The sequence below is a fragment of the Cenococcum geophilum genome, assembly GCF_001692895.1.
Source record: "Cenococcum geophilum 1.58 unplaced genomic scaffold K441scaffold_5, whole genome shotgun sequence".
Lineage (NCBI taxonomy): Eukaryota > Fungi > Ascomycota > Dothideomycetes > Gloniales > Gloniaceae > Cenococcum > Cenococcum geophilum.
The window spans coordinates 899,102-970,987 of NW_027137563.1; the positions used below are offsets into that span (position 1 = coordinate 899,102).

At 38.6% G+C, this 71,886-nt stretch overlaps 9 protein-coding genes across 9 annotated transcripts; 3 read left to right on the forward strand and 6 right to left on the reverse strand.

The window, feature by feature from the left end:
* Window positions 1-11,082: 11,082 nt before the first annotated feature.
* Window positions 11,083-12,172, forward strand: K441DRAFT_541630 (P-loop containing nucleoside triphosphate hydrolase protein; the record flags this gene model as incomplete). Its single annotated transcript, XM_067642658.1, has 2 exons — window positions 11,083-11,346; window positions 11,405-12,172. The coding sequence occupies 2 exons, from the start codon at window positions 11,083-11,085 to the stop codon at window positions 12,170-12,172; spliced, it is 1,032 nt and encodes a 343-aa protein (XP_067508427.1).
* A 112-nt stretch (window positions 12,173-12,284) lies between these two features.
* Window positions 12,285-13,751, reverse strand: K441DRAFT_693152 (uncharacterized protein). The gene is made up of 2 exons (XM_067652625.1): window positions 13,485-13,751; window positions 12,285-13,436 (listed from the first exon to the last, which is right to left on the reverse strand). Exons 1-2 carry the CDS (start codon window positions 13,496-13,498, stop codon window positions 12,584-12,586), a joined length of 867 nt encoding a protein of 288 aa, XP_067508428.1. The 5' UTR covers window positions 13,499-13,751; the 3' UTR covers window positions 12,285-12,583.
* A 4,628-nt stretch (window positions 13,752-18,379) lies between these two features.
* K441DRAFT_653304 (uncharacterized protein) lies at window positions 18,380-19,416 on the forward strand. Its single transcript, XM_067647520.1, has one exon. The coding sequence runs from the start codon at window positions 18,462-18,464 to the stop codon at window positions 19,311-19,313; it is 852 nt and encodes a 283-aa protein (XP_067508429.1). The 5' UTR covers window positions 18,380-18,461; the 3' UTR covers window positions 19,314-19,416.
* A 43-nt stretch (window positions 19,417-19,459) lies between these two features.
* Window positions 19,460-20,429, reverse strand: K441DRAFT_541063 (subtilisin-like protein; the record flags this gene model as incomplete). Its single annotated transcript, XM_067642626.1, has 2 exons — window positions 19,460-20,083; window positions 20,133-20,429. 2 exons carry the CDS (start codon window positions 20,427-20,429, stop codon window positions 19,460-19,462), a joined length of 921 nt encoding a protein of 306 aa, XP_067508430.1.
* A 954-nt stretch (window positions 20,430-21,383) lies between these two features.
* On the reverse strand, window positions 21,384-21,638 carry K441DRAFT_459011 (ankyrin; the record flags this gene model as incomplete). The annotated part of the gene is made up of 1 exon (XM_067641759.1): window positions 21,384-21,638. A coding segment is annotated over one exon (255 nt), but the record flags the coding sequence as incomplete, so codon positions are not given.
* Window positions 21,639-23,396: 1,758 nt separating this feature from the next.
* On the forward strand, window positions 23,397-26,017 carry K441DRAFT_693154 (glycoside hydrolase family 47 protein). Its single transcript, XM_067652626.1, has 4 exons — window positions 23,397-24,382; window positions 24,433-25,233; window positions 25,397-25,654; window positions 25,748-26,017. Exons 1-4 carry the CDS (start codon window positions 23,691-23,693, stop codon window positions 25,779-25,781), a joined length of 1,785 nt encoding a protein of 594 aa, XP_067508432.1. The 5' UTR covers window positions 23,397-23,690; the 3' UTR covers window positions 25,782-26,017.
* A 1,083-nt stretch (window positions 26,018-27,100) lies between these two features.
* Window positions 27,101-27,521, reverse strand: K441DRAFT_653306 (uncharacterized protein). Its single transcript, XM_067647521.1, has one exon. It carries the CDS (start codon window positions 27,357-27,359, stop codon window positions 27,114-27,116), a length of 246 nt encoding a protein of 81 aa, XP_067508433.1. The 5' UTR covers window positions 27,360-27,521; the 3' UTR covers window positions 27,101-27,113.
* Window positions 27,522-28,029: 508 nt separating this feature from the next.
* K441DRAFT_603076 (uncharacterized protein) lies at window positions 28,030-29,504 on the reverse strand (the record flags this gene model as incomplete). Its single annotated transcript, XM_067645292.1, has 5 exons — window positions 28,926-29,504; window positions 28,491-28,866; window positions 28,293-28,410; window positions 28,163-28,230; window positions 28,030-28,106 (listed from the first exon to the last, which is right to left on the reverse strand). Coding segments are annotated over exons 1-5 (813 nt in total), but the record flags the coding sequence as incomplete, so codon positions are not given.
* Window positions 29,505-30,854: 1,350 nt separating this feature from the next.
* K441DRAFT_653307 (uncharacterized protein) lies at window positions 30,855-33,563 on the reverse strand. Its single transcript, XM_067647522.1, has 4 exons — window positions 33,434-33,563; window positions 32,188-32,438; window positions 31,204-31,832; window positions 30,855-31,123 (listed from the first exon to the last, which is right to left on the reverse strand). The coding sequence occupies exons 1-4, from the start codon at window positions 33,444-33,446 to the stop codon at window positions 31,114-31,116; spliced, it is 903 nt and encodes a 300-aa protein (XP_067508435.1). The 5' UTR covers window positions 33,447-33,563; the 3' UTR covers window positions 30,855-31,113.
* Between the last annotated feature and the right edge of the window lie 38,323 nt (window positions 33,564-71,886).

Here is a 71,886-nt window from a genome sequence, read left to right on the forward strand (position 1 = left end):
CCTATTTATTATCGCTATTAACTTAAATTAGTAGGGGAGGTTCATTCTTTTATCTGGGTAGTAGGTTATTTATAGCTTTCCATAGCTTATCTGGTAAAAAGATAGGGTAAACTTTAATTAAGTCTAGGAGCTTAACCTTATACGAGTTGCCTACTTTATTAAAAATCTTATATAGTCCTACTATTTTATAGTCTAGCTTATAGCTAGGCCATTTTATCTTCTAGTTCTTTATTATAACCTAGACTATATTACCTATAGTAAAGTTAGGTTCGCGCCTATACTTATTCGCCTGCTATTCTATTAATTTTTAGGCCTTTTCTAGGTTTATATAGGCTACTTTCTAGGCTTCTTCTAAGCGCTTAGCGTACTACTAGGCTTCCTTATAAGATAGTTTTTCGCGTATAGTCTAGGGCCCTTTTAGTCTTTTCTAGTTAAAGCTTATATAGGGTATGTAACCTATTTCTAGTTAAATAGGGGTAAATCTGGTAGAGTTATAGGGTAGAGTTGCTTAGGCGTAGTCTATTAAGGGCAATAGTTTAGCCTAGTTATCTTAGAAGTAGTTAATAAAAGGCCGGAGTCTCTAGTCTAAGTATTAATTTATAATCTCTATTTAACTATCTATTTAGGGTAATATACTATAGAAAGCTTTAGCTTAATACCTAGGATCTAGATAAACTTATTTTAAAAGGCTAATATAAACTACGGCCTATAGTCGGATATAATAGTATCTAGTAGTCTATAAATTTAGTAGACGTAGTAGATATACAGTTAGGCTGCCTCTTTAGCATTAATATTTTTATAATAGGGAATTAAGAACGGGTGCTTACTAAAGCGGTTAACTAGGATTATAACTATATTATATCCGTTACGGTCTAGAGGTAGCTTATAAAAGTCTATAGAGATATATTACTAGGGGCGGTTAGGTATTAAAAGGGGGTTTAATAGTCCTAGGGTTTTATCTCGTAGAATTATAGACCTACGGCAGTTATTGCAGTTCCGTATATAGCGGTTAATATTTATAATTATTCTAGGCTAGTAGTAGCGGTCGCCAATAATCCTATAGGTCTTATTTTTTCTAGGGTAAGCTATAGAGACCTAGGTATATACTTTGGCAATAAGCTAAGTCCGTAAGTTCTATTCCTCTACTACCACTAGCCATTTACAGTGCTTAAGCAGTCCACTTTTAAGGGACTATAGGCTAGAAACATTCTCTACCTTTTTACGGTACTCTTATAGAGAAGGGGCCGTACGGTTTACCTATAGTAGTTTATTAATAAGGTCTAGTTCTATAGAGTTAATAGGGTATATCTTAGCATCTAAGGAGTTTGTATTTAGTTCTGCCCATATTTAGAAGTTAAGGTGCTCTAGTTATAGTAGCGCCTAGGTCTATAATAAAATCTTTACAGCTATCTAGTTATTTATATCCTATTTACGCCTTATAAGAGCGTCCGTACGGTTAGTAGCGCCTAGCCTATATATAATTAGGAAGTTAAACTAAGATAGGGTGTCCGCCTAGCGCGCCTATTAGGCCGTAAGGGCCTTTATTATTATAAAATATTCTAAGGCCTTATAATTGGAAACTACCTAAATAGACTTAGGGGTGCCTTCTAGTTGGGCTCGCCAGTGCTAAAAGCTAGAGATAATAGCTAGCATTTCTTTATCGTGAATTGGGTAGTTTAGCTTAGCATCTACTATAGTCTTTAAATAGTAAGCAATAGGGTGCTATTCTCCGTCTATTTACTTTTAGGAGTAAATACTAGCTATAATACCATTTAAGGCATTGGTTTCTAGCATTAAGGGCCGTTTTAGGTTAAAGTAGGTAAGTAAGGGAGTAGAGACTAGTCGTTTCTTAAGCTTATTAAAGGCCTGCCTATATATAGTGTTAAAGTAAAAGGGCTAGTCCTTATAGATAAGTAGGCTTAGTAGCCGGGTAATTCTGCTATAGTTTTTAATAAAGCGTTAGTAGAAGTTACAGAACCTTAAAAATAACTATACTCCCTTTACGGTCCTTAGGGGTACCTATTAGTTAATTACAGCCGTCTTTTCTAGGTCTGCCTTAATCCCATTTATACTAATAATAAACCTTAAGTACTTTATACACTTAACACTAAATTCTAACTTCTTAATATTAGCTTAGAGGCTAGCTTTCTAAAGCCGTTATAGGACTTTATAGATATACTCTTTATATTTTAATTTATTTTTAAAGTAGATTATAATATTATCTAGGTATACTGTATAGAAGTTATTAAGGTAGTTAAATAGTACATTATTTATATATCGTTAGTATATGGCCGGTCCGTTAATTAGTTTAAAAGGTAGTACTTTATATTTATATATTCTGTAATAGGTCTAAAATATAATAAGGTTTTCTAATTTAGGGGTTATCCTAATTCAGTAAAAAGCCTAGCGGATACCAAGCTTTATAAAGATCTTAGCTCTACTTACCCAGGTTAAAGTCTTATTAAGTAAAGGCAGTGGGTAGCGGTCTTTAAGGGTTAAATTATTAAGCTTATAGTAGTTAATACAGAAATAAAGTCCTCTATTTAGCTTTTTAGTAAAAAGAATAGGTTAGTTAAAAGGGGCTTAACTAGGCTTAATAAAGCCCTTATCTAGGTTATTAATAAGATACTACTTTATAGCCTATAATTTAGTAGTAGATTGCTATTAAAGGGGGCTATAGCTAAGGGTAACCATCTTATCCGGCTTAATTTTAATCTTATAGTTATACGGTTAGTAAGGCGGAAGTATATTAGACGCTACTTTAGAGAAGGTATTTTTAAATTTCTAATATTAACGGAGCAGTTTCTATTTTACTAGCTCCTTATCTATAAGCTTACCTTTCTTTTAGAATAGGGCTTTTTTCTCTTTAATTATTTAATTAATTTTATATAAGCTAGTTATAAAGGTAATAGTATTAAGCTAAACTAGGTTCTAGTAGAATCCTATAAAGCTAATACAGTAGATATTAACTAGTGGGAGGTTTATAGGTTTCTTTACAAATATTCATTAGGCCGTATTTTACGGTATAGGGTTTATAGTCTTCCTTAGCTTATATTCTATTTTCCGTAAGTTATCCTTCTAATTTATTAGTTTAGTATATTATCTAATATCCCTAGCCTTCCTTTATAGCTATATAGGGCCTAAGTTCTCTATTAGGGACTTTATAAGCTTTGCAGTGTATGGAGTTAAACAAGCGACTTTATTGTAAATCTATGGAAATCAAGTAGTATAAATACATGAAAAAGGTGCAGGTAATAAGATGAAGGGGGGTACTAATGCGTAGCTAAAACAGGGTGATACGCAGTCGAGACGGGGTGGTACGCTGGTGAGACAGCGTACTGTTTTGGCAGGGTACTAATACCGGTAGTCGGTTACAGACTTAGCTAGGCCACTACCAACTTCCTAAGTCTTTAGTGCGGGTAGTATAATATAGGTAGTCTAGGGGCAGTGTAATATACGGATCTATTGCGGATTAAGCTATATATCCTTCTTAAAAGCCTAGTCCCTACGCGTCGCATCGGCCTAGTAAACGGTGTTTATCTACAGCCGTATAAGGTTTTCCATTATAATACTAATCTCTTTTATAAAGGAAGGCGTTAGGGGTATAGTTTTAGGCTAGATAAGCTGCCTATTCTATATATTAAGCTATAAGCCTAAATAGGCTAGCCATTTTCTCCCTAAGATTATATTATAGCTTCTAAGGTCCGTAATAAGGAAGGGGATATTATACTACCTTTATCCGTTAACGCGAAGGTAGATTTACAAGATAGTTATAATAGGTAGCCCTATTTATTCGTTATACCTATAAATAGGAATTAGTTTAGGCAGTTCTTTAAGGGGTATATTTAAAAAGTTAGCTAGTTTTACGGCGCACTTTATGTTAATTAAGGTAAATATATTTACTCTTAAGTTAGCTAAAATAGAGGTTAAAACTTAATATCTATTACGGAATAAAGTATAAGGGATAGTATAGCTTTTTTTATTAACTAGCTAACCCGGATTAATATATAATATATTAATCCCTTTTAACCCTAAAGAGGAGTCTTCCTCTAAAGTTCCTCTTTTTCTAACTCTATACTATCCTTCTAAATTAATAGGACCTTATTTATCTTTACCTTTATTAGGCAGTTCCTTATAGGGTAGCCTAGTTAACTATATAAGAAGTAAGCTCTTTAATTACTAAGGGCCTATATATAGGCCGGGTATATACTAGACCCGCAGTAGGGGTAGCTACACAGCTAGCTGCTAGGTTAACTATAGGAGTTACTAATTATACTAGGGCACTATAGGCCGTTCTTGTAGTACTTATAGCCTAGTTTATAAGGTTTCTAGTTTTTAGCCAATTAGCGCGTGCCTTAATTCAATAGAGGCCTTAGTTAATAGCTAGGCAATAGTCTATAAGTTTCTTTAACGTCTATACTATAGTATAAGCTAGTAATACGGCCCGCTATAGGTTTAAGGTAAGCTTATTAAAGAGGTCTAGTAGTAGGTCTTTCTAGGGGATTTAGGCCTACCTGGCTAGGTATAAAAAGCGGGTTTAAAAGGCCAAAAAGGTCTCTATTGTTTTTATATTTAGGCTTTTATAACTAAGGCGGGCGTTTTATACTTTAAAAGGGTCTTTATAAATAAAAGATAAGTATTTAATTATTTCTTCCTTAGAGATAAAGGGGTCTACTAAGTTTTTAGTATATCGCGAGCGTAAATACGTCTAGGCGTCTTTACTAGTACAGCTAAAGATATAGGCCATTCTGGCTCAGGCGTTAGGAAAGTAGTCTGCATTAACTTTAAGCTTATCCCGTAATTAAAGCCTCTAATTATTAAATATAGGGTTAGTTCCGTCTATAAGTAGTAGGGGATCCGCAACCTTTACTAACCGCTTTAGTACTATATAGGCCTTAGTAGATCTACTAAGGCGCTAAAATAGGGCCTAAAGGACTATAGCAAGTCTTTAGTTATCTAATAATAACTTATTATTAGACATAGGGGTATCTCTAGCTTTAAGCAGCTCTTACAGTTATTTAATTTCGGTATTAGCTGCCGCAAGCTCCGCCTAGGGGGTTAAAACGTTAATTATTTCTTAGTCTAAAGTATTTAAGGGTCCTATAGCTGCTTTACCTACTGCTATATTTCATGGCATAGTAATAGGGGTGTTAGGTAATTCCGGGTAATTTCTTTAGGGGTTCTAGTCTGTGCGTATCTTGTAGGTCCTTTCCTTAGGGTTCTATTTTTTTCTTTTAGGTCCTATCCTTATAGTCCTAGTAATGTCCTTAGGGTCCTATTCTATATTCTTATCCTATTTATAGTCTTATAGATATATTTAAGTTCCTTTTTAGGAAGAAAGAGTAGAGTAAGCTTTAGATAATGTTAGCGACTTAGTTAATCGAGGTATAAGCACGGCAAAAGGGACGCGCAAGCCTATATAATTGGATTGTCTATAAACAAGAATCTAAAGCTAAAGAAAGGAAAGAAGAAGAAGGGGAGCGCCGCTTAAAGCTATATACGATCCTCTAGTCACATGACTGCAACTATATAAAACTGTCTAAAACTGTCTAAAATTGTCTACTACAATTTACCGTTTTCCACCAGTACCGTAACACTTATTATCTTTTTGGTATATATTAAAATAGAACCCTATTATACTAATTGTAGTAATATCTACTATAGAGAGATTCTATAGTTTTAGGGGACTATATAACTTTAGGGGTTTCTAGGGTATTAATTATATCGTCCCTTCTTTTAGCTCCTATTGTATCTTTCTAAGGCTATCTCTTATATCCTATTAGTAGGTTCTTTTCATATTAGTTAGATCTCCATAATTTAGAAGTCTTTTATATTACTATCTATCCTATTTCTATAGGTAGAGTTTTCTTTAACTATAGCGCTTTAAGAGAGTATCCTTATTAGTATATAGAAGTTTCTTCTAGCCTTTTAATAGGCGTTTTCCTAGGTAAAGGCTATATTATAATCTCTAATATCCTACTAATAGGTAGGGTTGGCCTTTCCAGCTAGCGTTTAGCAGTTAGTTTAGATTTCTCTAGTAAAGGAGAGCAACTTTAGTCTATCCTCTAGCTAGATAAACCGTCTTTATTGCATATTTAACTAAATATTAAAATAGAATATCTACTTTTAGCTAAGGATTATATTATAGAAACCTAGGTCTAAAATATAAAAGGGGATACTATATTAGCGTCGTCTATTAAGAGAAATATATAACCTTAAGACGTAGGTAACCGGCTTACTAGCTTAGATACTATAGCCTTTTACTAGAATAGGTTTCTCTAGTTAGGTAGCTTTTATATTTAGGAACTTAGTAATATTAATTATATATATAGTATTTATAAAGGTAAAGCTATTCGCTCTAGTATTAATAAGGGTAGTAATATTAACTCTATATCTATTCCGAGATACTATATATAGGATTATAAAGTATTTGCTACCTATTAACCAACTTAAATTAATCTTTTTAAGATTAATAGGGTATTCTAGGAGGAGTCTTCCCCTAAGATTCTTCTTTTCCTAACTTATTAGATACCTCTTCTTTCTTTATTTCCTTAATATTACCTATATCCTTTAGCTTTATACAAGATAAGGTAAAATAACTATTCTTTCCGCAGCTATAACACGTAACTGTAGTAGGGTCGATTAGAGTATTACGGCTCGTATTAGTTAAGGGCGTAGTACGCAGTAGGTTAGGCGAAGCTCGCAAGTTTATAGTTATAGCTACTTTTAGCATAAGAGCTATTATAATTTGTCTTCCTACTTCCGCTTCTATAGGCGTGGCTAGTAGGTTTTAGTTACTATAGGGTTACTTCTACTAATTGGGGCGGGCGTTGATTTGCTTTAGTTCTAAATCTAATAATAGGCAGTAAGTTATAAGTCTTTTATAAGTTAGTAAGTTATCTAAGGTTATAGTAATCTTCTCTTATAACCTAATTATTAGTTTATCGTATAGGTCTAATTAGTAGTTTTTAAAGGGGACCTAGCCTTCTCCTATAAGATATAAGAATTACGTTTAAAATTTAGTAAAGGGTTAGTTTAGTTTTATTATTAAGCAATTATAGTTATACTAGGCATCCTATACTTTATTTAGGTTAACATAAATAGTAGCTAGATATTATAGTATTTCGTTAATAGATATAAACTAGATAGGGGTATTGTCCTTAAATTTAGCTTAAAGGTAGAGTCTATTCTGTTAAATAGTAGTTAGGGGTTAAATAGCTTAACAAACTTTAATTATTTTGCTATTATATCTATACTCCCTAGTTTATTATATTTAGTAGAGTAAATAGGTTAACCAGGGCTTTAAAAAGGGAAAGCTAAACTATTATATAGAGCTATAAGGCTTCCCAAGATCTCTTCTAGGGTCTCTTAAGTGTTTTTTGCTTTAAAATAATTGGCTTTTTAGCTAGCCGCAAGGGCGCAAATCTACTTACGTACATCTATAACGTTATTATTATCTTTAATTTCTAATCCTAACTAGATCTTGGGTTCCTCTTATATAAAAACAGTTCTTTTAAATAAGCTTACTTTAGGTACTATTATTAGCTTCCTAGGGTTCGTTAAAATTATATAATTCAGTTTTAAGTCCGGGATTCTTTTAGGGGTATAGGTTAAGTACAGTCTAGTCTATAAAGTAGGATATTTAGAGGGCCTTCCCAGGCAGTATAGAGAGAGTAACTTTTAGTATCTAAGTATAACGTATTAACGCGTTGTTGCAGATAAAGGTCTTCCTAGGGTAGGATTTTTTTAAGGCCTTCTTAGGCAGTGTAGGGAGAGCTTAGTATAATATAATAGGCTTATATAAATGCCTCTAAGACAAAGCTTATAGATTGCTACTATATAAAGATACTAAGCTAAAAAGAAGAAGAAGGCCCTTAGGGTTTAAGGTAAATACAAATGGGTCGCTAAGGCGCTAGTAGTAAGCGGGCTAATAGCGATTTTCTATACCGGGTATAGGAAATCCTGGTTAGCTAGCAGAAGTCAGGGTTAGTAGAATATGGTAAAAGCATAGCAGAATTTGGCAGGTAACGCGCCCTAGCACCGTCGCAATCGCATAGTTAGGTCTTGGCAGCTCTTTAGCTAACAGCTAGATAATCTCTACTTAGAGCTAGCTTAATTGCGTAGAATTAAGGTAAATTAAAGCTCTTAAAGTAAGCTAGAGCTCTTAAAGCAACTAAGGCTTTATAGAGAGATAATTATATAGGATCTTTAAGCTGCTGCTATATCTTTTAGACAAGCTATAGCTCTTAAAGTAACTAAGTAGCCTTAATAAAAACCTTTACCTATAACTAAACCCTAGTAGGGGAAAAAGTCTTTTAGGAAGGAAAAGAGTGTCCGCTAATAGGGTAAGACTTAATTGTATATAATTAATCTTAAAGCCGTAGCTTAAAAATAAGCTATTACTATACTCTTAGGCGAACTATAGCTCTTAAAGTAAGTTATAGCTTAAGAAGGGACAACTACCTACAGTTAAGTCTTAGTAGCCCTTAGGCTAATAACCGGAGAGTCTCTGGATTGGGCCATAGCCCTTAGATAAGCTATAGCTCTAAAGTAGGCTATAGCTCTTAGGGTAAGCTATAGCTTATAAGATTATATAGGATCTTTAAGCTAAAGCTTAGAGTTGTATTTAATCTAGAAAAGTATAGTAGTAGTTATAGCTTCGGAAGCTAGCCGTTAGTTCTTTAGATAGCTATATCTCTTTAAAAACGTTTAACCTTCTAAGCTCTGTTAGTGGCACTGCCCTATATAGTAAACCGTAGTTGGCCTATAGAGTATTATAAGCTTAATCGCGTATAATCCCCCTTAACTTCTGCTGGAAAGCTTTTAGATAGCAATTAAATTACCTTTAGGTCGCCGTTAGGGCAGAGCTGTACCGCTGCACTGCCAATTATATATAGGTATATTAATTACTAGGGGATAATTATATACAATCCAGATAGCACCTAACCCTTAACTAGGTAGCTACCGTCTCCTTTATCTTCTAATTTATATCTACTAATTGTAATATAGATGCGATCTACTAGACGTTTATTAGTATAGCTACTCTATAATATACACAATTATTTTAGGTAAAGGTAAAGGACCTAATTTATATTCTAATACCGTTATACGGATATAATCTTCTAGGCGTCTGTTAGTATACCTACTCTATAGTATACGCGGTTATCTTAGGTAAAAATAGAGGATTATAAAATATAAAATTGCTAAAGGGCAAAGCCCTTAGCTTGCTGCCAGCTACTACCTATAAGGGTATAGAATCGACTTAAATATAAGGTATATTACCTAGGTATACAGTAGGGAGTAGATAAATTAAGTATAAGTTATATAAGAGTTAATAGAAGAGGATAACATAGTAAAGAGTAGGTATAGTAATACCCTAGTATAAAGACAAACTGATAAGAAGGATAAGAGGGCTATAAGCCTGAGGAGCTTATAAGGAGGAGTTAAAGGCTAGCTAAAGGCTAGCCTTAGTAAGGGTTCAAATAACCCTTATAACTTTAGAGCCTTTTATAATAAAATAGAGTTCTTATTCTTAATTATCCTATTTAATAATTATAAGCCCGGACCATCCACTGTATTATCTTTAATTTAAAGTCTTAATATTTCTATTAATATCTTAATTTTAGACGTCTATAATATCCTTTTAATAAGAAATACTAATTACTTATACCGTAATTTTTACGAGCCTAAATAACTAGAATAAATAAATTAAGGTTCTTAAGAGAAAAGCTAATATTAATTATATCTAAGATTATTAAATTTAAAGGAGGTAATAAGTATAAAGAGGGTATTATAGAAGTATAAAAACGCTTAAAAGTACTTAAAGCGTAAGAGAATAAATAGAAAGATATCTAGATTTAGATGGTAATAAGCTAAGGTAGTTAGTTTTCTTAGCGGCAAAGACTTTTAAAACGCACTTCCGTAGAGTTATAAAAGATCAAAGTTAGTAGATATTAGTAGGTGGGTCGTTAAGGTAGCTATTATATTAAACTCTACTTAGTCCCCTCTACTAAAATTACGTCTAAGGCACTTTCGTAAGATTTATTATACCTCTAGTAATCTTTACTACTATTTCTATTCCCTGCCGCTGCCTTAACCACCTCTTTAGCAATTATAACGTCGCCTTCTCTTTAATTAAGTAGAAGCGCTATTATTTCTTTACTACCTCTCCTATTTCTTACCACTACCTTAACTACCCTATTAGTAATTAAGACGTTGCCCCCTCTTTAATTAAGTAAAAATACTATTATTTCTTTACTACTTTAATAATTCCCTACCGCTACCTTAACTACTTATTTAATAATTACGGCGTTATCTATAAAATCGGCTTTTATATCTCTATACAGTAGAGTATAGGAACCCGGCTATAATATTAACGTTCTATTAGAATCGTGCTATTAGACTACTAGAGTAAATATAAAGACGTATATACAGCAGCTACGCGCGTTAGCGCTATAGTTATATATTTAAAGACCCTTAGTCCCTACTATAGATAACCTCCCCCCCTTAGTAAATTTTAAAATATAACTAAAGTTAATCTATTACGCACTTACTCTATAGTTATATTTATTATCCTACTTTACTTATTACAATTTAAATAAATACCTTTAAGGTAAGGCTTAAACAAATGCTATATTATAAAGATACTAAGCTAAGGAGAAGGAAAAGGGGTCGCTAGGGCCGATATAAACAAATATATAGGCCAGGCGCCAAGGCGCTAGTAGTAAGCGAGCAAATCGTAGGGTTGGCAGTATTGCGGCAGAATTTGGCAGGTGACGCGCCTTAGCGCCGTCACACTACCTATATACCTAGCTTATTAACAAGCCTACCGTAGTATCTACTACAGGCTTCGTTATAAAAACCTTCTTAATATGAACCTCGCGCTTAAGTTCGTCGTCTAAGTATATACCGTTCTCTTAAGAACTTCGATGTCTCCTGACCGCCTTGGCAGAATATTCAATTCGGACAACAGTTCCACCTGCGTCAACCTTGGACAAATACCAGCTCCATACTTGCGAGACTATGAGCACTCGACAGGAATACCGTCATCCTACAAGATGATACCGACCAGCCTATTCAATAATGGTATCTCAATTCATCCCCAGAGTTGTCTTCCCGACGTTAGACTCGCTCCCGCGGTCTTACTTTCTCGGACACCACAAATCAGGTCTCTCTAAGATGAAAACGTTGCTTTCCTCCATAGACCTGATTGTCGAATGCCGTGACTATCGAGTTCCGCTAACTTCAAGGAACCCACTCTTTGAAGCAAGTCTGGCGGGAAGGGAGCGGTTGATTGTATATACGAAGAGAGATCTTGGGAGCAACCAGAAGAAGACGGATTTACAGGTACGAGCATCGCGAGGAGCTGGTCCTCTTGAGTCACGCTAATAAATTATTGGAGCAGAGAGAGCAAATCATTAGACAATGGCATGCTCCTTCGCACGTGCTCTTCTCCGATCACAAAGACCGGCGCGATGTCCGTCGCGTGCTCCAATATCCTCGTGAATATGCCGCAAACTCGATGTCTTTAATTGGACTGCGGATGATGGTTGTTGGGATGCCGAATGTTGGCAAGTCGTCTCTCCTCAATGCTCTCCGGAGCCAGGGCGTGGGGAAGGGCAAAGCCGCTTTCACAGGCGCACAGCCAGGGGTCACAAGGAAGATAGCGACAGGTGTCAAGATTATTGAAGGAACTGATGAATCTGAAGGCGTATATCTAGTTGATACGCCTGGGGTGTTCATGCCGTATGTCCCGGATGCCGAAGCTATGTTGAAACTCGCACTCTGCGGTAGCGTCAAAGACACTATCATCTCACCTACTATGCTTGCGGACTACCTCCTCTACCGCATTAATCTCGTGTCTCCAGATCTATATGCCGAGTATCATATGCCTACGAATGATATAATCCCATTGTTGGGTGCCGTAGCGGAGAAAACAGGAAGGTTGCAGAAAGGTGGCGTCCCGGATATAGATGCTTCAGCATTGTGGATCATACAGCGCTGGAGGACCGGCCATTTTGGACGATTTGTGCTTGACGAAGTCACTGGGGGCGCGCTTGAACGGAAGAAGCATGAGGAAAGTACCATGGTGCCGAGTTTCCATCAAGCTAAAAAGGCCGACAAAGAGGCGAAGAGAGCGCGGTCAAAGCGACAGAATATGGCCTCTGGATGAGACTCCAAATCTGCATATGGCGTACACCAAGCAATTTCGTAAGCTTTCGAGACAAATCTGACTTGGGTAAAGTCATTGAGGAACACCTGGTGGGTTCATGCATTTGCCGGGTCAAAATCCAGATAGGATCAGGTTCAAGTAGACATCCAAGAGGGTATATCAAGATCTAACTACTGGCGGGTAGGCCATTAACTTCGGCCTCAAAGGAGTATACCAAGACGCTCAAGCCCGCTATGAAGAGATAATCTCTTCATTGGTCTCTTTACGGCCCTGATAAGGCTCGCTGTAAATCACGAGGATATTGTATATAACCAACACCTTACCTACCAAACTAAGGTCGTGATATCATCGCTCTTACTTTTACTCCCGCTGTAACCACTCCACTCATGACACCAAGACAACACCCAAGCCTCAAGCCCGCAGCCTTAAAACTTCACACCACATTCTCACCTCCGCCCACCTCGCCTGCTCTTCCTCAGCACCCGCATAATTACTCATAACCTCCTTCACGCCCTCCTTCCCCCCCTCAACCCCCAAATCCTTCCACAGTCCCCTAATCGTCTCCCGCGCCTCCCTCATCGCCTCCACACCCACCCCCTTCTCCCCTCCATCTCCATCTCCGTCCCCCTCACCCATAACAACGTCCCCCTCGACCGCCACCTCCGCATCCTCCTCCTCCCCCTCCTCACCCCCCAGCAGCTCCGTCTCAATACATACGACGACGCCCTGCGCAACATGCTGCCCGCCGCTGCTGGGCCGCGGCATGCGCACCTCGCCAGCCCGCACGATGCACTCGCCGACCTGGAACGCCGCGCCGTCGCGCACGCTGTGCGTCTGGCGGTGCGTCCACAGCGCAGACTGCTTGCTCGTCAGCAGCGCCACGAAGGGCTCGGCCTGCGCGGCTGGGATGGCGACCACGGGGCCTGGGGTGGCGCCTCCACTAGCACCAGCGCCAGAAGCAGCACCAGAACCGGAACCAGTACCGGAACCAGCACTAGCACCGGAAGTGGCAGCGTCGGTAGTTGTGCTGGCCGGGATGTACAGGTATGTTTTGCCCGGGTGGTGTGACAAGCTGAGAATGTGTTGGTGGGGCAGCAGCTTGGGGTCTGTCGAGGCTGCGGCGACGGGTTGCGGCGGTGGCGGGGCGCGCAGGAGGCGGTGTTCGAGGGACCAGCGGGGGAGAGGGCTTGCGGAGGGCTTTTTGAGGAGGGAGGAAGTCAGGTTTGGGAGCGTGGCCGGCGTGTGGTCGGCCAGGAAGTAGAGGCTGGGGTGGGTTAGCCTTGCGGGCAGAGAGCGGAGGAAGAGGACTCACCCGGCGACTTTCATTGTGTGAGGTGGTGTGGTGGGTGGGATTGGAGGTGTGGTGGTCCGCTAGGCTTGGATGACACGGTTTGGGGGGTCCGGTCAAGGGAGGAGCGGAGATGAGTGTATTAAATTGAGGTGGAAAGAGTGGTATAACATCAATTCCGCAACTGAAAAGCAAGCGAATGCATTCATAGCTGACCTTTTCCCTCAAATCAGTCTCATGGCTAGAGAGGAATCTCTGCAGGAAACTTCACCGGATACTGGAGATGTTGATGGTGAAGGTCTTGATACAGTTGCTAGTGATATCGGCTTCTTCTCGCAGGGTCGGGGCGCCAAGCCTAAAACAGTCTAGTATAGGCGAGGCCTCGGCGCCTTAGAATTAGGTAACTTCACTAATTATTTTATATATAATTAATATAATACCGTAAGTACTATTCTAACGTTTAGTTTAGTCTATTTAACTAGGCCGCCACTAATCATACACCCTCTAAATGATACACGTACACCCCCTACCTCATATAGTTTGGATGCTTCCTTATTAAGTTAGAACATCACGTGCGTTTGACATGTTTGCGCCTGCATCGCGAAAATCAAAAGTGCGACCGCGATACCACGATTAAGTCTTAATTTTAGTTATAGTACAAGTAGCAGAGTCTAAATTAGATTACGCAGTGCTATGTGAGGCGTTACGCGAATTAATTTAGGTGCTGCTACCTCTGTTTAATGTCTGTAAGCTGCCTCCGCGCCCACACCCGCGCCTCCACCCGCGCTCGCGCGTGCGCCCGGTAGGAGTCTAGCCAGTATTTCACTCAAATACTAAGGGCTCTCTACGAGTAAATCCGTCGACACGATTAATAATTATAGAGCTAGTTATAGAGCCAATTGACCGACCGCGGCGACGCTCTATAATTGTAGGCTCTTAGGTGTGAAGTTAAGGTATTAATTTGGATGGGCGCGCACTTTGATTTTCGCGATACAGGCACGCACAAGTTAAACGCACGTGATATTCTAACTTAATAAGGAAGCGTCCAAACCAAATGAGGTAGGGGGTGTATGCGTATCAATTGGGGGGTGTACGTATATCATTTAGGGGGTGTATGATTAGTGGCGGCCTTTAACTATCCATTTATAGATAATATATAGTGGAAGTTACTACCTAAACCCCTTATTCCGCTAAAAATACTTCCTAAAATACTACTATAAATCTTAAGTCTCTATCCAATATAATCTTTATTAGTACTCTATATCTTATAAATACTTCTTTAATATAGATTCTAGCTATATCTTCTACTAAGATTTCTTCTATATATACTATAAAGTAGCCCTACTTAGTTAACTTATCTACTATTACTAGGATTACGTTATACTCCCATCCGGTAATAGAATCTTTTAACTTTAATAACTTTATAATAAAGTCTTATAATATTGTTTTCTATAGTCTCTTTAGTATTTTAATAGGTTATAGCCCTCTGTATAACTTATACCTTATTAGTTTATTCCTTTAATAATTTAGATATTTCTTTATAACTTATCTTACTAGTCCTTAGATTTTTTAAATAATATACCCCTCTTAAAGACTTAATATTAAGCCTATAGCCCTATTATACCTTTATATTATTCCTTTATGGAATTCTTTAACAAATTCTTTCGCTATACTTCTTAGGATATATGTAGCTTCTTAGTGCTTATATTATTCTATATTTAGATCTTTTAGCTATGCCTCTAAAATCTATTATACCTAAAAGCTCTCTAGTGTCTTATAGACTCGTTCTAGTTCTTCTTCCTAAGTTACTATTAATTTAGGGTAATTATATCTAATTCTTCTATCTTTATCCTTTTGTAATATAGCTCTTAATAGCCTTTCTTTATTTTATAGTTCTGCCTTCCTACTAAGTATATCTACGCTTACGTTTTTAGTACCCTTAGTATACTAAATCTCGAAATAATATTCTATAAGTATTTCTACTTATTTAATTTATCTTTAGTTAAGTTCCTTTATTATTAGGAACCCTATTAGGTCTTATAATCTATTTTAACTATAAATAGTTTTCCTATACCTTATAAAAATGCCCTTTATTCCTTAAGTACTATAACTATACCTAGTAACTCTTTATTATAGGATATTATAGTTCAGTTCCGGTAGTATTACCTTCTGGCTATAATATACTATTAGGTACTATATATCCTAATACTTCTATAATAGTATACTCCTAATATAAAGTATAATACGTCCGTCTTAACCACTATCTCTAGTACTAGTTAGTAGATTTTAAGGATTAGATCTTAGGTAAATAACTCCTTAAGTTCCTAGAATAGGTTCTTCTTATTACTCTATACCTACAGTTACTCCTTTTTTATTAATTAAGTAAATAGCTTAATGTTTTTTTGGACTGCTATGTAGTAGACTTCCTATAGTAATTATAAAACCCTAGAAACAATCTTAACTATATAACATTCTCTAGTTTTTACTAACTTACTATAGCTTTAACATTATTTTAGGTCTATACTAATATGTCCTAGTTTAATAACAAATTTGATAAAATTAGTCTTCTTTATACTACTAGCATCTATTCCTCTTATAGTCTCTTTAAGACCTATTTAATATATTTTCTATATTCTTCTTAACTTATAGAGTTGATAATAATAATATTAAGATATACGATAATAAATCTATCTAGGTGTTCTTCTAATATACTATTAATTTACTTTTAGAACGTTGCTAGTACGTTTATAAGCCCGAATTATATAACTAATAGTTTATATAGTATAAGGTAAGGATATAGATAGGGAGTCCAATTAATAGAACAATAGGGTATATTTTATAGATAGACAAATCTTTAAGGGAAAAGGAGGAGTCTATATGCGAGGTAAGGAAGGGCTTTCTCTAGGTATACATAGCGTACGTACCTTATAGGCAAGTCGCCTGCGGGTCGCCTATACCTTGCAGCTATATAGCTATCTACTTAGGTTTTATCTAATAATACCCCCCCCTTTAAAAAGGAATGTGTAAGGGATCTTTTGGCGGCTGCTAAGGCCAGCCCTCAGCTAGGCCTTAGCACCTCCTTATAAGCTCCCTTAAGCTTATAGCCCTCTTGCCCTCCTTATCGGTTCGTCTCTGTACTTAGGCTATTGCCTACCCTCATTACCATATCGGCCTTTTCTATTGACTCTCCTTATAACTTATGCTCGGCTTACCTACTTCCTACCGTATACCCTAGCAATGTGCCTTACAGAATATCCCCAATCCTTTCTATACTTGGGCCTTAATAAAACCCTATAAAACACCTTAATAAGGAAAAAATTAAAAGGGAAAGATGGGTATATATATATACTCTGCCGGTAGGTTATAAGTTATTTATATATAGCTAGACGCATAGGCGGTAAGGCAGTATACCTATTAAATCTGCCGCTAACCCTATACTTTAGCCTTACAGCATACTGGCGTAGCGCGTATATACTTTATATATAGGTTATAGATTACTTATATATAGCTAGGCTTATAGACAGTAAGACAGTATACCCTTGAAATTCGCCGCTAATCCTATACGTTAGCCTTATATTATCTACGTAGTATATATATAGAATAGTATATAAGTTGTCGATATAGGTTACTACTAGTAGGTTATTAGTAGGTTATAAACCTTAGTTAAAGGACACTAGTTATAAATGGACATATAATAATATATAAGTCGTTAGTATGGGTTATTACTAGTAAGTTACTAGTAGGTTATAGACCCTAGTTAAAGGACTCTAGTTATTAGCGACTTAGTTAATTAAGGCACTAGTACGGCAATATAACGCGCGCAAGCCTATATAATTGGTTGTCTATAGATAAGGATCTAAAGCTAAGAAAGGGAAAGGAAAAGAAGAAGAGCAGCGCCGTTTAAAGTAGTGTTCTTTTATACGGTCCTTTAGTTACGTAACCGCATCTCTCTACTAAGTTTTGCCAAGTTTTACCAAATTCTACTAGTACTATAACACTTAACATACTTATAATAATTCTCTTTACTATTTAAGTATATAATAATATTATCTAGGTAAGCTATAACGAACTTATTATAGTATTCTGCTAATATATTAATCCGCTTTTAAAACGTCGCTAGTATATTTATAAATCGGAACTATATTACTAATGGTTTATATAGTCCTTCTTTAGTCCTAAATACCCCTTTTTATTTATTACTTTCCTTAATCCTAACCTAATAGCATCCCTATTTTAGATCTATCTCTATAAAGATTTATATGTTATCTATTTACCTTAGATCTTACTAATTAAGGGTAATGAATACTTATTCTTCTTCGTAATACTATTTAGCTACTAATAATTAATAATTAACTATTCTTATAGAGGATATAATAAACTTAGTTAAGCTTTATATTATAGGAGATAGTTAGTAAGATTATATCTAACCGTAGATTTAGGTGCTCTATAGGCGCTAAAGGCCTTATAAATTAACGGCTTAATTGTGAGGTGATAAGCTCCGCACCACTCAGCCACACAAACCTACAAAAGGTAAGCAAGTGACTGGCTTGATGCCAGACACGGCTGTGCGGAACAATACATATAGGCGAGGTGACTTCGTCACCTGACATTAATGCTAGAAAAAAGATCTTATATAATATTTTATATAGTAGTCTCGGCTTTATAAGAGGGCAAAGATTAATTTATATAATATACTAAGGCCTTTTAATTTTAGTGTAATTTACTATAAAAATTAAAATAGTAGGTATTTATATAGCTTGCTTCGTGGGGTGGCTTGCTTCCTGCTACGTTATGCCCGCACGTGCGCGTAGTGCACGTACCAACGGTCCACTGGGGGTCTGATTTATGTGATAAGGTTTTTTGCGACTTGCTGACACATCGAATCTCAAATGTGGGTAATCTCTGGATGGAAATGCGGGCGAAACAGTGGAGCTCTTGGAGATATTTCTCTTTCTCCTACGTTCACTAAGACGATTTTCTCCGTAAAAGAAAGAGCCCGCGATGCCACGAACCGAAAAGCCAACATGGTTTCTGCTCAAGAGCACTGACTACCAGCCTGGGGGTTATCTAACCTTGGGTCGCATCCTGAAGTCCTACGACCCAGGCGACATCCTCAATCCAGGCCTCCTCCCCAAAGTCGCATCGAAAATAGACTCTGTCCCAAAAAAAGTAGTTACTGAGGCATTCGTCTCTGGCCAGAGTGTCATGGTAGGACTATTCGTAAAATTCTTGGAAGTTACCGGACTCGGCGGCGAGGCAGGCTTCGGCTTCGGCAAGAGCGACGCCGTTAAATACAATATCGAGAAGCTCGAGACCCACCACTTTATTCCAGAGGCCGACTTTGTGAAGGAGTGCTTGAAATCTCCAGATGTGCAGGATTACATCACTGGTGGTTGGATCAAGAAAAACATCTACATGATATCAGGCGTCAAGATCGCGATTGGAGCGCAGATGGAAAGAATTGACTCGAGTCAACAGGATGTACACCTTCGTGGAGGAGTTAATACAAGTGCGACTTGTGTACCAATTGATTTAGGGTTGGCCGGTACAGCCTCATCGTCGAGCCAGCAGATCAGGTCGTTCAGAGATTCGGCCGGCTTCGTATATGCGTTCCGCCTAAGACAGGTTTACTATAGCAAGGACAAGGTCAGAACTGAGCCTGTTGCAGGACAATTCTACAATGTGCATGGTTCAGAACAGGACCTTGATGATGATGACGACGACGAGCCGGAAGAGGTGGCTGCATTTTGGGGGTTGGGGGAAGGAGATGTCAATATAGAGCTCGAGTTTGGTTTGCAACCTTCTGAAACAGTTAGAGATGGTAATGAGGAATGTAATTACGTTATTGTATGAGGACTCGGACAAAGGATTGAGGCATTCTGGATATGCTAATAGAGAGCAATCTTCTGGGACATTTTCCCGAGAAAATTGGATATACTAATTGAGATTTACCACGAATCCGCGCACATCACTCACAAGATTTAGAGACCGAACTTCACCTAGAATACCTTCTCGATTGCAGCCTTGATGAAAGACTTAACATCTTGATATTCCTTGCGTGTGCCTAAAAACTCCCAAGGTGTCAACACCTTGTCACCGTGCCCTTCGCCTCCCATATCCTTGAATACTTGCACCATTACATCTCCTCGCTTCAACGACCTAATGTATTCTTCTGAGAGCGCTGGTATTCCAGGAGGTGGGCTTTGTCTTGCAAACTGAAGAATGAGTGCAGCAATAGCAGCTGCAATAGGGGTGGCAGTTGACGTCCCGTTTCTGCGTTGCGTAATTCCTTGACATAGGCTGGCCGGGACTGCTGATTCCACCCCTTCCCCCAACGTGGCAATGTATGTGTGGCCTGTAGCTTTATGGGGATTGAATTTTGACCAGGTCCCGCTTCCATCGGTCGAGAAGATTGAGATAACTTGACTCCAAAGTGCGGGCGCTGCTACGGAAGTTGTATTAGAACGGGCATCATTTGAAGCAGCCGCAAACATCAGGGTCTTCTCAATTGCTGCACGGTTGACAGCGTCGAAAACTTCCTCATGGCCAGGGACGCGCCCTTTCCAACCGAAGGACATAGTAATGATGTCTACATTCCATTGAGTAACGGCGTGATCGATAGCCTTTCCTTCTGTTATCATTATACCTCAGCAAGGGTCAAATAAAACATACCTTGGCCACGTGAGATGGAAAATTGGGACCAGGTCTATCACCGATACTTACCTTCTCCACGTAGATATCTGCGCTTGGAGCATATCGAAGCAGCAACCAGGTAGAATGGGTCCCATGGCCGGATCTATCTATCTTCGATCGTCCTTCTGCTCCCTCTCTTCCCTTAGTCCAATCAGCCCAGCCTTTGATCCGGTGTCTCTCTGTTTGGATTAGAGGATGCTCATAATCCACGCCCGTGTCGATAATCGCAATCTTAACAGGATCACCGTTGTGTTTGGCAGGCGCACGTTGCAGCATGTAGTGAACATCAGTCAGTTTTTTGAACCATGCTTCAGCGCTTCGACGTCTGTTCTGCAAGTAAGTTTCGACATGGTACCGGAGGAGATGAGGGGTGGCATAGTCTTACAGGTCAGGGTGGTAAGCATTCGTATCATCCGAGTCATACAACTGAAAGCGCCCATATTTTATGTTCTCTCCATCAGATGAAGATTCCTCAAGGGGCTCTGAGTCTTTTGGTCTTGACGAAAGGTCTGAAACTAGAGAAACTGGTTGCGATGGATCGCCTTTGCTGACAGTTGAGAATGCTGCCACACTCTGGCCTTTTGGCGTCGCAGCAGGAGCATTCGTTATGGTCATTTGATCTTGAAGCTTTGAGTTGGCAATATGCTCTAGTAATATATCTCGTACTTCTGTGCTCGGCTTTTCGGTTGCGTATGTTAGGGCTGTGTATCCATTTTTTGTCTTTGCCTGAATGTCAGCCCCCCGATCGAGCAGCATCTTGACCACCTCAACTCGCTCTTGGATCACTGCGCGGATTAGGGCTGTTGATCCACTGTTTATGGACTTTGCCTCAATATCAGCGCGATTATCAAGCAGCACTTCCATCGCGGCTTTCTGCCCCGCATCAGCTGCTACTATGAGGGCTATAGGCCCATTCTTAGCCTCAATAGCAGCTCCGTTGTTCAATAGGGCCTTTACTACCGCTATATGGCCTTCGGAAGCTGCCATTGAAAGAGCCGTGAATCCCCTGTTGGTCTTTGCCTCGATATCGGATCCATGTGCGAGGAGTAACTTCACCACAGCCTCCTGGCCCATCTGAGCAGCGAGCATTAGGGCCGTGGACCCATCAGTCCTCCTTGCCTTCACATCAGCATCCCACAGAAGTAGCAGCTTCACCACGGCCAACCTCCCGAGCTGGGATGCAAGTATGAGAGGCGTAGATTTGCTATTGTTAGTCTTTGCTTCGACGTCGGCATTTCGATCAAGCAATAATTTCACTATCGCTCTGTGCCCATCGTTAGCTGCACGTAGCAAGGCAGTGAGTCCACTTCCCTTGAGATTCGCCTCAATATTGGCGCCTCGGTCGAGGAGTAGCCTCACGATCGTTTCGTAACCCCTAGCGGCCGCATGGTATAGCGCCGTCCCTTCGTTGCCGTCCTCTGCATTAACATGGACTCCCTTATCTAGCAGCAGCCGTACTTTTATTTCGTCCCCATTTGTAGCCGCCCATATCAATTCTGCCTTGTCTTGATCGGTAGTGCACTGGCTTGAGGTCGCAGATCTGGCACTGGATGGTTCGGGGCTAGCCGTGCTAGCGACTGTAGTTCTCGCGGACATTTGTAAAGTTCCTATAACTGGAGATGTTGGTTCGTTGGGAACGGCGAGCGGTATTTAGTCCCTTGGCTAGTCGTGGATTGTCCTAGGGTTGTCTTAACTTGAATATTTACGGCAAAGAAGTTATTGATTAGATCGCAGCGGTCCGTGCGCTTATCCGAATCCGATAACTGAATCCAAAAACGCGCCATTTATAATGGAACTGTGATGGTCTAAGAGATTAGCGAAGTCCGTGAATCATAAGTAAGAACATGCTTTAGGCGCAGTAGCCTTATCTCCAAATAGTTTTTAATTGCATATATACATTTGGTTGGTAGTTTGCTAAGCATTATCTTGCTACTTAAGAATGGTTTGCGGGAGAATGTTCTTTTTCGCGTGCAATTATTGTGACTGCACGTACAAATCGCACAGCTAAAAGGCTCTGTAGACAGCGCTTGGTTGGCTCGTACAAAATGCTCAGAAAAAAGGCGTTATAGGCTGCTTAATTAAGGATACCAAGCTAGAGAGAAGAGAACAGAGGACAAGTGAGAGGTCTCTGGATTTAAGTACAAAATCCCCTGGTCTAGCGCCGTACACTGAGACAGGAGTCATGTGAAGCATGTGACGGGTATACGTTTTCAGATAATATAATAGAAATTACACTTAATGAAATTGTAAAAATTAAAGGTAACAATTTGAATAAAATATAGCCACACCACCCTGGCGCATCCGGTTGAAAGCACCTTTTTAGTGCTGCCGATCGTTCGGAGAACGCCGCCTGTTTTACTAGTTAGAATAGGGCTAAACCCCAAAAAATTAGCGTGCTTAGAAAAACGCCCATAACAAAATTAAATGAAGCTTTTCAAACCAAACTATTGTAAGGGATTTGCCTATATACTAATTTCTATGGAGGAGCAATTAAGCAATCGTTAAATTGGCAAACGAGAGCCTAATTCCTTCCTTTAAGCTCTCTAAATCTACCACTTAGTTATAGCTCCCTCGGCTGTAATTATGTTGCATACACGCTGCGCCACAATCGTTACTATCTACTTTATGTATCAACACCTGTCATGGGACTCACCGGCGCACGTTCGTCAGGCACCTACGCACGTACCTTCGCTACCCCTATTCGTTTCCTTTTCTGTTTCTGCATTCGGACTTCTTGACCAATTACGCGGTTAATGCACGGTAGCATGAGAAAATAGCTAGCAATTAAGCTTATTTTAGATTGCGTCGTCGACCCCTGTGATAACACCTTTCTACTTTACCTCTTTACCCTTATAGATAAAACCACTTAAAGAGGCGTATGAGTCTTTCTATGTAAAGGAACGCGCTGGGTGTCATGAATATTGCTCAGTAATATAAAATTAAGAAGAGCCGTATCACCTTAAGAGCACCTGATGTGATTGCGACTCCTTTGACCTAGTTTTTTTCAGCTCTACGATCGCGAGTTGAGGTTGTTCGGATATTTCCATTTGATATCGACGGTCGATCTACATACGGCTAATAGAAGGCTTGATCGACATGTGCTTTCAACTGGGTGTGCTAGGGTGGCTGAGAATCTTGGCAAGGGGCTGAGCGAAATTTTTAGAAGCTGATGCACAAACATGTTGACGTTATCGATAAAGCATGCCGGACGGGATAGCTGCACAAGCTGGAAACAGGGAAGCAGCTCTCCTACATCCGAATTCACTCCTCTTGTACGGTCTCTTCTTGGCTCTCCAAGATTCGCTCTTTGCTGTCTTTGCTTTTGCTTAGATGCTAGATCCTCTAGCCACTTCGTTCTTTGCTATTGCTCGAATCCTTCCGATTCGTCTCTAGACACTAGAATTCTACATTCTCCTTTTTCCGTTAAATTACGACTATAGCCTTATTATTTGCACTCCTTTGCATTTGACTCCTCAGTTCGATCAAGTCTTTCCCTTTCGATGTTAATCACCCGCTGAACTCGTTGCTGTAACCAGCATGAAACCGCTCCTTCGCCGATGGACTCTCCTATGTGCCCTAGCATTTTTCCTAGTATTCGGTTTTTATCGGCTTGCAGGCTGGGGCCCCGCCCTACGCCCAGCTAGAAAGTCCTCCCCTCCATCTGGACGAATTACCCACCCTGTGAAATGGAAGAAAGTTCCATTACGGTACCCTGTCTCGTCTATGATACCATTACCTTCTGGGACACCTGCTGCAATCCCCAAAATCCAACACGACTTCGGTATTGAGACACAGGGAAATAAAGAAGAGAGAGAGAGGCGGCTCGCAGCTGTCAAGCGGACATTCTTGCATTCCTGGGAAGGCTACAAGAAACATGCCTGGCTGCAGGATGAGGTGACGCCCGTGTCTGGTGGGTATAAGAATAGTTTTGGAGGACGAGCTGCGACATTGGTAGACACACTTGATACACTGTCGATAATGGGACTGGATAAGGAATTTGCATTGGCGCTTACGGCATTGAAAAGAATTGACTTCACTACTACAGAAGTGCCTACACTTAATGTTTTCGAAACAACAATCCGCTACTTGGGAGGTTTGCTCAGCACCTACGATCTCAGCGAAGGCAAGTACTCCATCCTTCTCAAGAAAGCTACGGAGCTGGGTGATATGCTGTACACTGCATTTGACACACCGAACCGACTGCCAATCACTCGCTGGAACTGGGAGAAGTACATTTTCCCCCCAGTACCGACTTCCATCTGGCTGATCATCTTTCTAGTGGGGCACTCAGCGGAGAACAGGAAGCCCCATCGCAAGCCCTAAGTGCCGAGCTAGGTTCTTTAAGTCTTGAGTTCACCCGCCTCTCACAAATAACTGGCGATCCGAAATACTTCGATGCAGTCCAGCGAATATCCGACCAATTCGAAAAATATCAAAACGATACCAGTATCCCAGGACTGTGGCCCGTCCGCATCAACCCGCAACGTGAGTCTTTCACAGTCGACCGCACTTTCACATTCGGTGGCATGTCCGACTCCCTATACGAATACTTTCCCAAGCAACACATGCTGCTCGGCGGCCTGGTGTCACAATACCGCAAACTATACATCGGCGCTATCGAAGCCGCAAAAAAGTACCTCTTCTTCCGTCCCCTGAACCCCGAAAACCAGGACATTCTGCTTTCAGGCACAGTCAAGAAGGGCGTGGCCGACTTCCTGGACCTGCAACCAGAAGGCCAGCACCTAGCCTGCTTCACTGGCGGTATGGTGGGGATCGCGGCCAAGATCTTCGAGCGGCCGGATGACCTCGCGATCGCGCGCAAGCTGGTCAACGGCTGCATCTGGGCCTACGAGTCGATGCCGACGGGCATCATGCCGGAGAGTTTCAGTGTGGTGCCGTGCCCGGACCCGGACGACTGCGCGTGGAGCTACGAGCGGTGGTACGACGGCGTCATGCATGAGCAGCAGCGGCGGTGGGTCGAGACGGCGGACGAGAAGGTCGCGCACGCCAGGAGGATCATCGAGGAGGATAAGCTCGCGCCTGGGTTTACGGGGATCACGGATCGCAGGTTTTTGCTGCGGTATGCTGCAACCCCTTCCTACCTCCGCTCCCTCTTTACCCCTCCCTGAAACACCCTTAACCCTACCCCATTCCGTCCCATCCTGCTCCTTCATATCCTGCTCCTTCATTCCGCGCAGTTTTTCCCCCTCATTTCTTAGCTAACATTGGGATCGTTTTTCTAGTCCCGAAGCCATCGAGTCTATCTTCATCCTGTACCGCATCACGGGCGATACGACGCTGCAGGACAAGGCGTGGCGCATGTTCCAAGCCGTGACGCGGCACACCAACACCAGCATCGCTAACAGCGCCATCGCGGACGTGACGACGCCGGACCCGGAGCGCATCGACGAGTGCGAGAGCTTCTGGATGGCCGAGACGCTCAAGTACTTCTATCTCGTCTTCAGTGAGCCGCAGGTTGTCAGTCTAGATAAGTTTGTCTTGTGAGTATTTCGTCTGTTTTCATTCTTGAGGGGAGGGGAGGTGGTTGTGGGATGGGGGTGACTAGTCGAGATGGCTGGGCTGACTCGATATAGTAATACTGAGGCGCACCCGCTGCGCCGGCCGTAAAGGTGATGCCAAGGCATCTTGAGGGATGGGATTTAGACCTGGGACGCAAACATACATATACATAGAGGTATTTCTGGCGTGCGGAAAACGGCGACGGCGTAGGAGATATATATATCTGTAATCCGATAGATAGGCATGATTGTCTCAGAGGGCGTTTAGATCTAGATGGAACTGTATTGTACAGGCAAAACTCCTTAATACCATACCGGGTATATAACAATGCATTTTATATTAGGATCTACACGCCCTGATCAAGCCTTTTTTGGTGTAACTAACCATAATCTGACTTTTGACGATATCGTTAAGCTCTACGACCAATATCGGTATAGCTAGTTGTATGGGAAGGAGGTATACCTGGCCCATAAGGAGGGAAATCTATACCCTTTGGGCTTTGAGATCCACTTTTTATTGAAGCTTTGCTGATTATTCACCTTACATGTGACTCTTGATATAACAATACCATTGGTATTACTATACATTTGGCGTCAAAACCCATATCGTACTAAGGAGTTTTGCCTGTAGTCTGAGCTCTGGGTAGTAAAAAGCGTTATATTCCATGCTGCCATTGAGCCGCCCGCTTGATCAGTGTTTCCTGCTTCCACCTAGCGATCGCTGCAGCCGCTTCAGTCGAGCGGAGGGTCGATGCTTTTGGCCGGTAGAGAAACCCCTTCGGCAGAAAAAACCGGCCTGGACTCGATCAACCGCTCTGTCGAGCGTGCAAGTACTACACCCATAACCAACAGCGCAACCCGTCGTATCCCATCGTATCTCATCCCATCCCACCATCCCCACCAAAAGACAACCCTCCCCTACCGCACCGAAGCAAGAAGCTGATAATTAAACCCCCGCCCGTGTCGCATCTTGCATGAAATAGCGCCTCGCCTAAATCTCGTATCGCACAATCCACCCCTGAGATCGGCGGCAGGGAAAACCTGCAGCTCGCGGCGCCGATCGGGTTCGGCAGCGCGCCATGAACCCGCGCCGCCGGGGCAAAGCTATGGCCGTTTCAACGCGGAGGGTAGCGTGGGTTGGGCCGGCTGTGAGAGTGAGGGTCAGATGTGGGTGGGTGCGGCGAGAAAGGATGACAACTGTTCGTGCCGCGCCGGGCCCAGGACAGAGCGAGACTACATTATGTTTCTTTCCTTATCCCTTCAGCTGGTGAAATTCGTCCTACGGTTATCGATAAGATCCAGCCGATAGAATAGGATCAAGGCTCCGTGATTCGAATCTACGTGGTTGTAGAAGCTGTCGATTTTAACATACAATTACTATATACACTCAATCTTTGGAGCTGAGTCGCTCAATATGAGGAGGCTAACGGTGGAATAAAGTCTATTTTGATTCTGTTTGGTGTTCTGCGCACGGTCCAACTTTTAGGACATCACCAGGGGAAGGGACATCCTTCAGCCCATCCCGCAATACCTGATATGCGTGATCAAGTCTTCCTAGAGTGCCCAAGTCGTAGTTTTCAGTTCCAATTCCCTGTCCCAATATCCCGTGCAAGCCGGCCCCAAAACCTAAATATTCCACCAACGCCGAGATCGAAACCAAAACCTCCAATCCCAAGCCCAATCCCATAAAACACCAGCCATGCCTTGAGCCCGCAAAAACTCTCCTCCTCTACCCCAAACTCAGCGGGTCGCCGTCACGGAACCCAGGCATGCGGCAGCGCACTGCGACCCTCGCCGTCCCACCGCCCATCCCCATCCCCGTCCCCATCCCCATCCCCATCCCCGCTCGCATCCGCATCCAGCACCACCGTAGTCTTAACCACATCCGCCTTCTTCTCGCCAAAGCCGCCACCGCTGCCGCCATGGAGCCCTGCAAGGATATTCTCCTCGCTCTGGCTCAACTGGCTCCTACCAGACCCACGAACCCCACCAGCACCGCTCCACACCCGCTCCGGCACCGCCAAGCGCGCAAACCCGCGCACAGAACTCCGATTCGGCGCGCGGCCACCGCCTCCTCCTTCACCACCACCACCACCACCCTGGCTCCTACCAGACCCACGAACCCCACCAGCACCGCTCCACACCCGCTCCGGCACCGCCAAGCGCGCAAACCCGCGCACAGAACTCCGATTCGGCGCGCGGCCACCGCCTCCTCCTTCACCACCACCACCACCACCACCATCACCACTGCGACTCCGGCCTCCCTCCGCCAACTCAAGACTCCGCGTATCGTCGGTGCGCGTATCGTCGGTGCAGCACGAGCTCGACAGCCGCTGCCCCCAGCGGAGCAGCGGGTTGAGGTGTGGGATGGAGGCGCAGAGGATGACGAGGAAGATCTCGATTGTGGACCACACCTGGAAGACGATGATGTTCCCTGTTTGTGGGAGGTTAGCTGAGGGGGGAGGGGAAGGGGAGGGGGGAGGGCCGCACAGGTTATGTCGTTGCGGGCGCCGAGTTCTTTGATTAGGTAGCATTTTATTAGTGAGGCGACGAGGGCGCTGGGGAGGGCGTGTTAGTTGGGTTCTCCGGGGGCTAGAGGAGGAAGAGGAAGGAGGCTTACAAGACGCTTAAGCTGAGCACGGCGACGAGGGCGAGTTTGCGGGCCCGCTGGAGGGAGAGGTCCCAGAGAATCATGGCGGGCAGGACCGTGAGGTAGAGATCCGTGAGCGAATTCATGCCTACGGACACGTGAGCAAAAGATCGAGCTGCAAAACAGTGCTGTGGAGGGTTTCTTCTCCTGCTATCGGGGAAACCCTACCGCTCTGGAAGAAGCCGAAGTCCCGTTGGACGTTGGGACTCCAGCATTTCTCATCATTACTGTGATCCCACAACGAGTTCAGGTGCGTGCCGCATTGCACGTAGATGAGGATGATAGTTAAGGGCCCAATGACAGCCTGGCTCCAGATGAAGAACCACAGCAACAATCGGCGCAAGTGGCACGTGGAGACGAATTTCAGCAGGAAGCAGCAGAAGGATATCCGTCCGAACATGGTGCTGGCGATGCCCCAGCCCTGGAGGTAGAAAAGGAATTTCACGGATTGAATCCTCTCGTTATCATTGAGGTAGTAGAAGTGCCTCCCCATGCCCCAGTGATAGGCTTCGGTGAATATGACACCCTGGACAATAGCACAAGCCTGGCCGTGCATCAGTTATTTTGGTCCTAGTTCACGTCTAGGGAAGGGAAACGACTAACAAATGCCATGGCCATAAGATAGTCGGCTAAATGGATGCGGCGAAGGATGCAGATTCCTGCTACTAGCCTCAAGCCTAAGACGATGAACGAGACCCCTGCAAAACCCCAGTGGATCTTGACCAGACTGTCACCTCTATTGACATCGGGCCCATCAGGCTTCGGAATGTCTGCCATACCGGCGTCTTTTCAGCACCTGTCAAGAACGCGTGGCCTTGTCCGGTAAGGCAGGATACAACAAAACAGCTGCAGGGACGCATTAAAGTTTTAAACGTGGTTTGTTAGAACGCGAAAAGGATGGCATTGCTAGGTGCGTTGGGTGGCAGTGAGGTGGAAGTTGAATTGGGGTTGGAAATTGGATGATAGAGATTGGAGGTTGGGGGTTGGTCAATACTTCAATGAAGTCGACGTCTTGCTGCTCAAACAGAACGAGTCAGATGGGAAAAGTTTGTTGCAAGAGGCAAAACGCGGTGCGAAGATGGACGGGAATGAGGCGTGGATGGCTGGCCATTGGAGGAAAGCCCCCCAAGACGCGGCACCCGGAAGTTACCGATCTACATGGCATGATAACTATTTGTACGGAAGTAAAAATTTTGTTTTTAATAATACCTCCAGAGGCTGGTGTAGCCCCGATCGGGGGCGCTCTCCTGAATCACCCCCTGCGTGATTGTTGTTGCATGTGGACGCATGCTTTGAAGGCAGATCGAGCATACCCCATCGTCGTTGACATGCCGATCACACATGGCAAGCAGGGACCCAAACTCCCCACCAACCAGCATATTTGGAATGGAAGCCGAGCGTGAGAGTGCGAGCCGTTCTTTGGCAGTAGCTGGCTTGGGATGACAGGCGGTCTCTCACGAACTAAGGGGGTAGCCGGGGGCTAATGGTTCGGTGGCTTCAGTAGCTTCGGTGGCTTCGGGACCCGCAGTCCCCCGACCCACCGAAAAACCTGGGGTGCTGGAGAGTGCAGGCCGAAGAGTGAGATGTTCCCAACCGACCGGGTCGACCATAATCTTCGGAATCAGGGTTCAAGCCACCTACACCACTTATACCGGGGCGCCCGGCTTGATCATTACCCTGCGTCATCTCCTGCTTACACGCCAAGCACGGTCGAGGGCGAACAGAATATTCCACAATAAACCTAAATGTTGACGGCCATGCAGGATGTGCGTGCCTGGCGTGCTCGCGCCTCTCTTACTGATATTACCGTGAACTCCTAAATACGAATAGAATAAAAAAATTAAAAAAAAGAAACGATCTAACGGAGCACGAAGACAAAGGAGTACAAACAATACAAACAACTAGAGTTTCATCGCACTCCGCTAATGCACCGTGTTTCTATACATCTTCGTCACCAACACTTGAATACGGCATCTTACCTAAACCTTGACAGATGACTTCAGACACTTCAGGCACTTCAGGAAAACTTGTCACTCCCAATATCCACAATCCTGAAACTCTTCAGATGCTCACCCGGAACTTGCATGGCTTCTGAAGGACTGGACGGATACCTTGTAGATCCATGTACTTTACATGTAATCTGCCAACGACGCCGTGGATGCGCGAGACTTCCACCCTCGAAAACCTGGGTATCATGCTATGCATAAGCCTTTGGGGGCGATATCCCGGACGAAAATCTTTCTATTTTATCGTGTTCGTGCTCATTCGGTTATACAGCCTATTGGTGCATCTCTGGGTTGGCGTGCAGGAGGCTTTCCGTACGGCAAATACCATTTTATAGAATTTATACTTTTTCTCAATTGCCACTCTTCAATTACATTCTATCCCATTCAAGCTGTATAGCAAATGGCACTAACCATGCAATGCGCGAAGGAGCTGTTCACACATGCACATCTGGTCCCTCAGAAACAGAAGCCAGTGAAATTATGAAGCACTATGCACACCGCTTCACACTACCAATAATCCTATATTCCCACATGCCACCCCAAGCCGCTCATCCATCTGTTATACAATCAAGCAGGAAAGACCCAGCACACCCGCACACATTCCCATCCCAGCAATCCGTCAGAAAAAATGTATCACAACGCCATCGCTATCCCATCACGCAGCAAAGAGCACCATTCCTCCCTTCAACTCCCCCCTTCCAATCCCCTCCCCTCAACCCCTCCCCTTTCAACCCCATCGCACACCCATCCAGCCATCGATTCATCCATCCAACAACCCAACAACCCTATCCCTCTCTATAAAATCTCAGCGTCAGCGCCGAAAAACAACCCCAACCACCCAGGAAGAGGAGAAGACAAAAAGAGCCCAAACTCACCGATTAACAGCCGTAAACCCCCCACTAAACCCCCCGGCCACCCCACCCGCAACCGGCGCTGCCGGCGCCTCCGCCATCTCCGTATCCTGCTCCGCGCCGTTCTCGCACCCCTCGCGGCTCTCGCCCGAGTACGCCCGCCGCCGCCCGCTACCACCCACACTCCCGCCGCCACTGCCGCTGCCACTGCCGCTGCCACTGCCCGCGAACTCGGCCTCATTTTCGAACGCGCCGTCGAAGTACCCGGCGCCATGGCCGTGGCTGTAGTGCTGCTGCGGGCGCTGAGGGTGCAGGTGCGGGAGATGTGAGGCGGAGGGGGCGGGGTGCAGGGGCGGGAGGGGCGTCGGGGTCGACGTCGTGCCGTTGACGGCGTGGGGGGAAGTCGTGCTGACGGGGGCGGTAGTCGTAGCGGTAGTGGTGCCGAAGAAGAGGGGGCCGGCGGAGCGGCTGGGGTCCGGGGTGGAGTGGGTGGAGGAGAGTGGGTGCATGGGGTGCAGGATCGATTGCTGCGTCTGTTGTTGCGTTGAGGGCGGGGAGGGGTGCTGTGCTGCTAGGCTGCCGCTTGTGTGGCCGCCTTGCGTTGGGGTCGTTTTGCGGTGGGAGCGCTTGCTGCGGAGGGGTTTGTCTTGGGGCTGGGTGGGATTGATAATGTTAGCGCTCTTGGGCCGTTTGCGTTGCTAAGAGTTTGATTTGATCTGAAAAATGTTGGTGTAACTAGAGGATTGGAATTGGAAATGCTGAAAGCTTGAATTTTCCCGTCTGCAGTGAGCAGCTGGTTTCATACCAAGGAGCAAGCCGTAGTACTGGCAAATATGTTGAAGATTTAAAACCGCGTGATACCATTCGTGACGGAGCACCCAGAGATAATGGGGATTGTGGGGTTTCAATCTCTTATACCTTGGAGTCCCCCACCATGAAATCTTTGACCATCGATACAGAGATTCGCCGAGACGGCGCAGAAAGGAGATTACGAGACTGTATATTTACCGTTGGAGGAGGACTGCTGCTTCTGTCCGACTCGTCCACGTTATAATCCATTCGATGCGCTAATTGCTCGAGAAGGAATGCGCGCTCAAGGCGCATCTTGGTGACAGCACGATTAAGGCGCTTTATCCGCAGCCGGGTTCCGTCATTGTTCTCCTCAATGTCGTTGATCCGCCGTCGAAGTTCGATGCATTTTCGGTAGTATGCCATCTCGACCGATGGAGGAAGATCCTTGTGCGAAGACGCGGTTCGACCTTGAAGCAAGCTGTTAGCCATTTTTCAACAACTTAAAAATGTGAAGGAGCGAATCCTAGGTGGCCAAACGGCAGGGCTTCCTCCGGTCCAATCGGTAGACTTGATGGTGAACTAGGCGCAAGCTGTGTTACAGAATTGAAGGCTTCTGGAGATTGCTCAACCCGAACTTCAGGGACGTCATTTTCGGGTATTACGTCGCTCGATCTCTTGAGCAAGTTAGGACTGAGTCTCTAAACAATCCTGTCGCCAGAAGTGTCGCGCTTCGTTATTATCTGATAGAAAGCGGGGTCTTGTCACAATATTCTTCTGATATCTAACTTCCATCCAGGACGAACAGTATTTTGTAGCGTTGATTATTTCGATGGCTAAGAATATACCCTCAATATACATTAGGTCTCGTACGGAGCTAGAAACGACGTTACGGACGGTTGTGGTGGTCTCGAAGGGAGTAGTCGAACTGCATAGCTTGCCGAGAAGTCGTCGCTACTTTATACGTCGCTTGTCTACTTTGCTCAATTACCGTCCAGGACGCTGAAAGGAAAAGATATTCCTCGAAAACTTACGCCCACAACGACTACAGAGTGTACTTAGCCCGAGAGCACCTGGCCTCCATTGACTGGTATATTCTCTTCCACATCTCCTGTCCGCATGCGGTTGCGGCTCAAAAGTATGCAGTGTCCTCGGGCAGCCTCGGCCTTCTCACATCAAGCGTACTATGGTCCTAGCCAGGAGCGCCGTCATATCGAACAAGTGTCCTACCTCGGCCAGTTCGGGGTCCCGCAAAAGTCTTTTCAAATTCCCTGGGTATAAAGTAGAGGTCGTATTTGGCTCCTCCCGAGGTCCCGTCCACGGTATAATAATATTCTCAGATAGCTCCCCCCAAGGTAAACCCATTGGTGAAAGCGATCTCATTTCTCAGACAAGGTCCGGGCGCAGTACAAACGGGAGGCACAGCGTAATAACGATAGATGAGAGGAAACTAGGGGATACAAACCTGACTGCGGCATCGTGGAAGTGGCGTCGGATGTTTTGCGCCTGCTTGGAGGTTCTGCAATATCGGGCACGAGTGTGGAAAGGAAGAAGGAGTCGCATGCAACGAAGTTTATAGGTGAAATAGGGTTCAAGACGCGCCCTTGAGGTTGGAACAAGGGAAGGTATCGGAGGTCCGTGTTAGGCTTGGCATACAGTGCCAAGATATTAGTCTGTGCACACACGAATTCTTACTAAAATCGACACAACTTTGAACAATCGCATAGCGTCGTAGCAATTAAATGCAGCTAAATCATGAGATTATTTAATTATAGTTAATACTTTATCTGCCAGCCACGTGCTTTTTTTACTGCTTCTAGTCTTTGGTCTATACTATCGATCAACTATCGTATAAGGCCTCTTTAGTATACTGTATTAAGGTCCAGCTAAGAGTTATAATTGGTCTAAATTCGATCGAGTTATCTAATAAGGGACGTGCTTCTTTACGTGCTACCCTATTAAATTCGCGACCCCCTTAACCCTATCCTTAACCTCGACCTTAACCTCAACCTCAAATCCTACCCCTTACTACTTAAATACTACTCCCTACATACCGCCTAAATGCCTTCCAATCGTCCATTTTGTACTGCCTATAAGCAGTATTACTCTTCCGCTAACTTTGCAACAAACCGTCGTAGAGCTCCATATAAGACCTATAATTCTTATAGGATTAATTCTTTATTTCCTCCATTTTAACTTACTACCTTTCTAGCTCTATATATATAGGAGAAAAGAAATAGGCGGTCCTAACGACCTTTAGCGGACCTTCCGCAGCCTATAAACTAAACTACTTCCGCTACTACTGCCGCTACTACTGCTGCTACTACTGCCGCTACTGCTGCCGCTACTACTACCGCTACTACTTCCGCCACCGCTTCTCCCCTTATACCGCCCGTATCGATCCAGTCGCGACTACCTATATTAATCTAGCCGTTGCCTACTATAGTCCGCCCTATTACGGAGCAGCTATATTGTAGTCCTATTACTATAGTTCGCTATATTACGGAGCAGCTAGATCTTAGTTTTATAGATATTACCTATAACTTCTACGCGGCCCTATATTAGATTAATAAACGTATTAATATATTATAGCCCAGTAGTTTATAGTTTAAAGCCTACTATAAGTATGGTAATATAAACCTCCCTTTATTCTAGCCTCCGCTAGACTATCTACGCGACCTTTTAAAGTTCTATAGTGCTTCTACTAGGTAGTTTAGGGAGTGGCTCCGCCCATATAATGTAGTATTAGCTTTTACGTCTATAAACTGTACCGTTACTAACTATCCCTTGCATTAATAGTGTCGGGAATACAGGCAAGTTGCCGTCACGCGAGGTAAGTTGCCGTCACGTATCGCCACGGCACTAGCGTGGCGAGGAGCCTTAGGCTCCTCGCCCTTCCTCAAAGAACAAAAAGAATAACAACCATTATACTACCTACAACTTGTAGATACGTGATATTACCTTATGTTACCAACACTAATTAGTGGTTAACTTCACTGTTATACTACAGAACAGCTAGGTATTCTACTAAGAAGAGACAAGCTACTGTACTAGTGCTACTTGTGCTAAAGGAAGCTATCTTTTAAGGTTAGAACTGGTCCTAAACCTTAAATAAAACTCTTTTACAAATCTAAGGATTTAAAGGCTAGAACTGGTCCTAAGCCTTTCCTAGATTATAGATTCTTGCGTCTATTATACAGAACAATACGCTTTATAAGTCTTTACGATTTAAGGCTAGAACTGGTCCTAAGCCCTATAATTGTAAATATATATTATAAACGCGTACCAAATAATAAACGCGTACTAAACGACAATCCCTACCCTAATAATACTTCCCTCCCCCTAAAAACATAGCTACGCCTACCTTAAACGACTGGGAAGACTCCTTACTACTAGGGGTAGCTTTATACACGAAACTTATTAATAAAAATTAGGACGAATTTACCTTTAATATAACAACTTATACTATAAAATAAGTTAATAGCTTTCTTCTATACCATATTATATTCTACTAAAGTAAATACTACGCCGATTTATAGCTATGGGAATATTTTAGGGAGGATTTTATAGGATAGACCGCTAACACCTAGGCACTTAACAATATTAATATTATTTAGGATTTTTAAGACTTTCTCTATAGGAATAGGGTATATATTACTAAAAACGGTAACCTAATTGCTAGTAATATTTAGGCCATTATTATTAGTATAGAAGAACTAGTATAGATAAAAGCTAAGATTATACGTTAACTACGGAAACCTAGAACTAACCTATATTCTTTAAAAGGCAACTTTAATTTAAAACGAAACCCCTAAAACGCTACTCTCCTATCTAGGGGTACTCTCTTACCTAGAGGTGCTCTCCTACTTAGAGGTATTCTTCCTCTACCTTTATTACCTTTAGCTCCTTTACTCTAGCTAACTAGTAAGCCTTTACTATAAAAAGTTACGAATTTAATAAAGGTATATTTGGATAAAGAGAAGAAGTTTAGAGGAGAATTATATAATATACTTAGAGTAAAACTATAGGTCTTCTATAACTGTTATAATAAGGTTAAAATTTAATACCACTAGTACTACTATGCTTTCTCTATTATATTAAAGGGATAGGTAGTAATATTCTATTATAACTATATTATGGGTAAAAACTATAGCTTTAATATAATGCTTTAGCTTACTAAAGCCTACTTTAAGACTAATAAAAATTACTAACTTTATATATCTAAATGGCGGGAGACTATATTTTAGAGAGTTATTACTTCTAACCTAATAAAGACTTATTTAGAGTGCCTTTAACTACTCTTTAATAAACTCTAGAAAATCTAATATAGCCTTACTAAAACTTACTAAAATAAGAACAGTTTAAGGGACTAGGTTATCTTAGCCTGCTATAACATTCCTAAGTATAACTTAGCGCTATATAAACCTATAGATATATTTAAAGAAGTATATACCAAGCTACGCTTCGCTATAGGTACTATAATATAAATATAAAAATCTTAATAGTTCTATACTAAAAGCCCTACCTAACTAAGCGTTTCTAACTAATATAATTATAACTAGACTAACCGAATATATAGTGGCCGTAGTAGGGAATATAGTAAAGGGTATAATTAACGTTAACTATAAGGTAATTATAGAGGTCCTTATAGAGGTTTATTTCGAAGTAATTACTAAAAAAAGTACTATGTTTATAAGAAGCCAAATTACTAGTTAATTAGACACTCCCTTAATAAGTAAAAAAAGGTATATAATAAGTTTTATTAGAGTATAAGAAATGTTAGAAATTATAAGGTTACTATAGCCTACTTTTAAAGCTTTCTGGTTTAATACGAAGGCGTAAAAGATCTTAAGGGTAAGATTAATGAGGTTAAATAGCTCCTTATAGATATAGAAATTAAGGACTACTCCCCTAACTAATACTTTACTAAGTATGGTAAGGTAAATAGCATATAAACCTTGCTATTCTTAATAACCAATCTACACTCTATTCTATTACGAAATTAGATATCTTTAATAAGCTAAAAGAGAGTTTTACGTTCTCCTTTAATAATAAATACTTAGCGAACGTCTTTTATAGTATTATACTAGACACTAGAGCCATAGGAGTATCTATAGTAGAAGAACCTTAAGTTTAAGCCCTTTAGTAGCTTAATAGCTCTATTTAGATTAACTATTTAACGGCAGGCTAATATACAATTCGTTTTAGTAAGGGTACTGCAATTTCTTTTAGTATAATTAGGGTTTAAACCCCTTTAGGGTATATTACTTTTTATATTATTCCTATAAACACCCCATTTTTATTTTATATTAAAGATATAAATAGATTAAGCGTTAAGCTTAATAACCTTAAGAATATACTTATTTAAGGAGATAATTAGGTGCCTATTATACGCAAGTAGGGTTACTTTTAGTTACTCCTTTACTAACTAGAAAAAAGTATTACTTAGAGCTACTTAACTAAGTTAGAGTTACGCTAATTACACCATTGTTTTAGCTACCTATTTATTTATTAATTACTTAGGGTTCTTTAGCAAGTAGGCTATAAAGTTAAGGTTAAAGTAATTAAGTATTTTATAAAATATTATTATTACTGCTAAATAAACTAGAAGTCCCCTAGCCGATTTAANTTTACCTTTAAAGATAACTATAACTTTAACTTCTATATTATTGTTAACGTTATATATTTTAGCAGTAAGCTAGTACTCTAAGTTATTAACTTCTTAACCTCCTTCTAAGCCGTATATTTCTTAAAGGATATATTAGCTAGGAACGTATAAGATACCCTTTAATTATACTAAATTAATATCTACCTAAGACCCCTTAATTAAATTGTCTATAATATAGGAAAGAACTTCTTATCTATAGAGTTTTAATAATAGATAAAGGCAATAGTAATTAAGGTTAAGGAAGTCCCTATTAAGGCATATAATAGTATTAAAAAAGTGGAATAATATTACGCGCTATTACGCCGCGTATATAAGATTATTTCTTTAGAACTAGAGGGCGCTAGTAAAAAGCTTATCTTATAAATAGCTATTAAAGCTATTAATAATTCCGCTAGCCCGAATAGACTTATACCTATATTACTAGTCTTTAGCGCCTACCCTTAAATAACTAATAATTCTCTACTATTTCCCTCTATTATATAATAAGCTAAGGCTATTTATAAGGCAATAAAGGAGGTATAATATCTCTACGCTATACGCTAGGTTAATAACGCATTAGGAATAAGAAATAGCCTAAATACCTTAACTACGCTTAATCTACCACTTTAGTCTAAGGTACGCGTATAGCGTAAAAAGGGAGGGTAGTTAAGCCTATATTAACTTATTATAATTAACGGTTAAACTTATACTATTTAGATACCTTATAAACCTACTTAATTCCATTTAACCGTTATTAAGCCTTATTATAAAGATAATAGTTCTAAGCCTTTATAGGATACCCTAAAGGAGAACCACAATTAATATACTTTAAAAGGCGACTATAATTCTAATATAATTATAGTAAAGGTTCCGCAACTATACATCAGCATTTTGTTGGGGTGCCAAGATCCTGGAGGCCTCCTGACAGGATTTTGATTTTCCTGGAGGTCCTGATCGTCCTGACAGGCTCCTGACAGGCTCCTGGCAGGATTTTGATTTTCCTGATCGTCCTGAACGTCCTGAACGTCCTGAACGTCCTGATGTTCCTGAACGTCCTGAACGTCCTAATCGTCCTGGTCGTCCTGACAGGCTCCTGACAAGGCTCCTGGCAGGATTTTAATTTTCCTGATCATCCTGAACGTCCTAAACGTCCTAATGTCCTAAACGTCCTGAACGTCCTAATCGTCCTGGTCGTCCTAACAGGCTCCTGACAGGACCCTACTATCCTAATGCGCTCCTGACAGGACCCTACCATCCTGATGCGCTCCTGATAGGAAACTAGTATTTCCTGATCGTCCTGTCAGGATACCCCCCCAAAGCAACACCCTATGCACACCCCTCAAGCAACACTACTGGGGCTCTGCACGAGGCTCTACATACACGAAGCTCTGCGCGAAGCTCTGCTCGGAGCTCTACGCGAAGCTTGCACGAAGCTCTGCACGAAGCTCTACACGAAGCTTGCACGAAGCTCTGCACGAAGCTCTACACGGGGCTCTACACGAAGCTCTACACGAAGCTCTGCACGAATCTCTGCACGAAGCTCTGCGCGAAGCTCTGCACGAAGCTTTGCACGAAGCTTTGCACGGAGCTTTGCACGAAGCTTTGCACGAGGCTCTACACGAAGCTCTACACGAAGCTCTACACGAAGCTCTACACGAAGCTCTACACGAAGCTCTACACGAAGCTCTACACGAAGCTCTACGTACAAAGGCTCTGCACGAGGCTCTGCACGAGGCTCTGCGCGAAGCTCTGCGTACGGAGGCTCTACACGAAGCCCNGCATGACACACATTACTATCGGGTCCCCGCTATATTCCCGATAGCCCTACACGTGCCTCTGCCAAGCTACCCCCTTTGTAGCCACCTTATTTTTTACCCTTCCTTACATCCTCCCTACCTTAGGAGGCACTAGAACGGCAGCCAGCAGAGGACTATCGCCAGAACCAGACGACCGTCGCCAGAACCAGATGACCGTCGCTAGAACTAGACGACCGTCGCCAGAACCAGACGACCGTCGCCAGAACCAGACGACCATCGCCAGAACCAGACGACCGTTGCCAGAATTAGATAACCGTCCTAGAGCCAGATAACCGTTACCAGAACCAGACGACCGTTACCAGAACTAGACGACGACCTTTNAAANAACCAGCCAGCGAATACCACGAATGATTTAATTGATCGATCGATCGAATTAAACCAGAGCTTTGATATTAGCTTATCACCGAATCGAATCAAGGCCTCCTAGGGAGGCACCCTAGACGACTACCGTTCGAATGTACAGCTAGCGAATGGCCGTAGAGAACGATCTGAATCGATTAGAGCCTTCGATCGGGCCGACCCCTCCCCCGAATTGAATTAGATACTGACATAGGCAGACAGGCAGGCAGGCAGGCAGGCAGGCAGGCAGGCAGGCAGATAGGTAGGTAGGTAGGCAGGTAGGAGACGACCGTCGCCAGAACCAGACGACGACCGTTCGAACGACCAGCCAGCAAACACCACGAACGATTTAATTAATTAATTGATCGAATTGAACCAGAGCTTCGATATTGGCCCGTCACTGAATCGAATCAAGGCCTCCTAGGGAGGCACCCTAGACGACCACCGTTCGAATGTACAGCCAGCGAACGGCCATAGAGAACGATTCGAATTAATACAATTAATCGCAATCGAATCAAGCAGAGCCTTCGATCGGGCCGACCTCTGCCCCGAATTGCAGATACAGACAGGTAGGCATAGACAAGTAGGCACGACAGGCAGGCACAGACAGGTAGGCACAGACAGGTAGGCACCGACAGACAGGTACAGACAGGTAGGATGGTCGGACAGGTAGGACAGGTAGGACAGGCAGGACAGGCAGGACAGGCAAGCAGGCAGGCAGGCAGGCAGGCAGGCACTAGGCCTAGTTAGGAAATCAGTACACGGCCGGTGGATCATCGGGAACACCGCCAATTGACGATTTGGAACCTCTGCGAGAGCCTTCCCCCTCGTCTCCTCGATCGATCGATCGATCGATCGATTGCTTGACGCCTGAGTAGACACGGACATAGGGGTAGGTAGGAAGGATCGATTTGGATTATTTAGATAGCTTAAAGCATCCTGTATATAGAATAGGGCCTAAAATTAAACCAATTTTTATATTTTAACTGCTATAAATACTGGAGTATTAATATACCTTATTTTAAAATCTAGAATTTTGTTATTTTAATTATTATCCTGATTGTCCTAATTATCCTAATTATACTGATGGTACTAATGGTCCTGATGGTCCTGATGGTCCTGACAGTACTGATGGTCCTGGAGGTCCTGGAGGTCCTGGAGATCCTGGAGGTCCTGGAGGTCCTAGAGGTCCGTGTGGTCCGTGTGGTCCGGGCGACCTCCTGACAGGTTCCTGACAGGAAGCCGAGTGTGAGTGTCTCCTGGAGCTCCTGACAGCCCTGACAGGAGCTGTCAGGAACCTGTCAGTACTGTCAGGAGGCATAAACATTTTCCTGATGTAACGCGGTAGAGGTTGCCTAAAGGGATTATAAAATTACTAATATCTTATTAATTTTAAAGAGCAATTTATTGCCGCTATTAAGAATAGAGTTAAGTTATTAATGGCCTTTATAACAGCTAAGGAGAAGGCTAACTTTAAGCTTATAAAACAGCTTTAAAAGAAAGGTTATATTATAACCCCTAGAGCTCCTTTTTAAGCATCCAATAAGTAGGAGATTAATAGTCTTATTATAAGAGGAGTCTTTAAATTTAAAAAGTATAACCTTATTAAGTTTAATGGAGTTCGCATCTTTAAGTTAAGAATAGTTAATAAGATTAAGGGTAAAGCTACTAATACCCCATTTAAGAAATTAAGGCTTATTATTTAAGGCTACAACAATAATAGTAAGGAGGTAATTCTTATGTAATCTCCTATAATTTAACAAGCTAGTTAGTAAGTTATTATTACGCTAGCTCCCTCCTTAATAAAAAACGGAATAGCGGTTTATTTATAAGATATTACTTAGGCCTATACCTAATTAGAGACGCACCTTTAGCGCTTAATACTAGCATACCTTCTAGAGTAAATTCGCCACTAATATCCCGAAGATACGATTATGGTTATACTTAAGCTATTATATAGAATTATAGAGGTAGGAACTTATTAGTAGGCTACCTATAGTAAGTACTATAAAGAGAAGCTCTTAATAACTACTTTTATATTTAATTTATACTTCCTTATTATAACTATAGGAACCCTATTTAGAATCGTCGGCATATAAACTAATAATATAATTATCTTAGAAGATAACTAATTCTTAGCTCTTAAAGAAGATAAGCTAGTAAAGGCAAATCTTATAATAAAGCTAAAGGAAAAGCTTAATTTAATAACACCATTACTTTTTAATAGATATATCCTCTCCCTAAATAAGGATTCTATTACTTTACGCTAAAAAGGCTAAGGCAAAAAAATTAATGTTATTAACACTAATTCTCTAAAGTAAGGATATATAAAGTAACGCGCTTATAGAGCGTATATTACTTCTATCTATTAACCTAAGGCTTTATTTAATCTCTTTATTGCCACCTAACACTAGGAACTAACTAAGGATAATATTTTTGCCCTAAATAAACGTCTTTCCTAGCAAATAAACCATCTTAATTAGGGACTACTCTATATACCTATTAATCTTCCCACCGTTAAGCTCTTTATATTTATTAATAAATCGTTTATAAATAATAAAGATTTTAGCTCCTAGCTAGAATATAAAATTATTATTATAAATAAATCTACTAGAGAGAATAACTTTATAATTTATAGCAATCTTATTTACTAGAGCTTAACTAAGAGTAAGAGCGTTATTTAAAGCATTCTAGCGTTAGAGATATATAAAATGGTTAGCGGAGTTAATATAGCAATTATAATTAGAACTACCCTAAAGATAATTATAGATTAACTTAAACTTTCTATTATCCCTATAATCGTATATACCGATTTATATTCCCTCTATAAGTGCTTAGTTAAGCTTAGTACTATAAAAGAAAAGCGCCTTATAATTAATATTATGGCACTTTAGTAATTCTATAAATGGCAAGAACTCTTTAAGATCTAATAGATTAACGGCTAAGATAACCCGGTAAATATAATAACAAAGGCAAACCTAAATAAAGCTTTAGAAACATTTGTTAATATAAATACTCTACATATACGAGTTAAAGGTTAGGTTAAAAGGGAGTAGGAAAGAGAGACTTTATAATAGTGTGGGGGTATGCCACCTGCGGCGTCCTATAGACCCTAATTCCAACTAGCTAATTAGGATTTTCCATCCCTAGGATGGAAAATCGCTATTAGCTCGCTTATAACTAGCGCCTTGGCGACCCTAGACGCGATATCTATTACGTACCTACGTCCGCGATATATATAGAACTTAGTAGATACCTTCCTCTCTAGAGAAAAGATAATTATTTACCTATCTTTTATCTATAAGGACCCCTTTAAAGTATAAAACGCCCAACTTAATTATAAAAGCCTAAATATAAAAACGATAGAGACCTTCTTAGCCTTTTAGACCTGCTTTCTATACCTAGCCGGCTAGGCTTAAATTCCCTAGAAAGATCTAATGCTCAACCTATTTAATAAGCTTACCCTAGACCTGCAGTAAGCTATACTACTAGTTTTTACTATTATATAGACGCTAAAGGAACTTATAAACTAGTGCTTAGCTATTAACTAAGGCCTTTACTAAATTAAGGTATACGCCGAACGGTATAAAGCTAGAAACCCTTTAAATCAGACTATAAGTAATATGGAAACGGCCCATAATACCTCAGTATAATTAGTAACCCCTATAGCACTACCTGTATAACCCACCGCTAATTTAATAGCTAGCTATACGGCTAGTCCTACTGTAGGTCTAGCGAATGCTCGGCTTATATATAGCAACCCCTATATATAGGCCCTTAGTAATTAAGGAGCTTACTTCTCTTATAGTTAGAAAGGCTATTATATAAAGAATTGTTTAATAAATATAAAAGTAGACAAGGTCCTATTAATCTAGGAGAATAGCGTAGAGTTAGAAAAAGAGAAACCCTAGAGAAAGACTTCTCTTTAGAGTTAAAAGGGATTAATATATTATATATTAATTTAGGTTAGCTAATTAGTGGAAGAAGCTACACTATCCCTTATACTTTATTCCGTAATAGATATTAAGTTTTAACCTTTACTTTAGCTAACTCTAGAGTAAATACCTTTACCTTAATAGATACTTAGTATACCGTAAAGCTAGCTAACTTTTTAAATATATTTATTAAAGAACTACCTAAGCTAATTCCTATTTATAGGTATAATGGGTAAATAGGGCTACCTATTATAACTATCTTGCAAATTTACCTCCGTATTAATGATAAAGGTAATATAACGTCCCCTTCCTTATTACGGACCTAGGAAGCTATAATATAATCTTAAAAAGAAAATAGCTAACCTATTTAGGCTTATAGCTTAACGTACGGAGTAGGTAGCCTATTTGGCCTAAAACCCTACCCCTAATCCCTTCTTTTATAAAAGAAATTAGTATTATAATAGAAAACCTTATACAGCCCTAGATTAATACTATTTACTAGGTAGATGCTATACGTAGAGATTAGGCCTTTAAGAAAGATATATAGCTTAACCTATAACGGATCCGTATACTACGTCGCCCCTAAACTAGCTATATTACGCTACCCGCGTTAAAGACCTAGGAAGCTAGTAGTAACCTAGCTAAGTTAACTATAGAGGATTTAGGCCCTACGTAGCTATAAAGGAAAGCTAGAAATATTAGACGCTATACTAAACTAATAAATAGGAAAGATAACTTATAGAAAATGAAATATAAGCTAAAAAAGACTATAAACCTTATACCGTAAAATATAACCTAACGGATATCTATAAAGAAACTAGCGGACCTCCTACTAGTTAATATCTACTATATTAGTGCCGTAGAATTTTACCGGAACTTAGTTTAGCCTAATACTGTCACCTTTATAACTAGCTTATATAAAATTAATTAAATAATTAAGGAAAAGAAAAGTAAGCTTAGTAGATAAGAAAGTGAGCTTATAAATAAGGAACTAGTAGAATAGAAGCTGCCCTATTAATACTAGAAATTTAAGGACGTATTCTCTAAAGTAGTGTTTAATATACTTCTACCTTACTAACCGTATAACTATAATATCGAGATTAAGCAGGGTAAGGAAAATACCCTTAGCTTTAGCACTCTCTATAAGCAGTTTATTACTAAATTATAGGCTATAAAGTAGTATCTTATTAATAACCTAAATAAGGGCTTTATTAAGCCTAGCTAAGCCCCATTCGCTTTACCTATTTTTTATTATTAAAAAGCCAAATAGAGAACTCCACTTCTATATTAACTACTATAAGCTAAATAATATAACCCGCAAGGACCGCTATCCGCTACCCCTACTTAATAAGACTCTAGCCTAAATAAGTAAAGCTAAGGTCTTTATAAAGCTTAATATCTGCTAGGCCTTTTACTAAATTAGAATAAACCCTAGGTTTAAGGATTTTACTATATTTTAAACCTATTACAGAATATATAAATATAAGGTACTCCCTTTTAGACTAACTAATAGACTAGCTATATACTAGCGGTATATAAACAATATACTCTTTAATTACCTTAACGACTTCTATACGGCCTATTTAGATAATATTATAATCTACTCTAAGAACGAGCTAGAATATAAGGAGTATGTCTATAAAGTTTTATAACGGCTCTATAAGGCTAGCCTTTAGGTTAATATTAAAAAGTTAAAGTTTAATATTAAGCATATAAAGTACCTAGGTTTTATTATTAGTATAAACGGAATTAAAGCCAACCTAGAGAAAACGGCTATAATTAACTAGTGGGTACCCCTACGGACCGTAAAGGGGAGATAATTATTTTTAGGTTTTTATAACTTTTACTAACGCTTTATTAAGAACTATAGTAGGATTACCTAGCCTCTTAACCATCTTATTAGAAAAGACTAGCCCTTTTACTTTAACGCCATATATAGGCAGGCCTTTAATAAGCTTAAAAAACGGCTAGTGTTAGCTCCTCTGCTTACCTATTTAAACCTAAAACAGCCCTTAATACTAGAAACTAATACCTTAGACGGCGTAATAGCTAGTATTTTTTTAGAAGTAACTAGACGGAGAATGGTACCCTATTATATACTATTTAAAGACTATAATAGACGCTAAGCTAAACTACTATATCTATAACAAAAAATGCTAGCTATTATCTCTAGCTTTTAGTACTAGCGTATACAGCTAGAGGGGACCCCTAAGCCTATTAAAGTAGTTTTAGATTATAAGGCTTTAGAATATTTTATAATAACTAAGGCCCTTACGGCCCGGCAGGCACGCTAGGCGGATATCCTATCTTAGTTTAACTTCTTAACTATATATAGACTAGGCGCTATGAACTATGCGGACGCTTTTATAAGGCGTAAATAAGACCTAGATAACTAGACGGCTATAAAAATCTTATTATAGACCTAGGCGCTACTATAACCAAAATACCTTAACCCCTAGATACGGGCAGAACTAAATACGGACTCCTTAGGCGCTAAAATATATCCTATTAATTCCTCTAAACTTAACCTTATTAATAAACTACTATAGGCCAACTAAACGACCCCCTCTCTATAGGAGTACTATAAAAAAGTAAAGAATATTATTAACTTATAGTCCCTTAAAAACGGACTACTTAAGTATTAGAAACGGCTAGTAGTAGCTAAGAAATAGAACTTACGGACCTAGCTTATTACTAAAGCTTATACTTAGGTCTCTACAGCCTACCCTAGAAAAAATAAGACCTATAAGATTATTAGCAACCGCTACTACTAGCCTAGAATAGTTATAGATATTAACCGCTATATATAAAACTGCAATAGCTGCTATAGATCTATAATCCTATAAGATAAAACCCTGGGACTATTAAAACCACTCCTAATACTAGAACGCCCCTAGTAGTATATTTTTATAGACTTCTATAAGCTACCTATAGACCATAATAGATATAATATAGTTATAATTTTAGTTAACCGCTTTAGTAAGCGCCTATTCTTAATCCTATATTATAAGAATATTAATACTAAAGAAGCGGCCTAACTATATATCTACTACGTCTACCAAATTTATAGACCACTAGATACTATTATATCCAATTATAGGCCGTAATTTATATTAGCTTTTTAGAATAAGTTTACTTAGATCTTAGGCATTAAGCTAAATCTTTTTATAGTATAGTAACCCTAGAAAAATAGTTAGACGGAAATTATAAATTAATACTTAGATTAGAGACTTCGACCCTTTATTAACTACTTTTAAGATAACTAGGCTAAACTGCTACCCCTAATAGACTATGCCTAAGCAACCCTACCCTATAACTCTATAGGATTTACCCCTATTTAACTAAAAATAGGCTACTTACCCTGTATAAGCTTTAACTAGAAAAGACTAAAAAGACCCTAGACCGTATGTAAAAAACTATCTTATAAGGAAGTATGGCAGTACGCTAAGCGCTTAGAAAAAGCCTAAATAGTAGCCCATATAAATCTAAAAAAGACCTAAAAATTAATGTAATAGTAGGCGAATAAGTATAGGTAAGAGCCTAACTTTACCATAGGAGATATAATCTAGGTTATAATAAAAAACTAAAAGACGGAACAACTTAGCTATAAGCTAAACTATTAGATAATAGGACCGTATAAGGTTTTTAAAAAGATAGGCAACTTGTATAAAGTAAAGCTCCCAGATTTAATTAAGGTTTACCCTACTTTTTCTTTAAATAAACTATAAAAGCTATAAATAACTTATTACCTAGATAAACGAATAAGCCTCCCCTGCTAATTTAAGTTAATAGCGATAATAAATAGGAAACTAAAGAAATATTAGCCTGTAAGCTTATAAGGGGAACGTTAAAATATTATATTAGTTGGAAAGGGTGTAACGAAGCCTTGTAGTAATAACTACGGTAGACTTATTAATAGGCTAGGTGTATAGATAATAATAAGGTTAACAACGTAATAATAACTAGTAAAGTGGTTGCCTAATAGATTAACTCTAATTATATTCTAAGATTTACTATAAAGAAGAGAACTATCTAAGTAGGGACTATAGTCCTTTAAATATATAATACTGCGCCTAAAAAATACTTAGGTACGTTAGTACGTTAAGTAGTCTAAATATATAACGTTTTAATAGATCTTATAGATTCTACGTTCCGAACTTATAATATAACTAGCTAGAGACGGCCGCTACAGCAGCAGAATGCGCCTACCACCTACCCAATAAAGAAATAACCATCTCCAATCAAATCTACGGTATATTATGCCCTAGAACCAATGTATACAGCACAGCCGGAAAGCCTACGCGACCCTAGGGGGTCGCAGCAGACTCGAAGGGGAGGCGCCGTACAGGAAAACGCGATACAACAATAAATATAATAAAGGGCGACATAACCACAACAACCAAAGGACACTAACCAGAAATGGCAGAAACTTGTGGACATCCTAAAAGACATTAAGGAAAATCTAGGGAAGGGAGAAGATAAACACCTACGTGTAGGGGTAGCGCGTGCAGCTTAAAAAGTAGGCCAAATCGCTTAGGAACTCTGGATAAAGCATAATAGGAACCAGAATATAGTAGAGGATAGGCTTAGGCGCATTAAAGACGCTATAAAAGAGTAGAAACTACCAACAATATAAGCAGCAAAACTATTATAGGCTAACATCGCAGCAGGCGCCTAACCGGCGACCCTCCTTTACCTACCTAGTATAGCACTAATAAGAGCTATAGTTAGGGTTTATATACCAATAGCAGCAGAAACGGACCCGGAATAGATTCTTATATTAATTAAAGTATATATACCAAAGGCAGTGGCGGTAAAAGTTCTATGTAGCGGCGATATAGAGGTTATGCTCCCTAACTAGGAGGTAAAGGACTAGACCCTTACCTAGGGAGACACCCCTAAGTGCAAGATTCTCCGCTAGGATTTCCTAGTTAAAATAATTAGGGTACCTCTTACTATACAAGTAGAAAGTGGGAAAGGCGCTATAAATATATAGATTATTTAAAGGATTATAGAGGCTACTAAAAAACTGGTCCTAGGGATTACTATAACTAGAATCGCATGGCTATATAAAAAAGAGCGTATAATACACATAGGGGAGACACTGGGGCCTTAAAGGATTAAAACACGCGGTATTCTAATAATTAACCTACTAACCTAAGAAATGCAGGCTATAGTAGCCCGTAAAGGAGTAGTTATAGATAGCCTCTGGTACGAAGCCTAACTATACTACTACGCGGTAAAAGTTTAACGATGCTTTAGATGCTAATAGTAGGGGTATACCTAAAGCGGATGTGGGAAAGACGTAAGGTGCGGGATATGCGCTAATGTATATAACACTAAGGACTGCCGTAAGGATAAGGGAGATAGATGTATAAACTGCGGAAAAGGACATAGAGTATGGTAGAAGACGGCGTATAAAACCTACTAGGTGTACCTAAAAGCTACTATAATAAGACGTATTAAACTATACTAGAATATAGCTATAGTACGGGGAAACGCTTATAAGGAGAAGGAGATAAGTAGGGTAAATAACGTAAATGACGGAACCTAGTTAATTATATAGCGAAAGAGATCTAGGTTACCTACCCTAATAGGAGTACCCTCTGCCTAACTAGTAGTAAAATAGGCCATAGGACGCCCGTAAGGCAGCACTAATGCCGCTAGAGACCCGTCCTAGCAGAGAATCCCAATTATAATAATCCTGGATAGGACGCCCTAGATATAAAGGGAAGGCGCTAATAAGTCACTAGACTAATTACCACTATAAAATTAATAACAATAGTTTAATATAACTGCGGACACTTAAATTATAGAGCTACGCGCCCTTTATTTAATAGTCTAGACCCAGAGGAATACTAGATAATTATAATATAGAAATTAGCATTTAATAAGCAAACCCAAAAAACGTACCAACTAAAAGGATATTACCTCCTATATAAACCAGACCTAGCTACCCGCGTGTACTTCCTAATTAGCAAATATATTAATACATAGGCGTGGAGCTACCGCTCTATTAGCCCTAATATAGCTAAACTACAAATAGCTATAGAGAGGGGCTAAATTAGTATAATTAATATCTATAACCTAAGTAATAATAGACCCTAAATAACTATGTGGGGCCTACTCTAACAAACTATTAACTTAGTAGAAGGTAAGATAATAGTCCTAGGGGACTTTAACACATACTATACAGCATAGGGAGGACTATAGGCCATAGTAGAAGTATAAGTGACTTACCTATTTAACGAACTAGCAACACGAGATATTATCTTAACTACCTTAACTAGTAAACCTATATAGAAAAGAGGAACCTAAGAGAGTATAATTAACCTTATATTTATATAAGAAGCGCTTATAGACTAACTAGGATTCTGCGGACTAGAAGATATATAGGCACTAACTATAGACTATATACCTATACGGATAGCTCTTAACGTCGCTGTCCTAGTGCTATAAACTTACTAGAGATACGCCATTAAAAAACTTAATTAGGAAAAATACTCTTAGGAAATTAATAATAAACTAGCAGCGACCCCTAAAGTAACGCTAGAGGATATCTAGAGGACTATAAGCAACTACCTAGAGGAATACTGCCTAAAGGCTAGGCCTAACAAATATGCTTAGCGCGAGTGGTCGCTAGAGGCAGTATAGCTACTTATAGGCTTAAGAAGGGCGAGGCGATAGTATAGCGTAATAGGCAAGGCCTACTACTAATAGAGTTATAAGGCCCTAAAGAATAGGCTTAAGAAGATAATACGGAAGGAAAGTAGAAATAGCTAGCATTAATTTCTAGAGGAAATTACCTTAGATATTACTAAACTATATAACCAAGGCCTCTGGCGCATATTAAAGTGGAGTAAAAGAGTAGTTAGTAAAACGTTAGGAGACCCCTACCTACCTATACTCTATAGGATAGAATAGGATTAATACATAAATAATAACGGGGAAAAAATAAAAATACTAGCAGAGAGGTTCTTCCCTAGCGTAGTTTAAGCGGACCTATAGGACACTAGCAGTTAAGAAGACCCTATACCTTTAGAGATAAGCTAGATGGTTATAATAAAGGAGATAAAGGACGCTATATAGAAGCTCCTTAATGGGAAAGCAGTAGGATTAAACAGGATCCTAAATAAGGCAATTAAAGCTGTATTAGAAGCTCTAATAATACCACTAGCTAATATTATAACTACCTGCCTATACAAAGGCAAGCTATTAGAATGCTGTAAAGTAATAACTATAGTTATCCTATAAAAGGCAAATAAAAAGGACTACTCTCTACTAGGAAGTTACCGACTAATTACCCTTAAAAACACGCTAAGAAAGCTCCTAGAAAAAATAGTTATAGAGCGTATATAAGAAGCCGCAGAAGTATATAAGCTACTATTACGGATATAAATGGGCGTAAGGAAGAAGCAATTAACCCTATTAGCTATCTCCCTAATTACTTTTAGTGTCCAGGTAGCGTGGCAAGCTAGGCTAGGCTATATAGTATCTATACTAAGTCTAGATATAAGCGGAGCCTTTAACTATATATCTATTACGGAGTAAGTATAAGCGGTGATAATATATAGCGAAGTAGGTATTATTAAGCTATGTATATAAACTGCGTGATAAAGTCAAGACGTTGCGTAAGGAAAGAAGGTAGGAAAACGGGAAGAAAGGGCATATATCGTTAACTTAGTTGCTTAGTTAACACGTATATAGGCAGAATAGGGTTTAGGTTATAGTCCTGGCAGAACTTGGTAGAATTTGGTAGAACTTGGTAGAATATGGCAGAATGCCGTAGATTGCCGTTAGATTGCCATTAAATTGCCGTTAGATTGCTATTTCGCGGTTAGTCTCTAATTGCTAAGTTGGTGGAAATAGGTGGACGTGTACAAGGTGTCACGGGGGTATCCCGTGATAGTACCCCCCCTTTAAACTCGAGCTTCTGCGAGATAGGGCTATAGTAGTTCTGGGTGGAGTTCGCGAAAGTCTTTTGCGGCTTATGTAAGTCCTATAGAGTTAACGGGTTCCCATAAGGACTTAGTAAAGCCTCTCTATTTCATAAGATATATATATTAGCGTTTCCGTTTATTATACTTAATATTATTAATTCTTTTAACAAAGTACTTATTCTTACCATCCACTTCAACTAGTGGGGGAGGGTCTTATATTTATTTAGGCAGGGCGTCTAATACGGGGGCAGCAGGGCGGAGGACTAACGTATAGAATATGGGGTGGATTTTAACCGTATTAGGGAGCTTCAATCGGTAGGTATAAAAAGAGATAACCTTTTTAACCTTATAAGGGCCAGCGTTCTTCCAATTAAGTTTCTTAGTAGGTCGTTTCGTGTTTAGATTTCTTATATCTAGCCAGACAAAATTACCAATTTAGTAGGCCGGTGCTAGGGTTTGTTTCTTATTCGCTGCGGCTTTATAGACAGATTAAGCCCATATTATCTTATTGGTAAGGAACTATTGTAGTTCCTCCATCTTCTTTATAAATTTATTTGCTTTTATAACTTATAAGGCGTAATAAGCGGGGTAAGGAATATTACTAAAGGGTTTAAAACCTATTTATGGGTGCTAGCTATAATTGGCCAGGAACGGGGAGACTTTCGTAGTTTCCGAGACGGAGTTATTTATAGTAAACTCGGCGAATATAAGCTAGTTAATCCAGTTATTCTGCAAATATAATATATATATCCGAATATACTATTCCATTATAGCATTTACGCGTTCCGTTTGGCTATCCGTTTCTAGGTAATACGCGGTAGATAACAGTGCTTTAATACGGAGTTAAGTAGTTAGTTTTTTCTAGAATGCCGAGACAAACTAGTTGCCTCTATTGGAGATAATCGTTTTAGGGAGTCCGTAGAGTTTCCATACATAATCTAGGAATAGTTGGGCAACGGTAGGCGTTAATATATCGGGGCAGGCAATTAAGTGTCTTATTTTAGATAGTCGGTCTATAACTACTATAATGTTTATACAGCCTCTACTCTTAGGAAGGTTAATAACAAAGTTAATTAAGATATCCTTCTATCTTCGGTCCGGAACGGGCAGTGGCTTTAAAAGACCATTATACGTCTTATACAAGGCTTTAGCTTATCAGTAGGTGTGGCAGCTAGAGACGTACCTTTATGTCATATTATACATATTCGGCTAATAATACTCCCGTTAGAGTAGTTCTAGGGTCTTTCCTTGGCCTAGGTGGCCGGCGACAGGTAGATTATATACGTGTTTAAGGAGTTTAAGCTTAAGCTTATTATGATTAGGGATAACTAGACGGTTCTGGTAATATAAGCGATTTCCGCGGGCTTTATATTTACTTAAAGAAATCTTTTTAGAGCGTCTAATGCCATCTTGTATTAGCTTAAGCGTCTCTTAAATAAACTCGTCATTTAGGTATTTGTTAACTATAATCTGTTTAATCAATTAATTAGTTATTTTAAGGACGTGTACTATAAGATCTTTAGTAGGAGGGTTAAATAGTTCAGGGCGAAGTAGGGTTTAATTTTGGTAAGAGCGCGCTTCTTCTAGGGCTAGTGCGTCTTGCGAGCGTCAGGTTAGGGCATTAGGCTTCTAACCTTAGACGCCTAGGCGGTATATAATTAAGAATTGGAAATAAGATAGATATTCTAACCAGCGGGCCTAATAATAACTTAGCTGTTTCGTGGTCGTAAAGTACTGTAGGTTCTTATAGTCGCTAAGGACCTTAATTGGAAATTTAGCGCCTTCTAGTTCGGGTCGCCATTGTTTAAAATACCTAATAATAGCTAATAATTCCTTATCTTAGATCTCGTAGTTATATTTAGCTAGGCTTAGTTATTTTAAGAAGTATGCTACGGGGTATAATACTCTATCCTCGTTATATTAAGACAGGATGCCTCTAGTAACGTAGTTAGATAAGTCGGCTTCTATAACACTTATTCGGTTCGGGTTAAAGTATTAGAGTATAGGCGCAGTAGTAAACATGACCTTTAGATAGGTAAAGGCCTTCTTANATTCCTTATTAAAGANAAAGACTTTATCCTTTTNNGTTAGAGCTATAAGGGGTAAAACCAGGGCNGAGAAGTTATTAATAAACCGTTGGTAGAAATTAGCAAATCCTATAAAGGCTCTTACGTCCTTAACGTTCTTAGGTTCTTACTAGTTCACAATTGCTTTAACTTTTTTCAGGTCCATTTATATACCGTTTGTAGAAATAAGGAGTCTAAGGTATAGGACTTCCGTTTTATGGAACTTGTATTTATCTACATCCAATTATAGACTAGCTCTGTGTAGGGCTTATAGAATAAGGTCAGCGTGTTTCTAATGTTCGGTTAGGTTATTACTGTATATTAGGATGTTGTCAATATAAGTAGTACAGAAGATATCTAGGTAGGGGCGTAGGGTGTTGTTTATATAATGTTAAAACAAGCTCGGGGCGTTTATGAGGCCAAAGGGTATTACTAAGTACTTAAATAGTCTATATTAGGTACAAAATGTAGTAAGCTATTTATCCCCTTTTATAATACGGAGACGGTTAAATATAAAGATGATATTAAGCTTCGTGTAATAACGAGCCTTACTTAGTTAGTTCAGTGTCTCCTATATTAACGGGATCGGATATTAGTTCTTAATGGTAACGGCGTTAAGAGCTCGGTAGTCTATATAGAAGCGTAGACCGCCGCCAGGTTTCTTAACGAAGATCACTGGTGCGGCTATAGGCGATAAGCTTGCTCTAATAAATCCTTTGCTTAGGTTCTTATCTAAATACTTTCATAGTACTTAGAGTTTGTTTTAGGATATTCTGTATAAGGGTCCAAATCTAGGCTGCTTTCCTTCTTCAAGTATAATCTTATGGTTATACGATTGGTGTTCCGGTAGCTTATCGGCTTCCTTCTATAAAAATACCTCTAGGCGGTTATAGTACTCTACTAGTACCTTTATAGTAGGGTTAGTATACTTCTTTAGTGCTAAGGCCTTCTTAATATCAGCTATAGTAACAGCAAAGATTGTATATTTAGGTTTCTTAGCAAGTTACGCTAACGGAGTAGCTTTAATTATGCGGATATTTAGGGTACCGAGCTCGTTCGGCTCGTCCGTAGTTTCTTATTCGGGTTTAGGTTTAGTGTTAGATACGGAGTTAGTATTAAATTCGGGTTCGGGTTCTTTAAGTATTCTTTTTATTATAGGATACTAGTCCTTCTAGTAGTTTCGTGTACTAAGCTTAAGTTTCTATTTAGTTTGGGGCGGTATAGTGCTTAGTAATAACTTATAAAGCTTAGTGGAATTTTCGGATCCTTAGTGGGTGTCGGTGGAATTCTTATATTGGTGGAATTTGGTGGAAATCTTACGTTAGTAGAATCTGGTAGATTCTTTAGATTTTGGTTTTAGGTCTAAGTAGTAAGTTATAAAGCACTTCTGCTTATAATGGGAGGCGGTAAATAGAAGCTTAAGGTTATCCTAATTGATAGTCACCTTATATAGCTTTATCTAGGGTTGTCTAAGGATTACTAAGTGACCTAAGGTGGTAATGAAAAGCTTAATCAGTTCTTTGTAGTTTAGGTATTAGAGTCTTAGGGTTACCACGTAGGTAATACGGCCTAAGATAGTACGTTTGCCATTAAATCTAAATACGTTAATATGCTGGTTAAGGGGGGTTAGGGTAAAACTATTATTTTGCGCAAAGATCTTGTTAATAAATCCTATACCGCTAGCTCCTGTATTAATTAGGATTTGAGCGTTAGCCTATTAACTATTCTGCTAAAGATAACAGTTAATAGTTATACTACGGTCCTAAGAGTCGGAGTTTGTAACATTAAATGCATTTAATAAGATCCTATAGCAGAGCCGTCCTAAAGAGCGACTTAGCTCTAGAACCTTCCTTTTAGAGGTAATTAGGGTAGGGTTCTTATAGGACATTAGCTATAGCTTCGTCCTTATAAATGGTGCTTATTAGATATAGGGGTGGAACCAGATAAAGATTAGGGACGGTAACCGGAAGATTAATATGGTGAACAGCTGCTAGTACTGGCCGTTTATAAATCGTTTCGGGGCATAGAAACAAAGCAGTGGTTTAAGAGGTAGGAGCCACTTCTATATTTAAAGCAGAGGCCTAGCTTAATACATTATTCTTATTTAGAGGACCCTAATAGGGCGTATCCTAGGGTCCTAGTGTCAATATCTATGGCGTCGGGGTGCTTGGGTTAAGACAATAACTTAATAGACGTTCGTGGGGTTGTTGTGTTATACCAATAAATAGGCTTTAGTGTGAGGCGTAGTATATTATTATACCGTTTATTAATAACGTTTACGCAGGCGTTAAGAGTTTCCGGGAGGTCTACGCCTATTAGGGAGGTTTTTAGTTTAGGGCTTAAGGACTTAATAAGGCTGTTAATTAGTACGGAGTTATTCTAGCCTGTTTCCTTTACGTAGTAGTTAAATTCGGAGAAGTATACTAGGAAACTTTTTTTTTCTTAAGTTATTTGGTTTATCTTTCTTTAAGCGGTGGCTTGGTGGTTTAGGTCACTATATATAGCTTTAAGAAGTATAACTAGGCTTTATACTAAGTTTAGTTAGAGAGGTTTAATAAAATTAGCTACGTCTCCTTCTAGTCGACTTAGGGCGTAATAGAGTTAGTTAGCTTCGGTTAGGTAGCGGTTAGCATTACTAGTTAGCTTATTCTTAAGCCGGCTTAAGAATAACTAAAGCTCTTATCGTTTACCGGTGAATACTAGGGGGTCTAATAGTTTCTTAGATCGTTTTGGTGCAGTAGTTAGTTCTATAGGGTAAGTAACTACTACTAATTTAGGGCTTACGTTCCGCGTATTTATCTCTAGAGATGGTGTTTAGTCTTAGGGCCTTAATATAGACATCTTAAGGATGCGGACTTCTTCTTAAAGTGCTTTAATTAATTATTATTGTTGTGCTTCTTATTTGGCTTGCTATTAAGTTAAAGTGGCTTAGTACTGTGCAAGGGCGTCCGTAAAGGACTTCTGTATACCTGCTAATTATTCTTAGAGTGCAGCTATAATAGCGTCGGCCATTGCGGGGGCTTTAGGGTCGTTCTGTATTTTTAGAGGGTAGTATAAGTTTTTAACGCAACGTAGTATTACGGAGTGAGTATAAGCGGTGATAATATATAGCGAAGTAGGTATTATTAAGCTATGTATATAAACTGCGTAATAAAGTTAAGACGTTGCGTAAGGAAAGAAGGTAGGAAAATGGGAAAAAAGGGTATATATCGTTGACTTAGTTGCTTAGTTAACACGTGCATGGGCAGAATAGGGTTTAGGTCGTAGTCCTGGCAGAACTTGGCAGAATTCGGTAGAACTTAGCAGAATATGGCAGAATGCCGTAGATTGCCGTTAGATTGCCATCAGATTGCCGTTAGATTGCCATTTCGCGGTTGGTCTCTAATTGCTAAGTCGGTAGAAATAGGTGGACGTGTGCAAGGTATTACGGGGGTGTCCCGTGACAATATCGTATAAGAGGCTCCTATAGATTCTAAGAAAGAAGGGCCTCCTAGAATAGATAATTAAGTTTACTTAATCCTTCTTAATAGGGCGCAATACTAAAATAGTATTTGAGGGATATAAAAGTGAAATAATACTAATACACACAGGAATCCTATAGGGATTACCCCTATCGCTAATCCTATTCCTATTCTTTATATCTAAGCTACTAAAGACATTTAATAATAACTAGGAAATAGTAGCCCTAGGCTTTATAGACGATACAAACCTTATTATATAGGGAAACATAGCAGCAGAAAACTGCACTAGGCTAAATTAGGTATATAATAGGTGCATTATATAGGCAAAACAATATAGTGCTAAATTTGCACTAAATAAATACTAGCTTATCTATTTTATAAGGAAAAGGAGGGTAAACAATAACCTAGTGTTAATGGTAAGTATCTAGGGATGCGAAGCAAAGCTAGAAGCTATACTTAAGGTCCTAGGGGTCTAGGTAGACACTAAACTAAACTAGAATGCATATATTATAAAGGCAACTACTAGGGGTGCAGTAGTATTTGTAGTAGTATTACGAATTACAGCCTTAACCTAGGGACTATTATTTAGACGTATATAACTACTATATACGGTAGTAGTAAGACCAATAATGCTATACGGAGCCCAGATCTGGGGCCTTAGACTAAACGGCAAGCCAATAGCAAAAAGCTCCCTAGCGCTACTAGAAAAACTATAGAACTAATACCTATGTAGAATCACAGGAGCCTATAAGCGGATACTACGTGCCGCAATAGAACGCGAAGCAGTAGTACTACCACTTAATGTCTATATAGACATAACTGCTATATAAAGAGCAGCCACAGTATAAGGATACCTAGTAGAGAAAGATATACACTAAGTACTAGAACGCATACGCGAAGTAAGGCCTTACTAGAGAGGAGTAAGGTCCTACTGGAGGTATAACGCGCCTAAGTATACAAGCCAGGAGGCCCTACGCCTATAAGTAGTAGAGAGAGAATAAGAAATATGGGAGTTACTATAATACTAAGCAGAGACCTAGCGCCACGCCGGTAGAGCACCGCTACGGCAATAGAGGATAGGAGGCCACCAATATAGGTAGAGATTAACTATATGTATCGCAAGATAGGCAGATATAGAGTGGAAGTGACGCTGGAAGAAGGCAGTAAAGACATAAAGAGTAGCCACGTGGAATACCCTATAGATGATACCAACTCTCCCCCTATACGAAGAACAGACAAAGGTAGAATCTACGGCTGGCTTTTTACTATGGATAGAGGTAATAGGGCTAAACGCATGGCTAGTAAGCATCTATGTCCTATAAACTATACCACACTATATATGCGGATGGCCTATATAATTAGTACGCTATATGCTACTCTTTTATAACTACTATACAGCTAGGGACTAGCTATTCGCCAGGGTGGGCATAAATAATATTATCCGAATACTCTCTACCAGTAGAGGCCTATATATAATAGCAAAATAGCTAATAAGCTAAGGAGTCCTCTAGCAATTCTAGATAGCATATAAGATCCAACAGGAGGACACTAGAGGATACGCCCCCTTCCAGCCCCTTAGGGACTGGACACCCCCGCCTAGTTAAAGGCGATACGTAGGCGAACTACCCAACCCTTTTACTACCCCCTAGATCTTCTAAGATACCCTAGAAGCATGGTATGAAAGGTAAACAAACTATAAAGATATACAGGCTAGGCAAAGGTGGAGCGCGTAAGACTAGCTAAAAGGATACACCTAGGTTTTCCCCTAATTAGGGATTTTTCCTATATAGAAGGTAGAAGCCTGCATGGACCTAAAATAGGGACCGAATCGGGCGATAAATAGAATTAATAATAATATAACTAGCTATATAACTTAGCTACTTTTTATCCCATAGCTTAACTAGTTCCAGTGCCTCCTATACTATCTTAACTAACCTATTTATATCTCTTTTTAGTAGTCGTACTACTACTAATATAAGGTCCGTAACACTACCCCCCTTTTTTTATCTTTGTTTTTAAAGATATCTCCTATCTCTAAGTTGTTTATTAAAGGTATAGCATTCCTATCTTTAATTTAATAACCTTTATTATTCCTAATGCCTCCTATTAGATCTTTGGTATCTAAGCATTATACTTATATAATTTCTACAATTCTTTTATTAGGTAAAATTATATCTCCTTATTCTTGCTATATAGAGAAGAAGTTAGTATATATTGTAATCGCGGCTCCATTTAGTCGCCAATCTTCTTTCTATACTAAGTGTACGTAAGCGAATACGCAATCGTCCTATAATATTTAATCCGTTTCTAACGCTAAGTATACGCGCTTTATTAATCTTTAAAGTCTTCTACTTTCTTATCTAATCAACTATAGGGTCCCGTATTTAATTGGCTACTATAAAGCTTAATAAAGAACTCTTACTAGCCCTAAATAAACTTTATTATTCTTATAAAGTAGAGTAAAAGGTTATAGAAGCTTAGTAATATACTACTAAGGCTTACCTAGCCGTATCCGTTCAGCTACTTTATCTTAAAAAGGTTTATAAAAAGGTACGCTTAAAGGAGTTCCACTTAGTTAAGTAAGGTTTAGCTAAACTTAAGGCTAAGGAGGCTAAAAAGGATTCTATTTAGAAAGAAGCGGAAATAGTTTATACGCTAGTAGTAGATCCTTTAGATAATCCGGCTCGTCTATTACCCTTAACTAATTCCTTTATTTTTAGCTTCTTTTTAATATTACCTAACCTATTCTCTTCTAATACTCCTATACCTTTCCTATAGCATTTCTTAGGTTCTATAATAACTTCTAGGTAGTCTCGTTATAACCTATCCACTTTACTTTATACTATATTTTATTATTAATGTCCTTATAGTTAATAATCTTTAAAACTTACTATTTATCTTCTTTTTATCCTCTATATATATCTGCCTTATAGACTAATAGCTCTATATCTCCGTATACTAGTTCTAGCATTATAATATACTATTAGTATAATATTCGTTTCACGTGTTACGTGACCTACGCGAGACGCGTATATGTATTAACACTGCATTAGAGTAGAACCTTAAGAATCCAACTACACATCGCACTGCACGTATATTACGTCTATTGCATCGTGTTAAAGTATCCCGACACTAATTAGTGAGCGCGCACAGATTAGGAAACACGCAGATAGCTTGGAAGACAGTTATACTATCCACCTTGCAGCAGATTGGAAGATAGTTATACTTATCCACCTTTCGTATCAGCCTATTTTAGTTAAAGAGAAGAAGAGAAACTACCTAGGAGTACTTGTTTGGTATCCACGACGACTACTAGACTTCTCGTTCTATCTATTCCAGAGGACCACTGCGCAAAAACACCTACTTAAACCGCCCCCTTAACCGCCTCCTCAACTACCTCCTTAACCGCTCCCCTACCTTTACCCTATAAATACCCTTACCTTTACCTACCTAAATAATCTATAAACTACAAGATGTTAGGAACAGAGAAAGACTAGGAGGAAGAAGCAGCTAAATAGAAAGATAGAATTAACCTAACGGAAGCCTCTAAAGACGAACTAACCAACTACTTATAATATAAGATGTACGTATACACAGAGATATATAACTAGCTAGACTTAACACTCTAGAAATTATTCTAGGGAGATTTTAAGGACTTTACGGTTAATATCTTCACGCAAATCCCCTTATACTAGCTTTAGCAGCTACACGATTGCCTAAATATTAGAGGAGTATAGGTTAATATTAACCACAAATAAGGCAAAATACTCCCTTAGTCTTTATACGAAATAGTATAAGAAACAGACTAAACTAAATAGAGCAGAGAGATGATTAAATTAGCCAATAATAAGTACAGACCGACGCTATTTAGATTAATTAAAGTATATATAATAAAGGGCACTTTAGAGGAGTAATAATAAGCTAAAGCTACCGCAACCTAACTAACTAGTATACTAACTACCTCTACCTCCACACTATCTGTTACGCCTTAATCTACAATAATAATATAGCAACTCTACGTATAACCTATAGACGAGGAGAACCGCCCTATTACTACAACCGGCTATAAAAAGGAAATTATAAATGCAGCTAAGATATACATAGAGGAGTAGAAATACGGTGGAATAAACGAAAGCCTTAACTATAAATTAACAATATTCTATAACATCTATAGTTAAGCGGATGTACCCCAAAAAGCCTACCTTAAGGCATTTCCTACTATGTTAAAAGGACTAGCTTTAGACCACTTCTATATAAACTAACTATCCTACCTATTATTTACTAAAGCTTGCGAGTACCTTTGGAATTTCTTTAAAGGATTAGGATTTTAATGCAAGAACCTAAATAAGTGGAATACCGTTATACTTATAATAGTAATAGCAGGAAATATAGACAAGTCTATAAGCAAATGCCTCCAATTGCTAATTTATAGACTTTGTTAACTATAGCACGGCCTTAGATCCACCTTATAAACTATAAACTTCCTTTACAATAAAATCGTCACTTCTTGCTAGGGAATACTAGTATATAAATATGCAGTCTCTAACCTACTAGACAACTTTAGAGCCCTTATTAATAAACTTTAATCGTCTATTATAGTATATAAAAAAGAGTATATAGAGAAGATATAAGCTTTCTTTATAGACCAACAATTCTATAAAAGAGACAATAACTATAACCGTAATAATTATAGCAACCGTAGCAACCGCCCGTATAACCACAACCAATAGAAACTACGTTACTTTATATGTAATAAGGAAGGATATCGCTTATAGAAATATACTAAAGAGGAGCAAGAAGAGTCTAAGACTAAGTTTAAAAATAAGTTTAAGGACTACCTCTAGGAGCGAATAAAGCAATATATTATAAACTATAAAGGCAATAATGACGAGGATAATAATAAGGACAACGAGATTACTAACGTATTTAACGCTCTGGTAGTTAATATAAACCCTAATATTCTATTAGATAAGGACGACTAGGCTATAGTATACTACACTTTGTATAGTGAGATCGAACTAGATAATGTAACTACTATAGCTTTAGAACTGGCCAACAAAGTATATAGCCACGCAGTTACAACTATCAATACTATAATAGATATATTCCCTACTAACACAGACCCATTTGCGTACAATATAACCTCATACTACACCTCCATAAAGTTTATAGGTGTAATAATCAACACTAGAGCCTCTAAACGTTTTATAGTAGGATATAGTTAGTTTTTTACGCTTTAAAAGATTAATAAAGTACAGTTAAACGAGTCTATAAGAGACATAGTTAGCGTATAGCTTAGAATAGGTTCTATATCTTCTATTAGTTCTATTAAGGTAGCTACACTAATAGGCACAGTAGAGTTTTACGTTATTAAAGTTAATACCCCTTTCCTGCTTTGCCTAGTAGATATAGACAATTTATAAGTATACTTTAACAACCTAAAGAATGTCCTAATAACCCCCTTAAAGACCATACTAGTTATACGCCGATTCGGACACCCGTTTCTACTATAGAATACTTTATTGCATATATTTATTATAGAGTCCTTTAACTAAAACCTATGCTATTTAACTGATGTAGAATTGCGACGCCTACACTAACGCTTTAGATATCCGTTAGTATAGCAACTCAAGAGAATACTAAACCGCGTCGGCTATAAAAATAATGCTAATCGTAAGACCCTTAAGCATATTACCCGCTACTGCCTATACTGTTAAAAACACGGAAAGTCAACAGGTAGATTTAGATTCACCCTAAAGGACGACGTTAATTTTAACTATTATATTATCGTTAATATTATATATATCGACAGCAAACCTATACTTTATATTGTTAATAAAGGCACCCGATTTTAAACAGGTAGATAGCTATAAAATATTAGCGCTAAGTATATATAGGATATACTACGAGCGTACTAGATTAATATATACCTAGGTCCCCTAAATATAATTACACATAATACAGGAAAGAACTTTATTAGTAGAGAGTTTAAGCAATATACGGTTAATATAGGCACTACTATAAAGAGCGTACCGGTCAAAGCTCACAACTTAATTAGCATAGTAGAACGTTACTACGGCCCCTTATAATATATATACCACATTATTACTTCTAAGATACTAGGAATTAATAAGGATATAGTACTATAAATGGCCTTTAAAGTAATTAACGACTCTACAAAACCAGATGGCCTAATACCTACGCTATTAGTATTTGGAGTGTACCCCTAAATAACAGAGTCTAACACACCTTTACCTACAGTGACATAGCGTGCGATTGCATTTAAGAAAGCTATAGAGGAAGTAAAAAAGATATAAGCGGAGCGCCAGGTCGCAGATGTACTTAGCATATATAATAGCCCCAGTACTACCGCAATTCATAACCTACCCCTTAACTCTTTAGTACTAGTTTAGAGAGAAGGTAATATAGGATAACTTAGATACTAGGTAGGACTATATAACCTACTAAATATTAAAGGAGAAACGTGTACTATTAACCTACCTAGCAGCCCAATAAAGTTCCGCAGTACTATTATTAAACTGTACTTAATAGACCCCAAACACATTTAAGTTGAAGACATTTAAGATAACGGCACCTAAGTTAATAATATTTAAGCTGATAAAACCGTCTCTACATAGAAACCGTCCCTTACCAAAACTAAAGCATAACCACCTCGCCGAGGAAGAGGAAGACCCCGCAAGTATCCCCCTTATGTTAATACTGCCGACATCACTGTATTCCTACAAGAGGATAACAACTATAAGCAGTTTAAGACGTCCCGTTAAAAGGAAATTATAGGACTAATTAAAAAGGGCGTATTTAAAATAATTAACCCTTAGGATATACCCGCAGGAGCTAAAATCTTCAACTCACGATTTATAGATAAGATTAAGAACCCTAGTACTAAGAAAGCCTTTAAGAAATTAAGACTCGTCATCTAAGCATATAACGATCTTAAAAAGGGCATTATACTAACCCAGTTACCTACTATTTAACGAGTTAGCTAACGCCTTATTCTATACATCGCAGCAATATTATAAGGTAACGGTATACAGTTATACCTACAAAATATCTCCTAGGCGTATATCCAGTCTCTTATAAAGCTAAATTAAGACTTCTATATCTAACTACCTTACGAATTAGGAAGCCAACTAGGCATTAAAAAGAACTCAATTCTAAAGGTAATTAGGCCTTTATACAGTGTTCTAGAAGTAAGTAATTACTAGTTTATAACCTACCACAATTATTATATTAAGGAGTTAGATATAAACTTATTAATATATAACCCTTACCTCTTATAGAGTAACACTCCTAACTACTTCGGTATTATTAGCCTTTAAACTAATAATACTCTTTTCCTAGCTAATACTACCTTTATAGACGTGGAGCAATAATAGCTAGAAAAGGCTTACTTTTTTATAAAAGAGCGCGAGCAACTTACGGTTAAGCAGTCACTTAAATTCAACAAATGCATTATTTAACTCTCTTAGGAAGGCAATATTACAATAACCTAGGAACGCTGGTATAAGAACTTAAACATAGTCCGCCTTAGTAAAGTAGCTATAACTATAAGCTTAAAAGGCATTATTTATAATGCACTAACTATAAAGGAATAATACGTTGCGTAACGCGCTAGAGGTATATATATTGCCTCTATATACTAACCTAAAGCCTCTTTTAACCTTTCCTTTACTGCCTAGGTAATTAACCCTAAAAAGAGTGATATTATAGTACTTAATAAACGACTCCAATGGCAAATTAATAACTTAGTAAGAGGCCTTACGTATATTAAGCTAGACATTAATATATTACGCCTACTTATATTTATAAACGCCTTATTTATAAATAATAAAGACCTCTTATTGTAAATAGGCTATATTCTAGTATTAGTAGATATAACAAATAAGGCTAATATTGTGTATTAGTCCTTAATTAAGTATAAGAGAGTTACTAGAAGCGTACTAGTATCTAAACTCTATGCAATAGCCTATATATTTAACATTGGCGCCATAATTAAGTTAACCGTTAAACAACTCCTACAGATTAAACTCCTACTTATAATTTATACCGACTTAAAATTACTCTACAAATATTTTATTAAGCTAGGCACTATATAAGAGAAACGTCTTATAATAGACGTTATATGTCTTCGTTAATTATATAAGCGCAAAAAGATTATAGAAGTTAAGTAAATTAATAGCAATAGTAACCCTGCTGACTTAATAACTAAGAGTAAGGTATCTACAGCCCTTAAGAAGCTAATTAATACCAACTACTTAGAACTATAGGCTAAGGAGTAGGTAGAACGGAAAGACACCTAAAAGAGAAAGGAGATTTAATATAAAGAAGTCAAAAGCAATTATATATTAAAACACTTATTATTACAGTCTTGGCAGAATTTAGTAGAATTCAACAAACCTAACAGAATTTAGCAGAATTCAATAGACCTGGCAGAATTCGGCAGAAGTTACGGATATTACGGATATTACCAATATTGCGAACATAGGACGATTTTACGGTAGTAGGCAGAATATGGCAGAATATGGCAGGATGCGGTAGGATGCGGCAGGACGCGGTAGAATGCGGCAGAATGTGATAGGTAGCATGCGCAAGGTGTTATAGGGTGGTCCTGTAATACTTACTATTGCAAAAGAGGTTCTATTGGTTTCCTAGCATTTAAAGAGTTGCCAGTGTCGGTATAATATTCGTTTTACGTGTCACGTGCTCTATGCACGTAACCTACGCGAGACGCGTATATGTATCAACACTGCATTAGAGTAGAACCTTAAGAATCCAACTATATATCGCACTGCACGTATATTACGTCTATTGCATCGTGTTAAAGTATCCCGACATATACTATATAGGGTAGATCTTTATCTTCGCTAGTAAGTTAAGTCTATACGTAACTTCTAAAATCTTAGCTATAATTCTAAATAGTCCTAGTCTAATATAGTTTAACTTCTTACTTAGTTGTTAACTCGTAAAATTTTTATATAATAGCTATATTTTATCCCCCTCCTTAAGATCTAGTCCCTTAGATCTCTTAGCATTATAGTACTTTTTTATTTTTTTATACTAATTTTGCTATAAAATAGAGGTCCTTATAAAGATTTATTAGAGTCTCTATTTTCTATTTTGCTATACTACTTATTTTTTTACTTATTTTAGTAACAATAATATTCTAAGCCTATATCCGTAATTTGCCTAAAATAGTAACATCTTTATACCTTCCTATGGTGTTATATTATATATAAACTATATAATTAGTAATAGCGATATCTAATTATTTTACGCATAATTAATATAATATTTTAGGTACTATTCTAGTATCTAATTTAATCTTTCCGTCTATCTATCTGTTTACGGGTAATATATAGTAAAAGTTACTATTCTAACTCCTTATTCCGCTAAAAATACTTCCTAAAATACTACTATAAATCTTAGATCTCTGTCTAATATAATCTTACTTAGTGCTCTATATTTTATAAATACTTCTTTAATATAGATTCTAGTAATATCCTTTGCTAAGATTTCTTCTATATATGCTATAAAGTAGCCCTATTTAGTTAAATTATCTACTATTATAAGGATTATATTATACTCTTATCCGGTAATAGGATCTCTTAACTTTAGCAACTTTATAATAAAGTTCTATAATATTTTCTTCTATAGACGTTCTGGTACTTTAATAGGCTATAGCTTTCTATACGGCTTATACCTTATTAGCTTATTCCTTTAGCAATTTAAATACTCCTTTATAACTTTTCTCGCTAAGCCCTAAATTCTATAAATAATATATTCCTCTTAAAGTCTTAACACTAAGCCTATAGCTCCATTATGTCCCTATATTATTCCCCTATGGAAATCTTTAATAAATTCTTTTGCTATTCCCCTTAGGATATACGTATTTGTTTTCTACTTATACTAGTCTATTTCTAAGTCCTTAGATTACGCTTCTTAAATCCTCCTTATTTAATCGCTTTCCAATAGCTCGTACTTTTAAGTTGCTATACTCTTAAAATAATTATATCTAATTAATCTATTACTATTTTTGCGTAGCATTGCTCCTAATGGCTTTTTATTATTTTATAGTTTAGCTTTTCTACTTAATACGTCTGCTCTTGTATTCTTAGTGCCTTTAATATACTAAATCTCGAAATAGTATTCTATAAGTATCTCTGCCTATCTAATCTATCTTTAATTAAGTTTTTATTATTATTAGGAACTCCGTTAGGTTCTTATAATCCGTTTTAACTATAAATAGTTTCTCTATACCTTATAAGAATACTCTCTATTTTTTAAGTACTATAACTATACTTAATAACTCCTTATTATAGATATCGTAGTTTAACTCTAGTAGTGTTATCTTTTAACTATAGTATGCTACTAGATGCTATATATTTTTGTACTTCTATAGTAAATATACTCTTAGTATAAAGTCTAATGCGTCCATTTCTATAACCGTTTTTAGTCCTGGTTAATAGATCTTAAGGATTAGTTCCTAGGTAAATAACTTCTTAAGTTTCTTAAATAACTTTTTTTGCTTATTCCCTTAAACCTATAGTTCCTCTTTCTTTATAAGCCTAGTAAAGGGTTTAATATTCTTTAACTATTATACTATAAACCTTCTATAAGTAGTTATAAAACCCTAAGAATAACCTTAACTGCGTTACGTTCTTTAGTTCTTACTAACTTACTATAGCTTCTATCTTCTTTAGGTCCATACTAATATAATCTAATTTAATAATCAATTTAATAAAATCTATCTTTCTTGTAAAGAACTTATATTTCTTAATTACTACTAGCATCTATTCTTCTTATAGTCTCCTTAAGACCTATTTAACATATTCTCCGTATTCTTCTTTAGTTATTAAGTAGATAATAATATTGTTAAGGTATACCATAATAAACTTATTAAGGTGTTCTCCTAATATACTATTAATTCGCTTTTAGAATATTACTAGTACGTTTATAAGCCCGAATTGCATAACTAATAGTTTATATAGTCCTTTCTTTAACCTAAAGGCTGCCTTTTATTTATTACCTTCCTTAATTCTAATCTAATAATACGTCTATCTTAGATATATCTTTATAAAGATTTATATATTACCTATTTAGTTTTAAATTTTGCTAATTAAGGGTAAAGGATATCTATCCTTTTTAGTAATGCTGTTTAACTGCCTATAGTTAATATATAACCTAAGTTTTCCGTTCTTCTTTAGTATAAATAGTACTAGATAACCTACTAATAACTATAATAGTCTAATGTATTCCTTCTGTAGGTTTTCCTAAATAAACTCTTTAAGTGCTCTAGACTCTTCTTTAGTTAGTTTATAGATTAGAAAAAACTTTAGACTTATTCCTAGTTCTAATTCTATTTTATAGTCCTATGCTATATACTTTAATAGCTTTTTACTTTCTAGGCTTTATGGTTTTTTATTATACTTATAGTATTTCTTTAGTATATAGGATAACCCCTTTTCGGTTTCCTTATATATCGCTCTAACTTAGTACTATACTAACTTAGTTACTATACGCCTCTTATATTATTAAGTATCTCTAATATTAACCTAACCTATAATTTAATTAATCTTTAGATTATATTCCTGTAACTAAGGCATGCCTAATACTGCCTTACCCCTTCCTAATAGTAGGATATTAAAAGATATCTTAATTTATCTCCCTTTAATAGTTATCTAAATAGGTTCTATTTTAAGATTAATAATACCTCCTCTATAGGTTATTGGATCTCCTAAAATTGTAATTAATAGATAAGGGTACTCCTTCTATTTATAAGGTAGTCCTATCCGTTTAACTACTACTAGTAAGATATAGTTTCTTATTACTCTACTATCTATTAACGCTTTAAACTATTAATAGTACTAATTAATCTACAAATTTAGGTGTTGTTCTTAAATTTCTTTAAGGGTTTAAGGCTTTACTACTAGCTCCCTCTAGTTTTATAGGCCTCTACTTTTCCTAACTATTAGCTGCTTAATCCTTATATACTTAGCTTACTTTTTAGCTAATACCTAGTTCGCTTTTTATCCTTAATATACTATAGATATATATTCTCTAGGCATTTCTACCACTATTATCTGTCTAAGTATTTTTCCGTAAGGAATCTTTCTAATTAAAGTATTAAATTCTCTAATTTTTATACTTCTACTAGATGCTAGCCGTATATATACTTAATATTTTTATACTATTACTTATCTAGTACCTTAGGCTAATACATTCTTATAGGGTACTTTTAATTCTTTTCCTTTAGATTCTTATGCATATTATATATATTATCTATATATATAATCTATACTAATATATAATATACTAGGTGTCTTAGGTTAATTCTTAGCTTATCTTTACTTATAAGTGTAAACCTTTATCTAGCTAATCTAAACATTAGTCTATTATTTACTAATACTATAATTTGTTTTTTACCTCTTTAGTTTTTTAATCTTCCTTTAGATTTCTTAACGTTATAATTAATGCTCCTTTAATATAACTTATGCGTTTCTCCGTAATTACTTAGTCTTAAATAACTTTCTTATTAGCTATATATAAAAGTCTTCTCACTTATTATTATGTCGCTACCTATACTATTTTTAGTATAGTTCCGTAAGCGTATATAATCTATCTATAAGAAAATATCTTATTATTACTGCATTATTATAACCTTTAGTGTGCCGTTCTTTAAATCTAGTTAAAACCCCTAGGTCCTCTTCTTGTTCCAGTTCTTTAAGCCACTTTACTCTTAGCGTGCCTACTCTTAGCCTATTAGTAATCTTTTATATAGGTACTTTAACCCTAAGTCTACCTAATATTCTTAACCCTTAGTAGCCTCTTTATTTTTACTACGCTTTAATTTAGTTTTTAAATTCTTTTTAGCCTTCTTTTAGTCTATATCTAGCTATAGGATCCTCTAGATCTATAAACTTTATAATTCTAGTATTAACTATTTAACTTTAAGGCTAAATACTTTGTTTACCTACTATAGGTACTTTTACTTATTCTTTGCAGTCTTAAGTCCCTAAGAACTCTCTCCCTATACTTATTTTTTTGCCTTTAAATTAAGCTACTACTCTACTCTATCAATTTTTATTTATTATAGGTCCTTAAGCTTATCTTATCTTATACTAAGAATGTAACGGAGCCTTGTAGCAAGAACTACGGTAAACTCGTTAATAGGCTAGGTATATAGGTAATGCAGAAAGTTAATAACGTAATAATAACTGGTGGAGTAGTTGCCTAATAGATTAACTCTAATTATATTCTAAGAATTACTATAAAGAAAGGAACTATCTAGGTAGGGACTAAGGTCCTTTAAATACACAAACTGCGCCTAAGAAAGTCCTTACTCCGTTTACTCTATTTACTCTATCTACTCTATCTACTCTATTATAGATCCTATAGATTACACAGATTATATAGATTATATTATATAACCTTAGCTACTATTCCTTATTATATAGTTCTATGGGTTCTATCCTAGACCGTACTTATATTAACTAACTAGCTTCTTCTAACTCCTCTCCTAGTAGTTATAACATTGTACTTAAAGCGTCCATAACACCATCTCCCTCCTCTTTATCTTTGTCCTTAAAGATACCTAATATCTCTAGGTTATTTATTAGAGGTATAATATCCGTCTAATTAATTTAGTTAATATCTTTACTTATTATACCTAAAGCAATTTCTTCTTCTTCTACAGCTCGTTGGTCTCGTACCGTTACTGCAATATTATCTCTTAGTAAGATTATACTATCTCTATATTCTTGTTATATAAAAGAAGGGTTAGTCTATATTACGCTAGCGAGTCCTTTATCTTAGCAAACCCTCTTTATATTTAGAGTGTACTAAAGCAAACATTTAATTATCCTATGATGTTTACTTAGTCTCTAATGCTAAGTATACGCGTTCTACTACTCTTAATAGTCTTTAAGTTCCCTTATTAATTACTACTAGGGTCTTAGGTTTAATCTACTACTATAAAGCTTAATAATAAGCTTTCGGTGGCGCTGGCGGAACTTTATTACTCCTATAATGCTAAAAAAGAGGCTACTAATACCTAGCAACGCGCTTTTAATTCTTATCTTACTATATCCACTCGGTTAATCCGTCTTAAAAAGGTATATAAGAAGGTGCGTTTTAAGGAGTAGAAACTTATAAAATAAGGTTTATAGGAACTTAGCGATAAAAGAACAAATTCTCTTCTAATAGAGAAGGAAATAATTTTAAGTAGTTTAGCAATCGTTCCTCCTAGGTCCCCCTTAGGTGGTTTATTCTTTAGTAATCCTTTTTTATTAATATTGCCTAACCTTTTCTCTTCTAATACTCCTATATCTTTTCTATAGCATTTTTTTAAATTTTCTAGTAGCTCCTAGGTAGTCTTATTATAGCCTATCCACTTTACTTTATACTATATTTTATTATTAACGTTTTTATAACTAATAATCTTTAAAACTTGCCATTTGTCTTCTTTTTATTCTCTATACGTATTTACTTTATAAACTGGTGGCTTAATATTCCTATATGCTGGCTTTAGCATCGCAATGTACTATATAGGGTAGATCTTTATCTTAGCTAGTAGATTTAACTTAAATATAACTAATAAAATCTTCTATATAATTTTAAAAGGTCCTAGTCTAACGTAGTTTAACCTTTTACTTAATTGTTAACTCTTAAAATTTTTGTGTAGTAGCTATACTTT

Bases quoted from the DNA above. Each gene is read 5' to 3' on its own strand.
- K441DRAFT_653304 (XM_067647520.1), top strand. From the start codon at position 18,462: ATGCCACGAACCGAAAAGCCAACATGGTTTCTGCTCAAGAGCACTGAC.
- K441DRAFT_653307 (XM_067647522.1), bottom strand. The intron at 31,833-32,187 runs GTAAATATACAG...AATCCCACCCAG, and splicing joins GCAGCAGTCCTCCTCCAACG to CCCCAAGACAAACCCCTCCG.
- K441DRAFT_653306 (XM_067647521.1), bottom strand. From the start codon at position 27,359: ATGGGATTGGGCTTGGGATTGGAGGTTTTGGTTTCGATCTCGGCGTTG.
- K441DRAFT_693154 (XM_067652626.1), top strand. From the start codon at position 23,691: ATGAAACCGCTCCTTCGCCGATGGACTCTCCTATGTGCCCTAGCATTT. The intron at 25,234-25,396 runs GTATGCTGCAAC...TCGTTTTTCTAG, and splicing joins GATCGCAGGTTTTTGCTGCG to TCCCGAAGCCATCGAGTCTA. The intron at 25,655-25,747 runs GTGAGTATTTCG...GACTCGATATAG, and splicing joins AGTCTAGATAAGTTTGTCTT to TAATACTGAGGCGCACCCGC.